Source organism: Hevea brasiliensis, chromosome 5, assembly GCF_030052815.1.
Source record: "Hevea brasiliensis isolate MT/VB/25A 57/8 chromosome 5, ASM3005281v1, whole genome shotgun sequence".
In the NCBI taxonomy this organism is placed as follows: Eukaryota; Viridiplantae; Streptophyta; class Magnoliopsida; order Malpighiales; family Euphorbiaceae; genus Hevea; species Hevea brasiliensis.
Genome location: NC_079497.1, coordinates 4,901,657 through 4,973,084, shown reverse-complemented (window position 1 = coordinate 4,973,084; position 71,428 = coordinate 4,901,657). Strand labels below are relative to the sequence as shown.

The following is a 71,428-nucleotide window of genomic DNA, read 5'->3' as shown; positions in this document are numbered from 1 at the left end:
ATATATATAAAATATAAATTGAAGGTTACTATCTCACAGTAATCATGATAAACCCAATTCAATACCAATGGTAAAAAAAAAAAAAAATTTCTAAAGTATTTGTAACAATTCAAGGAAAGAAAATAAAATCAAATTCACCCATTATTGAATAATGAATGAGAATTTTTACCTTGAAAACAGAATTGAAGGTGATAAATAGAGAAGTAAAAATTTAGGGATTCTCTGCGCACATCAGATTATAAATAGTAAATATATATATATATATATATATATATATATATATATATATATATATATATATATATATATGTACATATATAACAATAATTTAAAAGATAATGAAAATACCTGTTGAGAGTGTTTGATAGAAAAAGGAGGTGACAAACAGGTTTTGAGAGCAAAGTTTAGCAGAAGAGATGATTAGGGTATATATATATTTCAAGAGTTCTATTAGGTGTAGAATGGGATAAGAGTTATTATTGAACTGGGTTATTCAGATTGCAGATATATATTTACTTTCAAAAATAATATATATATCTAAAAATAAATAAGCAGACCATCCAATAAAATATATATATTTTTTATGAATATATTAAATTATTGTTAGCTAATTAAAATAAAATAATAATAAATAATAAATATATATAGGTTTCCACATACACAAATGTAATGGCCCGGCCCACTAGTGATATTGTCCGCTCTTGGCCGAAGCCCTCACGGTTTTAAAACGCGTCACTAGGGGTTACAAACCGCCAACTTATAAACCCAGCATCTCTCCCATGTTTTGCCGATGTGGGATTTGTCTATGGTGTTATAATCCACCCCGCTTATGGGACTCAGCGTCCTCGCTGAGGTTTGCCCCACCATCGCCCAAGGTTGCACGCGGAGCGGCTCTAATACCACAAATGTAATGGCCCGGCCCACTAGTGATATTGTTCGCTCTGGGCCAAAGCCCTCACAGTTTTAAAACACGTCACTAGGGGTTACGAATCGTCAACTTATAAACCCAGCATCTCTCCCGTGTTTTGTCGATGTGGGATTTGCCTACGGTGTTACAGCTAATTAGAATGGTAAAATTTAAAGATATTAAAAATGAAATTTAAAATTTAAAATTGGTATTTGAGGAATTTAAACTAAATTAAACAATTAACTAAATTAATTAGACTAGATTACTAAAATTTAAATTGAAATGACTAATTATGAAATTGGGAGGAATTAAATCTAAATTTAATAAAAATTAAAGTGACTCCAGAGATAGGATTTTCAATATTGTTTGCATGTGATTTATCCCCAATTTAGCAAAACAGATGAGAATTGCAATTTTGAGGGAAATCAATTCTTAATTCTTTGAAACATTTTTCAAGCATTTCAAAGTTGGTATTCATCAAATCAAACCCTGTTTTCACGGTATTTTAAACCTAACAAAAACCCAATTAAAGCTCTAATTGATTTTAGAAAGTCCCCTTAATCCTATTAGCTTATCTCTAACACCAAGAAAACTAAATTTATTGCAAGATTATCTATCTCAAACATTCACTTTTCAGTCCATCTATCAAGGATTAAAACTTAACTTAATGAGGGCCCATTCATCAAGCAAGGCAACAAGCTCACAAGCAATAAATCAAAATATAGCAAATCTCATTTAAATGACTAAATCAGTTCAAAAACCACAATACAAAGCAATATTTACAAACCCATCTTAGAATCTCAAAGATCTACTCGCAAATCATGGTTTCAAGACAAACCCAAGTATAGAAATGAAGAAATAATGAAAATCTAAGCTAAGGAATAGAAAAACCCAGTAAAATGATGAAGATTCTGCTGCTGGAGAGTTGCAGAAAACGGCTTCTGCTGCTGCTGCAAAACCAGATTTCACGAGCTCCTCTTCCTCTCCTTCTTTCTTGCAAAATCTCCCTCTCTTTCTCCTTTTGGAAAGAAAGAGATAAATGAGCTTTTATATGGTTCAGAGATCTGCCCTAGAATGGGTAAAAAGGTAGAAGATTCTAGAGAAAGTGATGTATTAAATCAGAGTAACGAAAATGCCACGTCAGTCATTTTCAGTAAAACGACACAAGCTGAATCGGTTGTGTCACGGGTTGTGTCACAGGTTGTGAAACCTGCTGCCCGAGAAAAACTTCATATCTGACAATCGATACAACCTGTGACACAAGCTGTGTCGCAGGTTGTGCAACTTCCGGCCTCTTTAACTCAACTACAAAATTTTGCAATTCAACTCTAATTTCTTCCAAATGGCTGCTCTGATCAAAATTTACCAAAATTCTCCAAATTTAACCTACAAAATAAATAAATTCTAAAAATTAAACTAAGAAGTGTAAAAAGGCAAAATTGAATAAATATATGCTAATATGTATGGTAATAGCTATGAACAAGGGTAAATTATATGCAAAAATTATACCTAAATGATTATATAAAATGCATGCATCAAATTCTCCTATACTCAAACTCTTGCTTGTCTCCAAGAAAAATTTCATTGAAACTCATTTGGAAGGGAATAAAATCAGTCTTTGAAAACACAAAAATCACTAATCCAAACCACCAACTTACCTCTAGCCACCAACATTCCAAATTCCCACCAGCGAAGCACAAAGAATGAAGCAATCACTCTCAACAATTACAGAATAGCTAAGAATTAACCAATCAACCCAAGCAACAAATACCAACCAGCTACAAAAGTCAATTGTGCCTAAACAAACCTAAATGAAATAGATAGCCAATGTGTCTCAAATAGATGGTGACTAATGTATGGAGGATTATATTGCCAAGCCCATATGCAAGCATAAAAGATCTAACTCCACTAATGTAATAAGCATTTTTCAAAGAATCATTAAGTCTTTTTAAGGGTTGTAATGGGGTCAAATAAGGTAAAATTGTGGTTAACAAAAAAAGGGAATAAGGAAAACAAAATATGAGAATAATATTAATCATGAAACTCAAAGTGCATCCAATATTCTCTTTTTTTTTTTATTTCCATATTTTTTTAAAATTTTTTATAATAATAATTTTATTTATTTATTTATTTATTATTATTATTATTATTTTTTAAATCAAGAGGAAAGAAATTCACAATGAATCTCAAGTGTTATCTCAATGATTATATAAATTGACCACTTTTTATACTCTTTTGATTTTGTATTTGTCCCTATTTCATGTCACATCCGAAATTACCTTTGGGATATTTTGGTGACTTTTTTTTTTTTAACTTTTCACAATTACTCTAGCACTTTTCAAGATGTTTCAATCCTCCAAGCTTTTTTTTTATTATTATTTTTTTTATCATTATTTTTTTTATGTGCACTTAATTGCTAAAATATTATTCTCATAAATAGGTGGTAGTGTTTAGGTTTTGTGGCTAGGTAAATGATTTGGATTCCAAAGAAATTAGAAAATTAAGGTTCAAGGGGGTTTGTAAGGATTGAAATAAAATTAAGGTAGGTTAAGGCTAAATGTGAGGTTTAAAATATGAAGGAATGCCTAAATCATATTCTTATCAAATGCAAGTTAAAAATTTCGCTTTAAAAGATCTAAGATGCTTGTTCTAGGAATGGTGAGACGACAATGACCATTTTCTTCCTTAAAGGCTTATTCAGACACTCAAAAACTCAAAATAACTAATCAGAATCTGTATACCTAGATGAATATATTAATTTTCAGCTATTAAGTAAGAGAAAGAATAATGCTTAAGACTTTGTACCCAATTGGAAATTTTCATTCCACCAACCATCTAAAGGCAAGTTAGATTGCTTGAATAAGTAACTTTTGAAATTCAAAGACTGGTTTAAAAATCCAAAAATTTTAAATGAATAAATGAAATGCATAAATGTATAAATGTATAATCAACCTATATGCAACTAAGTATGCATAACTAAGTATCTGAAGCTATATACAGTGTATATATGTGAATATGTACAAGTATGAATTAATGAATGAGTATGTCACTATATGCAAGTGAAGAGGAAAAATAATTTTTGCAAAAAATTTACCCTCTCCCCCATACTCAGAATGGACATTGTCCTCAATGTTAAAAGATTGCAAGGAATGGGATAATTTGGCTATAAATTCAATGGGTTCTTTCAAATACTGTGCAGAAAATAGGTGGCTAATATGTGCATAAAGAATGGATATGCAAGCCTAAAGTGAATAAGGGGTACCCTGTTTCATAAGTGGTAGCACAACTTGTGCTAAAAATGACACAAGCTGAGATAAGAATTGTTACCTCATTGAAGGTGCAGCCAATTTAATTAAATAAAATTTGGACAGCTGCTGCACTCATTGCAAAAGAAACAGTGGAATGGAATCCATTAAAGCAATTAAACTCAAAAAGTTGAAATAGGGAGGTTAAGCTCAAAAATATAACCATCAAGTGAAATTCCAAAGTAGCATATTAAAAGCAAGTGAGCGAAGCACTAAAGATTCAAAAGAAAAATGTGCTTATGAGTAACTAAAAAAAAAAATACTAAATAAGCAAATGTTTCAAGTAAAAGAAAAGTAACACAAGCAAAATATTAACTAAACAAGTTACTATTAACACTAATTTATTAAGCAACTAAAATAAAGACATGAAATATGTAAACTGAAAATAGAAGCTAGTCAGTCATGAATGATAACTCCTTTGCCCTTGCCATCTGGTGGAGGTGGTGGAGCTTTTGGGAATGGGTTTGATTTAGTTTTTTAGTGGTTTTTTTTTTTTATCATGGGTTAGTGGGCTTTTTAGCATGGGGTTGGTCGCGGGCCCATCCTAGTGAATTGGGTTGTCAACCTGCAAAACAAAATAAATGACACAAGTTAGAACACAAGGATGGAGGTTGTGCCGGAAGTTGTTAAATCTTCTGGTCAAATTGTACCCAGTGAACACAAGCTATGACACAAGCAAAATCGATTGTGCCGCAGGTTGTGAAATATTCTGCTTAAATTGCACCTAGTGAACACAAGCTACAATACAACCAAAATTGATTGTGCCGCAGGTTATGAAATCTGCTGTCCAAATTTGACAAAATTACACAGTACCTGAAAAATTGAAACAAATTAGATTTTAAGTGATTAGACTTTCATAACATGAATTCTAATTGCTCAACCTGTTATGTTCATCAAGCACTCATAAAAAAAAATTTTCAAAGCACCAATTCACACATCCACATTCAAATAATTTTCTTTTTAAATCAAGATGAAAAAGTTTGGAGAAACTTCCTATTAAAATTAATAAAAAGGGCAATGAGTCCTGCAAAATTCACCAGCAAAAAATCAACAATAGAAATATGAAAAGTATAAGGGAACAAATTTAAAACTAAAATTTAAAGCTGAAATTTAAAACTAGAACAAAAATAAAATTTTTAATGCTCATTTGCTTGCAATGAATTGTATCCCATTTGCACAAGAAAATTGAAACAATGTCAAACTCTGAATAAAGAGTATAGAAAAACTTAAAACAAATATATGAAAGAAATAAAGAATCAATGAAAAATTGTGGGTTATGCCCAGAAATGCTAAGTTTAGGTCTTTAACTTGACCTTACTCAATCAAAATTTTATGGAGAATGAGAGAGATAGCAGGTTGCTATCTTCTCAATTAGCTCACCAACTGAATAAAGCCTCAACCTTTGCCCATTTACCTTGAAATTATCAGATTTTTCATCAAAAATTTCCACAGTACCATGAGGGAAAACTTTTACAACTTTAAATGGACCTGACCACCTTGATTTTAATTTTCCTGGAAAAAATTTCAACCTTGAATTGAATAAGAGCACCAAATCTCCTTCTTTGAAGTCCTTTTTCTTGATATGCTTATCATGCCATTTTTTAGTTCTTTCTTTATAGATCCTAGCATTTTTATAAGCATCAAGTCTCAATTCTTCTAACTCATCAAGTTGCAAAAGTCTTTTGTGTCCAGTAGCTTGTAAATCAAAATTGATTGCTCTTATGGCCCAATAAGCTTTATGTTCTAACTCTACGCGCAAATGGCATGATTTCCCAAAAACTAACCTATAAGGTGTAGTTCCTATGGGGGTTTTAAAGGCTGTTCTATATGCCCAAAGAGTGTCATCTAATTTGAAGGACCAATCTTTTCTAGACTTGCTGACAGTTTTCTCCAAGATTTGCTTAAATTCTCTATTTGTGATTTCTACTTGGCCATTTGTTTGAGGGTGATATGGTGTGGCAATCCTATGCTTTACCCCATACTTTCTCATCAATTTTTTAAATTGGTGATTGCAAAAATGGTTACCACTATCACTGATTATGGCATGTGGGGCACCAAATCTGGTCAAAATAAATTTTTTCAGAAATTTCACTACAACTTTTGCATCATTGGTAGGTGTAGCAATAGCTTCTACCCATTTAGATACATAGTCCAGCCCCACCAAGATATATTTATTCCCATAAGAGGATGGAAATGGCCCCATGAAATCAATTTCCCACACATCAAACAATTCAACTTCTATAATAGACTGTTGGGGCATCTCATTTCTCTTGGAAATATTGTCTACCCTTTGACACCTATCACACTTGCTTACAAAGTTTCTCACATGTTTAAACATATTAGGCCAATAGAAACCTGATGTTAAGACTTTTTCAACAGTTTTTGAGACACTACAATAGCCACCATATTTAGAGGAATGACAATGGTAAATAACATCATTTATTTCTTCCTCCGGTATACATCTCCTAATTATTCCATCATTACATCTCCTAAACAAAAGAGGCTCTTCCCCAGAATAAAATTTAACATCATGATGAGTCCCTACCGCAAGTGCACGGGTCGTACAAGTAGTATAGAAAAGATATCGATCCCACGAGGAGTTGTGTTAATGATTGAATTTTTGATATAAAAGGTTGAGTAAATTGAAATATTTTTGAAATTAAAGTAATGAATTGATGGGTAATGGAGTATGAAATCTAAATTTGCAAAATTAATATTCTATTCAACAATGTATTAATTAAACTAAAATTGCATCAAATTGAAATAAGCAAGTTCAAATATGGCAATATTCAAAATGGCAAGTAATTAAATTCGATTAGAAATTAACAATGGTAAAAAGGCGATTCCGGAGTTCGGGATTTCATATTCGAGCTATTTTGGGATTTTAAATTGGTTATCCAATCTTATGAAACTTATGGGTTTTAAGGAGATTAATTCTTAAATCCTTTGAATTCCCTTTCGAGTGAGACAAAGAGTGCCTTAATCAAACTAATCCTACTTTCGTGGAGTTAGAATTAATTAAGACCCATTAAGTTCTTTAATTAATCTGTGAATCCTCTTAATCCTTAGCCTATTTCTAGGTCTAAGTTAATTAAGTCCAATTTCTTGATTATCTATCACAAGGCCTTCTCCTTTCGGTGCTTCAACCATGGATTAAGAACATTACTTAATGGGATCCTACACTAAGCATGTCATTAAGCACACAAGAAATGAATAAAACTCATTAAGACCACAAAATATGGATTACCCAATCAAAATCCACAAAATATCTCAAATATTACAACCCTTACTCCAGAATCAAAGGTAAACTACTCATTATCCATAATGCTTACAAGATATATTGAGTTTAAATGGAAATAAAGCTTTAATCTAAGCTAAGGAATAAGAGATTAAACACTAGAAATGTAGAAAAATGTAAGAAAAGAAAGAAATCTGCAAATCTTGGTTGAAAAATGGTGTGGAAGGTGAAAGTGACTCCTCAAATTCTGCCTCTCTTCTCCCTTTCTTTTCTGCTCCTTCTCCCTTCCCTTAAATGGGAAAATGGGACTATTTATAGCATTTTTCTGACATGGAGCCCTAAAATGGTATGTTCTAGGAGGAATTATTTGAGGGAATCTCCTGCCAGCTCATTAATGAACTCTTTATGGGACTGCATAAGTGGACTGCATAAGTTATGCAGTCCCTTATGCGCTGTTCTCGAGTCACTTATGCGAAACTGCATGACTTGGTGCATAGGTTATGCACAATTCCGTGAAGGTGCATAAGGGAGGCGAGAATGTGCATAAGCTATGCAGTCTCCTTATGCACATTTCGGCTGGTTCTGGAACAGTGATCTTTCTCCTTATGCAGATCTGCATAGCTTATGCGGCAAGTTATGCACAATTTGGTCAATGCATATTTCAGCTTGAAAACTTGTTTTTGACATCTTTGGCTATAGAAGTCACTCCTCAATGGCAAAATTTCTCTTCAGTCCTTCAAAAACACCATTTTTCCTACAAAACAAAGTAAAAATTACAAATTAATCCAAAATTGACAATTATGAAAAACTAACTAAATAACTAATGAAATTAGCTAAAAGTGACTAATAATCAAATAAAATGGCTATGAAATTAAACCTAAATGATTATGCAAAATGTATGCATCAAATACCCCCAAACTCAAGCTTTTGCTTGTCCTCAAGTAAACTTTAAAATGTAATGCAAAATTTTTAGGGGTGCCTTATCCAAAGAGCTATGAAAATTACCTATTAAAGTAACTAAACACACCTTTAGCCATACCAGCAATCCATATACCCATCCTTCAAAATGCAAAGAATTTAATGCTTATCTAAGCTTTCACCGCTTAGCCATCAAGTCAATTATCATTCAAAATCCCCAAACCAACCAATCAAAAGAGAGGGTCATGCTCGAATGGAATTCTAGAACAATCAATAGTCAAAGTGTCTCTATATGGAATGATGGAATTGAATGAATGAATGAATAGTTTTCCAATCCCATAGGCAAATTCCCTACTCCTATCTCCACTAATGTAGCAAGTACTATCAAGAGATCAAAGGTCTTTTTAGGGATGTAATGGGGCCATGGGATTCAAAAAGAGGCTAAGAAGAAAGATGGGTAAAAAGTATTCAAAGCATGAGAATATTTTCAATTTTGAAACATAAGGTACATTTCTTATTTTATTATATTTTTTTTCTTTTTTTTTAATATTTATATGGGAGAGAGAAATATACAATGAGGATTGTCAAGTGCTAGCATAATTTACAAAACACATAAAAATGGAGGGACATTTTGATACTTTAAACTTGTATCTTGCATTTTCTTTTGATGATTGTCCCTAAAAATGCCACCCCCAAACTCATTCCTTTTAATACTTTGGGTGGATTTCTTTCAATTTGAATGACAATAATGAAAAACACATATTCTAGCACTTTTACAAGATGACAAGCATTTCTTCTCCCTTTTATTGTATATATTTTTTTCTCTTTTCTTTTCTTTTTCTCTCTTTTTTTATGTACCTAATATTCAATTATCCTCATGAAAATGGTTGGAGTGTTTGGTTCATTGGCTAGGTAGCAATAAGGGTTTCAAGAAAAATTAGGAATAAAAAGGTTCAAAGGGGTTTGCAAGGGTTAATTTTAATTAGGAAAAAGGCCAAAGGTTTAAAATGAGAAGGTTTTAATCAAAGAATGCCTAATCATCTCTCTTTTCAAGTACAAGCTGGTATTTCGCCTTGAAAGGTTTAGAAAATTTGTTCTAGGATTGGTGAGACATCATTTGACTACCTTATATCCAATAACTCCCTCTAAGCATTCCAATCTCCAAAGGACTAGTTGGGTGGCTTTTTGGCTAAGAAGATATAGGCAAGGGATAGACACTTCAAAACCTTGCACTTTTTAGGAAACTTTCAATCCACAAACCAAACTAAAAGGTGAGTCAAATCACTCTCATAAGCACATTTTCAATACTCAAGGGATTTGGCAAAAGATTTTAATGCATGATGCATGATTCCTAAAAATGAGTAATGCATTAACTAAATGGAGGAAGTCTATTTGTATGCAATGTGTACAATTTCTAAGTGATGTATAATGTGTGTGTAAATGTGTTATGTATATGTATGTGTGGATGTATATGTAAAATATTTACAATATATGTAAATGAAATGGGATGAGATGTTCCTATACTCAAAATGTGAAAAATGAAGCAAAAATCAAAATGTGCACCCCCAAACTCAAAATTAGACATTGTCCTCAATGTCTCAAGTAGTGTATTATAAAAACTCAAAGCAAAGGGAATAACTAGGATTAATGAAATTTAAGAGCAAAAAGAAAGAGTTACCTGGTATAGAGCAGATGAGAATTCAAGATATAATGGGGATGCATAAGAAGCTGCACAGGTTATGCAGAGTAAAGTGCTATCCAAAACAGGTGCATAAGTAGGGTGCATAAGCCGTGTGGTTCTGCATGAGTGGCAATAAGGACTGCACAGGCTATGCAAAATATTTGCATAAAGGGGATACAACCTGTGCAGTTCTGCATAAGTAGCAGAAAGGGTTGCACAGGCTATGCAAAATATTTGCATGAGGAAATTCATAGCCTGTGCAGTGTATACAAAAGCTGCTGCATGGGAATTGGCAAAGGGAAATGTACAACCAGCAGTAGAAGCATTAAAATATATGCAGAGTATGGGCAAATATATACAAAAGGGGAATAAGTGCAATGAAAATCAAAGAAGACTAATGTAATAGCTATCCAATAAAACTTCAAGAAACACAGAATTTAAAACAAACCAATTCAAAAGAAACATAATTCAAAGCAAACTATAAATGTATGAACATATTTACAAAGAAAAGGTCCTACAAGATTGAACAAAAGTAAAACAGAAGCTAATCTAGTTCTATTGTTTTGCCCTTGTCCAATGATGTTGCTAAGGGCTGGTGGCTTCACTACTGTCTAAATGATGGTGGAGGAGGTGATGGAGGTGGGGTGGCATGCCCGTAAAGATCATGAGTTGCTTCACCATTTCCTTCCATTCTGTTTGCTTGTCCCTGGTTTCCATGTCAAGGTCAAATAGGTGATCATGAGGATCCTTGAGGGTATCAAGGCCAGTGTCAATCTTCCTATCCACAAAGTATATATCATCACTAAGCTGTCAAGATAGGTGAATAAGGCTTTAGTGTTGAATGCGAGAGGAGTCGTGGATGAGGAAGGTTCACCAGAGGAGGTATGGGTGAGCAGGCTTTGGGATGTCTGTCCAGCCGAGGGCTGGGGTAGGTGTAGTAGGGTGCTGTGGGACTGATGGGAAAGGTTGGGTTTCTGGTTGTGCAATGGGCTCAGTTTCTACTGCAGGTTGGGCAGTATCAAAATAGGACAAATTGAACCCTGTTTTGGTTAAGTGTGCAGTATCAAAATATAAAGTGTCCACAAGTGCTGGTATTGAGTGCTCTGCAGGATTGAACCCAAAATGCTTGGCTATGACAGTGATGAGCCCACCCAAAACAATGTCACCTATGGATTTGGTGGCAATATGCAGCACATGCTCACAAAAGAAATAACCAGGAGAAACCTTAACTTTGTGAAATGCACACCATAACATAAATAGTTCAGATTTTCCCACAGCACCAGAACTAGTCCCTCTGCCCAATATGGTGCTAGCAATCAGCCTATGAATAAATCTAAGTGCAGGGTCAAGTATTTGGGATGTTTTTGATCTTCCAACAGAGAAAGTTTGAGGTTGGTTTGTGATGATTCTCCAAAATTGGGCAGCATTCCAAATGCCCTTGTTGGCTACCTCTACTCTAGTATGTGGTACTCTAAATAACCCATCAATTGCAAAACCAAAAATGCTATGAAATTGGTCCAATGACAGCTCTTTATTTTGCCCCAAGCATCTAAATTTCATAATTGGTTTATGGTCTACATCATGCAATTTAAGGGTAGCAGAGAATGAAGAAATAAACTCCAAAACTAGAGTTGGATAAACTATCTCCTGCTTATGCACAAATTCCATCCAACCCATACCGTCAAGATATGCAACTACATTGTCAAATAAACCAAGAGATTGTAGAGAATCAGCAGATATATACCTAGTGGGTTGTACCCTTCTATCCTTGAGTCACTTAAAAGCTGCTTTTTGAATTGTATCAGGAAGAGGCCAGGGTAGCTTTGATACATGTGAGGCTGCCGAAATTGTCTTTTTGCTGGAAGAGGGTGTAGAGGCTGGAGCTTTTGGCTTTTTGGGTGGCGGTTCCGACAATGGGGTGGGTGGGTCTTTGCGTTTGGACAGAGGAGGGGCAGAGGACATGGGTCGCACAGATTTTGACCGGATTTTACGTTTGTACGTGGTTGGGGGAGGTGGTGGAGGTGTCGCTTGTGGAGGAGAATTGGGAGTGGGGGGTATTGTTGACAATGGCGAGACTTCGAGAGGAGAAGCTGGACGGGAATGGGGAGGCGACTCCATTGCCGAGAGAGAGAATGGAGAGATAATGGCGGAAATGAAAATGTAGGGGGGGGTTTAGGGTTTACGTGGTGAAAGTGCTAGTGGAGAAGAAGGGAGAGAGACGGTGAAAATGCCGGAAGAAATGGAGGTTGAAGGACGGTCGTGGGTGGAAGAGTTGGAAAGTGGAGGTGGGAGTTTTGTTTGCCGAAAAGGAATTTGATTTGAATCGGGTTTGTAAAAGATTGCATAAGTGAAAAATGAGTTATGCATAACCTGTGCACTCTTTTATACATGTTTCAGAATGATTTGAACTTCAGGGAAATAGCTTATGCACAAGTGCATAGGTCATGCACTGTCCTTATGCACTATTCGGCAGGTATTAAAATCTTAGGTTGGTGGTCATGCAGTTGTGCATAAGTCATGCACCTTCCTTATGCATGTTTCGGTGACCCTTGAAATTTTAAGGAGTGAAGTCATGTGGGAGTGCATAAGTTATGCACTCCCCTTATGCACCTCTCGGCAGAATTTGTTTTTCAGAAAATCGGGTCATGCAGAAGTGCATAGGTCATGCACTCTGCTCATGCACTCTTCGGCAATTTTTGGAATTTGGGTTGGTGGTCTTGCAGATGTGCATAAGTCATGCACTCTGCTTATGCACCCCTCGGTGGGTTTTGAGATTCAGAGTATGAGGTCATGCAGAAGTGCATAAGCTATGCACTCTGCTTATGCATGTCTCGGCAGCTTTTGGAATTCAGAGTCTTTGGTTATGCAGAAGTGCATAAGTCATGCACTCTGCTTATGCACCCCTCGGCAAGTTTGGTTTTTCTGGGTTTCTGGTCATGCAGAAGTGCATAAGCTATGCACTCTGCTTATGCACCCCTCGGCAGGTTTGGAGATTCTGAGTTTTTGGTCATGCGGAAGTACATAAGTTATGCACTCTGCTTATGCAGACTTCGGCAGAGAGAGAAAATGAAGAATTTGAAGTTATGCAAATGTGCATAGGTCATGCACTCTTCTTATGCAGGTTTCGAAAGATGTGATATTTGACAAAATTAGGCTATGCAGAGTTGCATAAGTTCTGCACTCTCCTTATGCACTTGCAATAAAGGTGAAAAATGGCAAGAATTGTGGTTATGCAGGATTGCATAAGCTATGCAGTTGCTTATGCACATTTTAACAAGATTAAGATTGCAATGGAACATGATTTGCAAGTGTGAAAAATACCCTAGAATGAAGAAATATAATTCCATGAAGCATAAACCATGAGAAATTTTCAACAAAAACACATCAATATATACAAAGTTCATCAAAAATGCATCACACAAGCATGTAAAAATGGATCCTACATAAAAGACTTTTGAGAACTATGCCATTTTGACTCAAATTCTGCAAATCAACATTTAGCACATAAAACTCCATAAAATCTGCATAAAGTTGCATCTAACCACAAATGAGAAATGAACTCTCCAAGTTTTGCCAAGAGAATGCAATATTTCTACCTTGAATCCTACAACCCAAATAATCTCAAAACTACAAAGATGACCAACTTACCACCATATTAACATTAAAGGCACATATACTTAAAAGTTACACACCCAACCTCGCCAAGAACATAAGCCATCTGCTGCAAACACCCTTTTTGCTGCAGATTCATTTTTTTCTCCCTGCAAAAACCAGATTGCAGCTCAAGTACAGAATCTATCTGCTGCAGATTGCACTTTGCCTCTGCATAAACCAGATTGCAGCTTCTGCACAGGTTATGCAGCAAAAACCAATCAGTTCTTTTGAAGGACAAAATTTTCAAGTTAAGAATCACTTCCCCAACAGTTCACTAGCCTTTCTTTATTGAAATACATCTACAAGGGACAAGATTTAACAATGTCAAAAATTGAATTTGGGGAGATTTAAGATAAAAACAAAATCAATGAAAATGAAAGTAAATTAGCAAAAGCAAAATAAAAGGACTTGGGATGCCTCCCAAGAGGGCTAATTTATAGTCCTTGGCTGGACTCTTCATGAATTTCACTGAAAAGAGGTGAGGGATTGGAGAGCTTGTAACAGCTTGCTCCTATTATTGGGTCTCCAGTTATGTAATGTTTCAATCTATGCCCATTAACTTTAAAATTCCCAGACTTTTCACTCCAAATTTCAATTGCTCCATAAGGGAAAACCTTAGAAACTCTATATGGACCAGTCCACCTTGACTTGAGTTTTCCAGGGAACAATTTCAATCTTGAGTTGAACAATAAAACTAAATCACCTTCTTTGAATTCCTTTTTCCTCAGATGCTTATCATGCCAAACTTTAGTTCTTTCTTTGTAAATACGGGCACTTTCATAAGCATCCATCCTCAATTCCTCAAGCTCATTAAGTTGTAACAACCTTTTCTCACCAGCTTGCTTAAGATCAAAATTCAAGGTTTGAATGGCCCAATATGCTCTATGTTCTAGTTCCACAGGTAAATGACAAGACTTACCATACACCAACCTAAAGGGAGTAGTTCCTATAGGGGTTTTGTAGGCAGTCCTATATGCCCATAAAGCATCATCTAGTTTGATAGATCAATCTTTCCGAGAATTGTTCACTGTTTTCTCCAAAATATGCTTGAGCTCTCTGTTAGAAATTTCAACTTGTCCTAAAGTTTGAGGGTGATATGGGGTAGCTATCTTGTGCACTACACCATACTTCCTCATTAAGCTCTCAAATTGCTTATTGCAAAAATGGGAACCCCCATCACTAATTATAGCCCTAGGAGCTCCAAATCTGCTCAAGACAAATTTCTTCAAGAATTTCACTACCATTCTAGCATCATTAGTTGGAGTTGCAATAGCTTCCACCCACTTTGACACATAGTCAACCCCAACTAAGATGTATCTATTACCATATGAAGGAGGGAATGGCCCCATAAAATCTATTCCCCAAACATCAAATAATTCCACTTCAAGAATATTATTTAGGGGCATTTGATCTCTTTTTGACAAATTTCCACTCCTTTGACATTTATCACAATCCGACACAAATTTCCTCACATCCTTAAAAAGATTTGGCCAAAAGAAACCAACTTGCAAAATTTTACTAGCTGTTTTAGAGATTCCAAAATGTCCTCCATAATCAGAAGCGTGGCAATGATGCATAATACTCTGTATCTCCTCTTCAGGAATACATCTTCTAATTAGACCATCACAACATCTCCTAAAGAGTAAAGGATCATCCCATCTATAAAATTTCACCTCATGCAAAAACTTTTTCTTTTGTTGCCATGTCATACCTAGAGGTAAAACTCCACAAGATGGATAATTCACAATGTCTGCATACCAAGGTAGTTTAGCAACAAGAGAGAAAAGTTGTTCATCCAAGAAAAACTCATCAATAGGGATTTCATCTAATTCTTCATCATCCAATTTCAGTCTACTAAGGTTATCAGCAACTACATTTTCAGCTCCCTTCTTATCTCTAATCTCTAAGTCAAACTCTTGTAGCATCAGAATCCACCTAATGAGTCTAGGCTTAGCCTCCTTTTTACGGAGCAAATACCTGATGGCTGCATGATCTGAAAATATAACCACCTTTGAGTCAATAATGTAAGGTCTGAACTTTTCCAATGCAAAGACAATTGCTAAAAATTCCTTTTCAGTTGTTGCATAATTTGTTTGAGCCTCATCCAGTGTTCTACTAGCATAATAAATAGCATAAGCCTTTTTGTCCTTTCTTTGACCAAGAACAGCCCCAATTGCATAGTTGCTAGCATCACACATAATTTCAAAAGGTAGGCTCCAATCAGGTGGTTGCATGATTGGTGCAGTGATAAGAGCTTGCTTCAACCTGCAAAAGGCATCCAAACACTCTTGGTCAAATACAAATGGTGTGTCATTACTTAACAAATTAGACAAAGGTTTGGCTATTTTAGAAAAATCCTTGATAAAGCGTCTGTAGAACCCGGCATGTCCTAGGAAACTTCGAATTCCCTTGACATTGGTAGGAGGAGCCATCTTCTCTATCACTTCAACTTTGGCTTTATCAACCTCTATTCCTCTGTTAGACACCAAATGTCCAAGCGCTATCCCTTCCTGGACCATGAAATGACACTTTTCCCAATTTAACACAAGGTCAGTATCTGCACATCGCTGCAAAACTTTAGAAAGGTTAGCCAAGCATATGTCAAATGAAGATCCATAAACAGAAAAATCGTCCATAAAAACCTCCATTATGTCTTCAATGAAATCTGAGAAGATTGCCATCATGCACCTTTGAAAAGTGGCTGGTGCATTACACAACCCAAATGGCATCCTCCTATAAGCAAAGGTTCCATATGGACAAGTAAAAGTGGTTTTCTCTTGATCATTTGGATGGATAGGGATTTGGAAAAAACCTGAATATCCATCTAAATAGCAAAAGTAAGAATGCCTAGCTAGTCTTTCCAACATTTGATCAATGAAGGGAAGTGGAAAATGATCTTTTCTAGAGGCAACATTTAGTTTTCTGTAATCTATGCACATTCGCCAACTAGTCACTGTTCTGGTGGGAATTAATTCATTATTTTCATTTTTGACAACTGTCATTCCACCCTTTTTTGGGACAACATGTACTAGGCTCACCCATCATGCGAGATGGGATATATGATCCCTGCATCAAGCAACTTCAAAATTTCCTTTTTAACAACTTCTTTCATAATTGGGTTCAACCTCCTCTGATGTTCAATAGATGGCTTACAATTTTCTTCCAAAATGATTCTATGCATGCAAAAGTGTGGGCTTATTCCCTTAATGTCATCTATGGTGTATCCTAAGACTTTCCTAAATTGTCTCAACACTCTTAACAACTTATCAGCCTCTAAAGTACTCAAATTTGCATTTACAATTACTGGATAAGTGTTATTAGTGCCAAGAAATTCATACCTGAGCTGAGAAGGAAGTTGCTTAAGTTCTACCTTAGGTGCATCTTCTTCCTTGAATGATGGTTGCTTAGTTTCTGCTTTTTCCTTTTGTGTGAGTTAAAAAACTGGAGCAGAAATGAATGGTGGACTACCCTCTAAGTGTTGAGCATATGCAGCTACATGAGGGTTGTCATAGTCTATGCCTCCTCCATGAACCAAACAATTTTCAAGTGGATCTTCTGGATATTTCTTTCTGAAATGTTCTTCAACCAGCTCATCAATAATATCAATTCTCAAGCAAGTATCAGCTTCAGAATGATGCTTCTTCATAGTGTTATTAATATTGAAAACCAATTGCTCTTCACCAACCCTAAGAGTCAGCTTTTCTCCCTTAACATCAATCAATGCTCCTGCTGTAGCTAGAAAGGGTCTTCCCAAGATAATTGGGATATTAAAATCTTCCTCCATGTCCAAGATGACAAAGTCAACAGGTATGTAAAACTTCCCAACCTTCAGAGGCACATTCTCCAAAATCCCTTCAGGATACTTAATCGACCTGTCAGCTAACTGAAGAGAAATGTGGGTTGGTTTAAGATCTCCCATATTGAGCTTTTCATAAATGGAGAGGGGCATAAGGCTAACACTAGCCCCTAAATCACATAAAGCTTTTGTAGAACATGATTCCCCTATGTGGCATGGAATTGAAAAACTCCCTGGATCCTTGAGCTTTGGGGGAAGTTTCCTTTGAAGGATAGCACTACATTCTTCTGTCAAAGCTACAGTTTCATCATCTTCAAGTTTCCTCTTGTTTGAGAGAATTTCTTTCAAGAATTTTGCATAAGAGGGCATTTGTGAAAGAGCATCAACAAAAGGCACATTTATGTAAAGTTTCTTCAAAACCTCTAAGAACTTCCCAAATTGCTTATCAAGCTTGGCTTTGTGAAATCTTTGTGGGAAGGGAAGTTGTGGCTTGTAGGGTTCAGGAGGTATATATTTCTCTTCCTTTTCTTCAAATTCCTCCTTACATTTTTCTGCACTCTCTTGTTTCTCACTCTCATCAGTATTTTTCTCATTTTCTCCCTTCTCATAATTTTCACTCTTCTCATTATTTATAACTTTTCCACTTCTTAAAGTAATAGCTTGACATTGCTCTCTTGGGTTTTCTGGTTGACTTGGAAGTTTTCCAAAAGATTTAGCACCTGAGGAAGATGCTTGTTGTGCAATCTGGTTTTCCAGCATTCTGTTGTGTGTTTGCATCTGTTCCAGCCTTGCTTTCATCTCTCTCATCTCCTCATCATGCTTATTTTGGTTAGCAAGAATCTGTTGTAATAAAGCTTCAGTGGTGGAATTTCGTTCTTGCTGTTTTGGTGGAGGGTTCATATTTTTCTGCTGAAAATTAGGCAATGGTTGCCTGTTTTGCTGATATGGAACTCCTTGTTGCTGTTGTGGTTGAAAATTCTGATTTGGAACTTGACTTTGCTGATTTCCCCATGAAAAGTTGGGATGATTCCTCCAATTTGGATTGTAAGTTTGAGAATAAGAGTTCCCCATTTGTTTGTTTCCATAATTACCAACATATGCTGCTTGTTCTCCATAATCTACTCCACAGCTGGTAGTTCCCTCTGCATAAGCCACTTGTTGTGAAGTTCCAGCTGATGATGATGAACTAACCAACATACTCAGATCTTCCATCTTCTTAGCAAGGACATTTGTAAGTGCATCAAACTTTGCATTAATCATGTTGAATGGATCAAGATCATACATTCCAGCAGCTTGCCTCTTTTGAGTTGGAGCTGGTCCTCTTGGACTACTCCAAAGATGAGTATTCTTTGCAATTTTCTCCAATAGCTCATAAGCTTCATCTTCATGCTTTATAATAAATTCTCCTCCTGTTTGAGCATCAATAATTCCTCTAATTGCAGGAGTGACATTTGTGTAGAAATTCTGATTTATCATCCATTTCGGAATGGCATGATGTGGGCATAATCTCTCTAATTCGTTCCATCTCATCCATGACTCATAAAGAGTTTCATCTTCTCTCGGTCTGAAAGCTGTCATTTGATTCCTCAACTCTTGAGTTTTTCTAGGTGGAAAATATTGTGCAAGAAATGCATCAGTGAGTTGCTCCCAATTTGTAATGGAGTTGTGAGGTAAAGAATCAAGCCAATCCAATGCTCTATCTTTCAAAGAGAATGGGAATAGCTTCAATCTTGCTGCATCATCAGACACTCCAGGTTGTTTTTTCATGTCACAGATCATAGCAAATTTCTTCAGATGTGTGTGTGGATTTTCAGAAGGATGTCCTCCAAATTGAGAATTTTGAATCATTTGAAGAACTCCAAAATCCATCTTGTAGCTATTTGCATCAATCCTTGGTCTTGCTATGCTCTCTCTCAAATCATCAAAACGAGGAAAAGCATGATCCATCATACTTCCCCTAGGCACGTTTGCATTAACAACTTCTTCCCCTTGGGCTGCATCGTCATTGTTTTGACCATTTCCAGCATTACCAACACCAATTCTAATTCTTTCATCAGCCATGTCTGCTTCAATTTCGGTTTCTCTCAAAGCTTCTTTCCTTTTTCTGGTTTCTTTCTTGTTGGCTTTACAAAATTTCTCAATTTCAGGATTGAACAATAAGGATGTGTCACTTGTGCTTCTAGCTCTTCTCATAAAAGATTAAAAGTACCTGAAAAATAACAAACAAACACAAAATGAAAAGATAACAAAGATAAAACTAAAAACACTAAAATAATCAAGAATTCAATCTCAAACAAACAACTCCCCGGCAACGGCCCCAAAAACTTGATGCGTCCCTACCGCAAGTGCACGGGTCGTACAAGTAGTATAAAAAAGATATCGATCCCACGAGGAGTTGTGTTAATGATTGAATTTTTGATATAAAAGGTTGAGTAAATTGAAATATTTTTGAAATTAAAGTAATGAATTGATGGGTAATGGAGTATGAAATCTAAATTTGCAAAATTAATATTCTATTCAACAATGTATTAATTAAACTAAAATTGCATCAAATTGAAATAAGCAAGTTCAAATATGGCAATATTCAAAATGGCAAGTGATTAAATTCGATTAGAAATTAACAATGGTAAAAAGCGATTAGGAGTTCGGATTTCATATTCGAGCTATTTTGGGATTTTAAATTGGTTATCCAATCTTATGAAACTTATGGGTTTTAAGGAGATTAATTCTTAAATCCTTTGAATTCCCTTTCGAGTGAGACAAAGAGTGCCTTAATCAAACTAATCCTACTTTCGTGGAGTTAGAATTAATTAAGACCCATTAAGTTCTTTAATTAATCTGTGAATCCTCTTAATCCTTAGCCTATTTCTAGGTCTAAGTTAATTAAGTTCAATTTCTTGATTATCTATCACAAGGCCTTCTCCTTTCAGTGCTTCAACCATGGATTAAGAACATTACTTAATGGGATCCTACACTAAGCATGTCATTAAGCACACAAGAAATGAATAAAACTCATTAAGACCACAAAATATGGATTACCCAATCAAAATCCACAAAATATCTCAAATATTACAACCCTTACTCCAGAATCAAAGGTAAACTACTCACTATCCATAATGCTTACAAGATATATTGAGTTTAAATGGAAATAAAGCTTTAATCTAAACTAAGGAATAAGAGATTAAACACTAGAAATGTAGAAAAATGTAAGGAAAGAAAGAAATCTGCAAATCTTGGTTGAAAAATGGTGTGGAAGGTGAAAGTGACTCCTCAAATTCTGCCTCTCTTCTCCCTTTCTTTTCTGCTCCTTCTCCCTTCCCTTAAATGGGAAAATGGGACTATTTATAGCATTTTTCTGACATGGAGCCCTAAAATGGTATGTTCTAGGAGGAATTATTTGAGGGAATCTCCTGCCAGCTCATTAATGAACTCTTTATGGGACTGCATAAGTGGACTGCATAAGTTATGCAGTCCCTTATCTGATTTTCACTGGTTCTGAGTCACTTATGCGAAATCGCATGACTTGGTGCATAGGTTATACACAATTCCGTGAAGGTGCATAAGGGAGGCGAGAATGTGCATAAGCTATGCGATCTCCTTATGCACATTTAATTTGGTTCTGGAACAGTGATCTTTCTCCTTATGCAGATCTGCATAGCTTATGCGGCAAGTTATGCACAATTTGGTCAATGCATATTTCAGCTTGAAAACTTGTTTTTGACATCTTTGGCTATAGAAGTCACTCCTCAATGGCAAAATTTCTCTTCAGTCCTTCAAAAACACCATTTTTCCTACAAAACAAAGTAAAAATTACAAATTAATCCAAAATTGACAATTATGAAAAACTAACTAAATAACTAATGAAATTAGCTAAAAGTGACTAATAATCAAATAAAATGGCTATGAAATTAAACCTAAATGATTATGCAAAATGTATGCATCACATCATGCAAGAATCTTTTCTTTTTCTGCCAAGATAAATCAGGTGGCAAGACACTACAAGACAAATAATTCACAATATCAACAAACCATGGAAGTGCAGATTTCAACACATACAACTGCTCATTCATAAAAAAACTCATCAATTGGTATAATATCATCATCTTTATTTTCAGTTTTTATCCTAGAAAGGTGATCAGCCACCACATTCTCAACACCTTTTTTATCTCTTATTTCTAAATCAAATTCTTGAACTAACAAAATCCATCTAATCAACCTAGATTTAGCTTCTTTCTTGCTCATTAAATACCTTATTGCTGCATGATCAGTGAAAACTATTACCTTTGAGTTGACCAAATAAGAACGAAACTTATTGAGTGCAAATACTACCGCAAGGAACTCCTTCTCAGTTGTAGCATAATTAACTTGAGATTCATCAAGGGTTCGGCTTGCATAGTAAATGGCATAAGGTTTTCTATCTTTTCGTTGGCCAAGGACAGCTCCAACAGCAAACTCGCTTGCATCACACATGATTATGAATGGCAAAGTCCAATCTGGGGGTTGCATGATAGGAGCTGTTTTTAATGCCGTCTTTAACCTGCAAAAAGCAACCATACAATCTTGATTAAAATCAAATTTAACATCATGATTCAAAAGATTTGTTAAGGGTTTAGCAAGTTTAGAAAAATCCTGAATAAATCGCCGGTAAAATCCAGCATGTCCAAGAAAACTCTGCACTCCTTTGACAGTGGTTGGAGGAGGCATTTTTTCAATAATTTCTATTTTGGCTCTATCTACTTCTGTTCCCCTGTTTGAGATCAAATGCCCTAAAATGATCCCCTCTTGGACCATAAATTGGCATTTATCCCAATTCAACACCAGATCAATACCAGCACACCTCTGCAAGATTTTAGACAAATTAGTCAAGCATGAATCAAAATTAGTGCCATATACTGAAAAGTCATCCATGAAGATCTCCGTAATTTCTTCAATAAAATCATAAAAAATGGCCATCATGCACCTTTGAAAGGTGGCAGGCGCATTACACAATCCAAATGGCATCCTTTGATAGGCAAAGGTGCCATAGGGACAGGTAAAGGTAGTTTTTTCTTGGTCATCAGGATGGATTGGAATTTGAAAGAAACCAGAATATACATCTAAGTAACAAAAGTAAGAATAGTTAGCTAATCTCTCTAACATTTGATCCATAAAAGGAAGAGGAAAATGGTCTTTTCTTGTAGCATTGTTCAACTTCCTATAGTCTATGCACATTCTCCAACCTGTAACAGTTCTAGTGGGTATCAATTCATTATTCTCAGTTTTAACAACTGTCACCCACCTTTTTTGGTATAACATGCACAGGACTAACCCACTCACTGTCAGAAATGGGGTAAATAATTCCAGCAGCTAGTAATTTCAAGATTTTCTTTTTCACAACATCCTTCATTGTAGGATTCAATCTTCTTTGGTGTTCAATAGAAGGTCTACTATTTGGCTCTAGAAAAATCCTATGCATACAGACTGTTGGACTAATTCCCTTTATATCATCAATTGTATAACCCAAAACTCTCCTATATTCTCTCAAAACTCTCAACAATTTGTCAATCTCCATATCAGTCAAAGATGCATTAATTATAACAGGATATGTTACATTGGGTCCAAGAAAAGCATACTTGAGGTTGGAAGGAAGAGGTTTAAGATCTACCTTTGGGGCATCCTCTACCTTTAATGATGGTGATTTAATCTCCAAAGTTTGCACTTCTTCAAGCTGAAAAATTATGGCTTCAGGATGTGGTGGAGAGCTCTCCAAGTGTTGTGCAAAAGCAGCTATGTTGTGATTGTCATCATCAATGCTCCCACGATGGACTAAGCAATTTTCAAGAGGGTCTTGTGGATAGCTTTTTCTGAAATGCTCTTGAACAATCTCATCAATAATGTCTACCCGAAAACAAGACTTAACTTCTTCATGTTTCCTTTTCATGGCTGGATTGATGTTGAATATCATTTGATCATCCCCCACTCTAAGTGTCAATTTCTCACCTTTTATATCAATTAATGCACCAGCTATTGCCAAAAAGGGTCTTCCCAATAAGATAGGAATTTTTGTGTCTTCTTCCATATCTAAAATGACAAAGTTTTTGTGTCTTCTTCCATATCTAAAATGACAAAGTCCACCGGAATGTAGAATTTCCCAACCTTGATAGGCACATTTTCTAGAATGCCTTCTGGATACTTAATTGAATGGTCAGCCAATGAAAGATACATGTTTGTGGGCTTCAACTCTCCCATATTCAACTTCTCATATATTGAAAGAGGCATTAGGCTGACGCTAGCTCCAAGGTCACATAAGGCATTTGCCACACAATTATCACCTATATGATAAGGAATGGAAAACACACCCGGATCTTTGAGTTTGGGAGGTAACTGCTTCTGAATTATAGCACTGCATTGCTCTCCCAAGTTGATGGTATCATAATCTTCGAGCCTTCTCTTGTTGGTAAGAATCTCTTTCAAAAACTTAGCATTTGGGATAGTGCCTCAGTGAATGGCACATTGATATACAACTTCTTTAGCACTTCAAGGAATTTACCAAATTGTTTGTCTAGCTTATGCTTGATGAATCTTTGAGGGTAGGGAAGGGTGGGCTTGTAAGGCTCAGGTGGGATGTATGGTTTCTCTCCCTCATCTTGCTTGTCACGACCCAACCTATGCGCCAGACCGGCACTAGGACCTGGGCCAGCCTAAAGCCCCCGAGGCCCGTAGTAAGCCTAACTGTTCATTAACCCAACTCTAAGGCCCATTTGGGCCCAATTTCAAGAAAACAAACGGACAGAGTCTGGCCATAAAAATGGACTTTCCAACGGGGAGTTTTTGACTCACCCGACCTGTAAACACAATATATAGTCATTTGGGGAGCTCAGCTCACCCTCCACATACTCATCAACATAATAATAAATGGGAGCTCAGCTCCCTCATCCAATCCATCAAACATGACTTAAAATATTAAGTTTACAGGTCCAACATGATAATAATATTACAGACCAAATTCAAATAATTACTGCTAACACATGCGGAAATTCTAGGAGTAAATAAAATTACACAAATATCGATAAACAACCTGCGAAGTATAAAAGCAGGTTAACCCAGAATAAAATATCCTCCTGCGGCCTGTAAAAATTTTTGAACAGGAGTGAGCGTTCGACTCAGAGAGTAAAATATCAATTTTAACCATAATCTCTATAACTATCTAGAACTAATGTACCCTGTAGAGTGAAATGTAACATTAACAACATTTTCACATCATAACATCAAAAAGGTAATTTGGAGCACTCACACACCCTGTAGTATCAATCATAACATATGGGAGCTGATCCCCTATACAGCTCTCTTAAATCCAACTTTGGTGCCGAATTACTCAAGCTCGGACTTCCACTTAATAACCAAATCGAGGGTCCCAGTGAATTACTCAAGCCGTGACTACCCCTCGAAGGATCGGGTCCCAATAATTACTCAAGCCGTGGCCCTATCCATAGTCCACACCACATCACACGCACGCCAACGCACGCACACTGCTCCAAATTACCACAACAACATTCATGGCACATTAACAGTTATGAATGCAACATAATTCGTGCCTAGAGTTTAACTACATAAATATATGCATATAAGTGATGCATGGGCATGCTGAACATATAATAATATCGAAATTACAATTAAAATTAATATTTTACTCACAAACTTGACGACAAATTACTATGGCGGCTGGGCGGAGGAAGAAGGCTGTCCCGGCTCACCTGACAATTATATTACAATTATTTAATACAATCTGACTCAATACAAACAAAGAAAAAGACCAATTACGTCCTAAGTCGTGTTGAAAATCCGGCAGAGTCTCCCCTATACCTAGGACCTACCCAACCTGCAAAAGGGCTCAAAACACACTTCTATATCCACAATCCATATATCCACAACTCAATCACATCACACAGCCCCTCCTGGGCCCATCAAATCAATCATTCATCACAATATGTAAAATTTCAATTTAGTCCTTATAATTGATCATTTTTGCAAAAACTGCTCAAATAAGCTCTAAAAATTATAAAACTCTGCCCCGCAGTCCTTAGAAATATTACTAAGCTATTGCAAAAAGAATCGTAATTTTCTAAGCTACCACGAATATTTTATGGATTTTCAATCCTATTTAAGCACTAGAAAATTACGAAAAAGAAAGGTTCGGGTTTACCTTTGCCGATTCCGACTTCGGGAACGCGCTCGGGATGCCTGAGAGCCAAAACCTCGATCCAATTCGGAGACTTTTCCGGTAGCTGGTCTGTCTGGCCGGAAATTCACAGATCCGGACAACTGTCGAATTTCCGCGAATTGAGGATACCTACACGAAGCCCAATAATAATATATAAAAAATCAGGGGTGTTACATTGCTCACTTTTGCTTTCTTCTTCTTTTTCATTTTTCTTGCTCTCAACTGAATTTTCTTCTTTTGTGCTCTCTTTTTCTTCTCTCTTGTTTTCACTCTCTTGACCAACTTTCTTACCACTTCTCAAGGTCACAACCTTACATTGCTCATGAGGGTTTTGTGGTTGGCTAGGTAGTTTGCCATAGGATTTGCTTCCCGATGAGCTTGCTTGCTAAGCCAATTGAGTCTCCAACATGCGGTTGTGGGCTTGCAATTAATCCATGGTTTGTCTCATGTGTTGCATTTCTTCCTCCAATTTGCTATTCATCTTACTTTGTTCAGCAAAAAATTTCTCCATCATGCTTTCCAAGGTTGGCTTCGGTTCATGAGGTGGAAGGGATTGTTGTGCTCTTGCTTGATATTCAGGTTGTGGCTGCCTTGTGGGCTGAAATTAAGGCTGAAACTGAGGCCTATTCTACTGCATATACTGCTGGTTATGAGCATAATTTGAGCTTTGACCTTGTTGAGCAAAAGTTGCTTCTGGTCTCCATATTGAGTTGTTCACATTAGAGTAAGAATTTCCCATAGGTTTCTGTTGATAACCTCCTGTATAAGCAGCTTGTTCTTGCAAATAATCATCACCATAAGAAGAGTAATCAACTCCACAACTTTGGGTTCCATCTGTGTAGGCAACTTGTTGCATAGTTGTAGGAGTTGAGGTTGTTGCCTTTGTGCAAAAATCACTAAGAAGCTGAGTCAACTGATCAAATCTTGCATTCATGTAGCTAACTGAGTCAAGTTCATAAATTCCAGCCTTCTTTGGCTCAAGTGCTCTAGGATTTCCCCATAAATGGGTATTATGAGCAATGTTCTCTAATAGATCATAACATTCTTCACTTGTCATTCTCATGAAATCTCCTCCTGCTTGTGAATCAATTGTATTTCTTATGGCTGGAGTAACTCTGTTGTAGAAATTCTGAACAATCATCCATTTGGGTATTTCATGATGAGGACATTATCTTTAAAGCTTCTTAAATCTCATCCTAGATTCATACAAAGTTTCATCATCCCTTGGCTTAAAAGCTACCATCAAATTCCTCAAATGAGTGGTCTTCCCAGGTGGGAAAAACTGAGATAGAAAAGCTTGAGATAGCTGCTCCCAAGTAGTTATAGTAGCTTGTGGAAGTGAGTCATACCACTCTAATGCTGAATCCCGAAGAGAGAATGGAAATAAGGTGAGCCGAATCACTTCATCTAAAACTCCAGGCTGCCTTTGTGTGCCACATATCATAAAAAATTTCTTCAAATGAGAATGAGGATTTTCAAGTGGACTACATCCAAATTGTGAATTCTAAACCATTTGAATGAGACCAGTCTTTAACTCAAATTGATTAGCTCCAATGCTAGGTCTATTATCTCTCACATCTGCACATCTAGGAAAAGCATAATCTAACATGGATCTTCTCTGAGGATCATTTTGATTAACAACTTCATTCTGCCTATTTTGCTCATTTCCTCCATTATCTCTACCAATAGCTCTATTTTGATTCTCCATATTTTCAATTTTCTCTTCTTAGTCAAATCTTTGTTGTTCTTCCTTTTCTACTTCATTTCTTCTCTTGTATTCCTTTTTGTTGGCTCGATAAAATTTTTCAATTTCAGGGTTGAACAACAATTCAGTATCACTTGTGCTTTTCGATCGTCTCATAAACAAGAAAAGTACCTGAAAAAAATAAGGAACAACAGTGAAAATAAAAGAAAATAAAAATTCTAATCAGCTTAAAACAATTAAAATCCAACTTAAAAACAAACAATTCCCCGGCAACGGCGCCAAAAACTTGATGTGCTAGCTATGAAATAGCTTCCACAAGTGCACGGGTCACAGTAGTATAGTTTTAAAAATAATATCGTTCCCACAGGGAATTATGCTTAAATTGGAAATAAAAGGATAAGCTAATTAGAATGGTAAAATTTAAAGATATTAAAAATAAAATTTAAAATTTAAAATTGGTATTTGAGGAATTTAAACTAAATCAAACAATTAACTAAATTAATTAGACTAGATTACTAAAATTTAAATTGAAATTGCTAATTATGAAATTGGGAGGAATTAAATCTAAATTCAATAAAAATTAAAGTGATTCTAGAGATAGGATTTTCAATATTGTTTGTATGTGGTTTATCCCCAATTTAGCAAAACACATGAGAATTGCAATTTTGAGGAAAATCAATTCTTAATTCTTTGAAACCTTTTTCAAGCATTTCAAAGTTGGTATTCATCAAATGAAACCCTGTTTTCACAGTATTTCAAACCTAACAAAAACCCAATTAAAACTCTAATTGATTTTGGAAAGTCCCCTTAATCCTCTTAGCTTATCTCTAACACCAAGAAAACTAAGTTTATTGCAAGATTATCTATCCCAAACATTCATTTTTCAGTTTATCTGTCAAGGATTAAACTTAACTTAATGAGGATCCATTCATCAAGCAAGGCAACAAGCTCACAAGCAATAAATCAAAATGTAGCAAATCTCATTTAAATGACTAAATCAGTTCAAAAACCACAATACAAGCAATATTTACAAACCCATCTCTAGAATCTCAAAGATCTACTCACAAATCATGGTTTCAAGACAAACCCAAGTATAGAAATGAAGAAATAATGAAAATCTAAGCCAAAAAACAGAAAAACCCAGTAAAATGATGAAGATTCTGTTGCTGGAGAGTTGCAGAAAATGGCTTCTACTGCTGCTGCAAAACCAGATTTCACGAGCTCCTCTTCCTCTCCTTCTTTCTTGCAAAATCTCCCTCTCTTTCTCTTTTTGGAAAGAAAGAGATAAATGAGCTTTTATATGGTTCAGAGGTCTGCCCTAGAATGGGTAAAAAGGCAGAAGATTCTAGAGAAAGTGATGTATTAAATCAGAGTAACGAAAATGCCACGTCAGCCATTTTCAATAAAATGACACAAGCTGAATCAGTTGTGTCACGGGTTGTGTCGCAGGTTGTGAAACCTGCTGCCCAAGAAAAACTTCATATTTGACAATCGACACAACCTGTGACACAAGCTATGTCGCAGGTTGTGCAACTTTCGGCCTCTTTAACTCAACTTCAAAATTTTGCAATTCAACTCTAATTTCTTTCAAATGGCTGCTCTGATCAAAATACACCAAAATTCTCCAAATTTAACCTAAAAAACAAATAAATTTCAAAAATTAAACTAAGAAGTGTAAAAAGGCAAAATTGACTAAATATATACTAATATCTATGGTAATAACTATGAACAAGGGTAAATTATGTGCAAAAATTATACCTAAATGATTATATAAAATGCATGCATCAGTTCTCCCTATAAATGTGAATGTGATGATGGTTGATCTGATAACCCTCTACTTTGCCACGGTTGGTTTTGGTTTGGTCTCCAGTGGAAATTATTGGTTCGGCTAGCCTTACAATTTAGCCAAATTTCAACTAGAAAACAGTTTTGATTTGAAATGGTTTCAATTCGAAATTGTTTCAATTCGAAATGGTTTCGAAATGATTTCGGTTTGACCTAATTATTATCAAACTATAATAAATTTTTAGAGATTGTTAATTTAGTTTTTAATATAAAAAATTCAAAAGACCTAAGTACAAATTCAATATAAATTTTCGAAAAAATTTTTTTTTAATCGAGCTGATTTGGATTCGGAATTGCCAGTTCAAATAAGCCTCATAAAAATCCATGCTCAAGATCGGTTTAAGACCCTAAACCGTTAATTAGAGCTGATTCCAAATTTAACCCAAACCAATCCCAATCCGGTTCATATACTGAACTAACCCTTAGCCGCGTCTATCCACAAGAAACCACAATCCTGCAAGAGTTTCACTTTGCTTATGGATTTTTAGACATCATCTCTCTCACAGCTTGATAACTTTTTTTTTTCTTTTAGTATTGGAAGAGAGATTACATTCATGAGTTCAAATCTATTTAATTGCAAGTAAATAAGGAAAATCTACATTAGTTTACTTTTGATTATGAAAGAAATTAAAATAATAGTAGGATGAAAGTAAATGAATTTTAATAATAATAAAAAAATGAATTAACTACCTATTTTTTTATTTAGAAAAATGACAAGAAGTTTTGATTGAAATTAGGTAACTTTGTATTAATTTTAAGAGTTTTAATAAATGTAAGATTACAGTTATAGAATTAAATGGTATTTGTTTCTGTCAGGGATTTGTGGCTTAAACTGCTGTTAATTCTGCCATACCTGCCCAGCTTTGCTAAGTTAAGAGCCTCCTTTTCTGGCCCATCATGATGGGATTTTCCTCTTTCTTTTTGATATAGCAATATTGGCATTGAGTTAGTAGTTTCATGGTTTACCGATAATATTCAAGTGTTTTTGACTTTATGATAGATAATCTAGTCATATTGGAAGTGATGCAATTGGGATTACTAATTTGTCTAGCTAGAAAAAGACTGCTTTAATCACTAGAATTTTAATGCAGGTCTTCTTCTTAGTGCATTGGAAGGTCAGCAAGCAGTGTTCCGTACACAACTACCTGTACCAATTTGATTTAGTTTTCTGCGGGCTTAATTTTTCCTCCATCCGCATAGCCCCTACCTATATATATAAGTCCTTCCTTACTCTTGAATCCACACAGCAACAGGTTTTTTAAAGGTTTCTGTACACACAGTTCCTGCTCATAAGATTTTCTTGGAATCCAATTCCATGGCAAATTCAATTCTCTTATCCTCAATCTTGTTAGCTCTAGTTACGACAATTGGTACTCTTGCTCCTCAAGCTGAGGCTAGAGCCTTCTTTGTGTTTGGAGATTCACGAGTTGATCATGGCAACAACAATTACCTACTCACCACTGCACGGGCAGACTCTCCACCTTATGGCATTGATTTTCCGACTCATCAACCAACTGGCCGATTCTCTAATGGGCTTAGCATCCCTGATTTTATCAGTTAATTTTTGTGCTGCTATGATCTTTCATTTCAACATTTCAGTGCTTTGTACTTAACCATATGTATTTGTCATTTTTCTTGATGTAAACTTAGTTTTTGTAGGTCAAGCACTTGGCACGGAGTTCCTATTGCCATACTTGAGTCCAAAGCTCACTGGAAAGAAGCTACTTATGGGTGCCAATTTTGCCTCTGCTGGAATTGGAATCCTCAATGATACTGGAGTTCAATTTGTAAGTGCAAACATTCAAATAATTTCCAATTGATTTTAACATTTCAATAGTTTAAATCATTAATTAATGATGTATTTTCAGGTAAACATACTCAGAATGTTTCAACAATTTGAGTACTTTCAAGAATATCAACAGCGAGTAGCTGCTATCATTGAAGCTAAGCAGACCAAGAAACTTGTTAATGAGGCTCTTGTGCTTATCACAGTTGGTGGCAATGATTTTGTTAGCAACTATTACTTGGTGCCTAACTCTTTAAGGTCTCAGCAGTATTCAGTACCAAATTATGTGAAATTTATCATTCCTGAGTACAGAAAACTTCTTCAGAGACAATATGATCTTAGAGCACGGAGGGTTCTTGTAACAGGGACAGGTCCAATGGGTTGTGCCCCTGCAGAATTGGCCTTAAGGAGCAGAAATGGGAAATGCTCACCTGAACTGCAACAAGCTGCTGCTTTGTACAATCCTCAACTCACTGCAATGATTAAAAATCTCAACGAACAATATGGTTCAGACATCTTTATTGCTGCAAATACAGGCCAAATGAAAGCTAACTTTTTCAGTAATCCTCAAGCATTTGGTTAGTCAATTCTGAAGTCTTATCATAATTATTACATTTTTGGTTTAATCTAAGCCTCTGAAAACAACTCCAACACCACTAAAACAGAGCTCTTAGGTTAACTGGATTAAGCTCGACTGATTCAATAATATTAATGTTGTTGGTATGCAGGATTTACCACATCAAAGGTAGCTTGTTGCGGGCAAGGACCTTATAATGGACTAGGACTATGCACATCAGCGTCAAACTTGTGCTCTAACAGGGATGAATATATGTTTTGGGATCCATTCCACCCATCAGAGAGGGCAAACAGACTCATTGTTCAACAAATCCTGAATGGCTCGACCAAATACATGAACCCCATGAACCTTAGCACCATCTTGGCCTTAGACTCCAGGACCTAATGAACCGGATTCTCCTAAAAATTTTCTGTTCCTCTTTCTCTATTAATGATCCTCATGTTTGTTTGTTGTAGTTGATTTGCTGAGGAAATTCATGCGTTGAAATGTCTTAGAACCGAATTGTCGAATAAGATGTAATATTTATTTTCTTTAATTAATTGTTCAACCGTGGTTGTATTAATTTTATCTTCTTGGTATATTGGAAAATTTTAAAGAAAAAAGTTGTCAGGAGTTGAATCTTTAAACTACTATTATTTTACAATATGGTTTGGCCCTTTAAGTTTACCTATAATCTCGAAGTGTACTCGTGCGCATGCACCCTATCTCACAATCCCGTGGGATTTGGCATCTACATAAGGAGGATTCATTAATAAGGGTTGACTATAGATTTTTTGACAAAATATTTTTGGGGAAGCAAAATATTTCATCATCTATCAAGTGTTAGACTCTACTGAGAGAGGAGTCCCATTCTGGAAGAATTTTTGGCTCAATAAATTAGCTAATAAGATTGATTACTAATAGCAATTAAGGACACTAATTGAGTTTAATCCTAATTAATGCTTAGTAATGAATCAACTAAGCATCACATGAACTAGCTCTAGAAAAGCAACTTTTGCTGAAACGTACAAAAAGATTAAGTACTAGCAGTAGCGTGGACTAATTCAAGACTGCTGCAAGTAGTTGTGCGGCACTACACAAGCGCCTATCCTGGCTTGCATTTTATGTTTCAAGCTCCAATAAAGTTGAAGCCCACCAAGCTATTATATAAACCCATCTCAATTGATTATTTTTCAAATAAGAAAGACTTAGCTAGTTGGTTGCATTTAATATATTAAATTCTTGGAATCATGCCAATGGCTGCTATTTGTCTTCCATTCATTACCCACATTGTGATTTTTCTCTTATTAGTAGCTGCAAGTGTTGTTCTGCCAGCTGAGGCTTGAACATTCTTTGTGTTTGGTGGTTCACTTGTCGATAGTGGCAACAACAATTACCTTCCAACGACTGCCGCGCGGATTCTCCTCCTTATGGAATTGATTACCCCACTCATCGTCCCATAGGCCGTTTTTCTAATGGCTTTAACATTCCAGACATTATCAGTTGGGTTCTGCGGTGTTAGCATATTGATGGGATTTACATTTATTTCATATTCAGTACTTTATTATGTGGATTTTATGCATTCGCAGGTGATCGGATTGGGGCAGAACCTGCATTGCCCTACCTGAGTCCAAACTAACTGGACGAAGGTTGTTTAATGGTGCCAATTTTGCTTCTGCTGGGATTGGATTCCTCAACGACACTGGATTTCATTGCAAGTCAAGCAATTGCCTAAATAATTTTCCTTCTGTTGCTGATAATTAATGCCTAAGAGGGTTAAATTTGCAGCTGAACGTTATCAGAATGTATATACAACTGGAATACTTTCAAGAATACCAGCAGCGGGTTCGTGCTCTTATTGGAGGTGATCGGACTAACCGACTTGTAAATGGAGCACTAATCCTGTTCACCGTCGGGGGCAATGATTTTGTAAACAACTATTACTTGGTTCCATATTCTGCTAGGTCAGGCCAATTTGCTTTGCCAGATTATGTCAAGTATCTCATTTCAGAGTACAAAAAATTGTTAATGGCAATTTCTTTTCCCCTTTTTGGCCTAATTTGCTTGGAATGTATTAAAAGGGACAAGAAATTGATTGAGCGTATCGAAGTGAGTCAAGGTTTTCCGCAAATGTGAAGTTAGAATTGAATAAGGTTGTACAAGAGGAAAAAGGCAATTCATCTGTCTTCGTTTCTTTTCTTTATTAGGCTTTCCAGTTAATAGTTCCATCAAGTCTTTTGGGTTTTTAGTTAGAAAAAGCAGCTGTACAACTGGGTGGTGACTATTCTTTGTTACCTCCATTAATTATTATGTTGCAGGAGCTATATAGATCGGAAGTGATGTTGTTCTTTCCCAAGTTTGTATTTCCATAAATCTAGCTAGCCTTTTCTCCAACCGAATGAAAGATGAAAATGGAAATTGTACGCAGAAATTACAACGAATGGGCAAAAAAGTATTTGCATACGTAATTTCGTTTCCTTTATCTTTGAATGTACTAAAATGAGGAACATCTGCAAGTAAATAACACTATAACAAGATCAATATTATTGTCCGATTATCCACCTTAGAGACAGAAAACAAGGATAATCAAATTCTATTGAGTCTGGTGGGTAGATATCATTTATCACAAAAAAACAAAGGATTGGTTATGAAATGATATAAAAGTCTGCAGCAATTTATTTAGGATAGTTGACATTTGTGAGAAAGTTTTTACAATCTTGAAAAGCTATTAACATTTGATTCAACATATGTTGAATATTTGATGAGATAGAGAAGAAAAATTGGCATCGCATGATAACTTGACTGACTGAAGATGAAAATAGCAGAAAGACACGAAAATGGAATAGAATAGGTGCGAGATATTGATCGTACTAGGGCAATGTACCAAACTATTTACGAAAAAAGTGTCTTGTTTGAGTTAATTATCAAAATAGGGAGAATGTTACTGAGGTGGAAAGGAGGGGAGCAAGCTGCACCAAAACGCTAGTATGACTAGCGTCTCGGAGTCAAGACGCGAATCAAAATAACGTATGGGTCAAGCTAATATTGCTAATGTCCCAGGTGCACAGCGTAGCCACCTGTTGTCCTTGCAGTCGCAGCCTTTCAAGATGCTAACATAATTAGCCTTTGTAGGTCTTGGAACGCTAATCATAATAGTGTTCCATTGATTTGAATATTTTTTTAATAGCCATATATTTTTTTTAATACTCATATATTTGAATTTGTAAAAATATGTATTTGAATTTAAATTTATAAAAATATGCATTTCAATTTGAATTTTAATGTCTGTTTATTTTGTTTTAATATCTATTTATTTTTTAAGTAGTAATATAATATTTGTGAAATGTAATTGTGTTTATACATTGTAAAAAAAAAAAGATTTACAGATTTTGAAAACAAAATCATGTTAAAAAGATTAATGGCTTATTAATGTATTGGAAAAAAATACTCACTTCTTTTAATGCCTGTTTATTTTTTTTAATACCCATATATGTGAATTTGTAAAAATATGCATTTGAATTTGAATTTTAATATTTGTTTATTTTTTTAATATCTATTTATTTTTTAAGTAGTAATATAATATTTGTGAAATGTAATTGTGTTTATATATTGTAAAAAAAATAGATTTTCAGATTTAAAAAATATATTCAATTTTTTTTTCATAATGTAATCTTTTTGATATAATTTTTTTAAAATTTGTAAATTTATTCTTTTTACAATGTATAAACACAATTACATTTTTTAACATATATTTTTTTTAAAATTTGTAAATTTATTCTTTTTACAATGTATAAACACAATTACATTTCACAAATATTATATTACTACTTAAAAAAATAAATGGATATTAAAAAAAATAGATATTGCATTTGAATTTGAATCTTAATATTTGTTTATTTTTTTAATATCTATTTATTTTTTTAAATAGTAATATAATATTTGTGAAATGTAATTGTGTTTATACATAGTATAAAAAATAGATTTACAGATTTAAAAAAAATATACAATTTTTTTTGTAATGTAATCTTTTTAACATAATTTTTTTAAAATTTGTAAATCTATTATTTTTACAATGTATAAACACAATTATATTTCACAAATATTATATTACTACTCAAAAAAATAAATGGATATTAAAAAAATAAATAAATATTACAAATTCAAATATATGAGTATTAAAAAAAATGAATATTTTTTTTCCAATATGTTAATAAGCCATTATTCTTTTTAACATAATTTTATTTTTAAAATCTGTAAATCTTTTTTTTTACAATGTATAAACACAATTACATTTCAAAAATATTATATTACAATTTAAAAAATAAATGGATATTAAAAAAATAAACAGACATTAAAATTCAAATTCAAATGTATATTTTTACAAATTCAAATTCAAATACATATTTTTACAAATTCAAATATATGGGTATTAAAAAAAAGGGCATTAAAAAAAAGGGTATTTTTTCAATAATTTAATAAGCCATTAATCCTTTTGACATAATTTTTTAAATCTGTAAATTTATTTTTTTTACAATGTATAAACACAACTACATTTCACAAATATTATATTACTATTTAAAAAATAAATGGATATTAAAAAAAAATAAACAGGTATTAAAATTCAAATACAGATGCATATTTTTACAAATTCAAATGTATGGATATTAAAAAAAAATTAAAGTGCATTAAAAAAAAGGGTATTTTTTCCAATACATTAATAAGCCATTAATCTTTTTAATTTTTTTAAAATCTATAAATCTATTTTTTTTACAATGCATAAACACAATTACATTTTACAAATATTATAGTACTACTTAAAAAAATAAATGGATATTAGAAAAAATAAACAGATATTAAAATTCAAATCTAAATGTATATTTTTACAAATTCAAATTCAAATGCATATTTTTACAAATTTAAATATATGGGTAGTAAAAAAAATAATAAACCAGCATTAAAAAAAATTCAAATAAACGGAAGTTATTATGATTAGCGTTCCAAGACCTACAAACGCGTCTTGAAGGAAGAATTATTAGGTGCACCCGGTGCACATACACCTTCTCTCACAATCATGTGGGACTCACTCCCTATATAATATGACATTTTCTGTGAGAGAATGAGCACCATTTTTTAGTGCTCCTGGTGTACCTAATAATTAGCCTCTTGAAGATCTGCCACTATAAGAATGGCAAAAGCAAGTGTCTGCACTATACACCTGGGATGCTAGCAATGTTTGCGTCTTGACCTGCACGCTATTTAGATTCGCACCTTGACTTCGGGACGCTAATCATACTAGCTTTTTGGTGCAACTTGCTCCTCCTCTTTCCACCTTAGCAGTATTCACCATGTTTTGGCAATTAACTCAAACAAAACACTTTTCCTGTAAATAGTTTGGTACAGTGCCCTGATACGGTCAATATCTCAATAGTTGCGCCATCAGCTTGTCCATTCTTATTCATTCTTCTGGTCCAATTGCGCCATCAGCTTGTCCATTCTCATTCGTTCTTCCAGTTCAATTACCTATGTTGGTTAGCACAGGTGACATGCGGGTAGTAAACTTGCCAACCATGAAGTAAAAACACTTTTCTATCAACTGGGACAAATTGAAGATCTGAAACACTGATTGAAAATTTAAGAGCCAGAAAAAATTATTTCAAATATTGTTGGATAATTTAGCCCATGATTTTGTGGATTTATTGGTTAATTTAACTATTTTTAGGTGCTCACTTAAGCCAAATTTGGCTCTACTTTAATGGATTTCAATATTCTTGGATGGTTTCTTGTACTTGTCCAGCTTGCATAATTAAGAGTTAAATTTTGCAAGTTCCGCCCCCAACCCCTTCCCTTTTTTTCTCTCCTTCCAAAGGTTTATCAAAAGATTTTTGGGCTTATATGTACAGTCCCAATTTAGGACTTCTCTTCCCCTCAGCAATGGGAAGGGCGGTGGAAGTAATTCTTGAATCTGTGCAGTTCCTTCAACTGCAGCCCAATTATGCAGGCCACATGGCATCATAATAAAGAGGTTCATGCAGTTGCTCCCATCATTAATAATATATCTCCTATTGAATGAAGACCTAGAAGTTGTCTTATTGGATTCCAGTTTTCTGTCTGGGAATTTGCAGCTTACCTACATTGGTGACTCAAAATCTGAACCTCCTAGCTCCAAACCTGCAGTTTGTATCTACTATGCTAATTTGTACTTCAGGAAATTAAAAATTGTAATGAGCTTTACTCCAGCTATAAATTTATTTAAGGCAATAAAGAAGTAGAGATACGCACCAAACTGTGTAAAGTTGTATCTGCATTTTATGGCGTGGATTAGTCCAAACCAAGCCACACCTAATCTGGCTAGCTTTGTTTTTATGATTTCCCTTCTCATCAGAAGCTATATAAGGCCATCCTTATTCTTTTTTTATCCATATTGCATAAAAATCCAAGAGTTGTACTGTATAGTTGTTTACTATTGTTCTTTAACCCTGCCAATGTCCATTATTTCACCTGTTGGCAGTTCTTGGGTGAATTTAGGAATTGTATTGGCAATGAGAACCTTTGCACTCCAAGCTGATGCGAGAGCTTTCTTTGTGTTTGGTGATTCACTAGTTGATAGTGGCAACAACTACCTTGCAACGACTGCTCATGCTGATTCACCCCCTTATGGGATTGATTATCCTACACATCGACCTACTGGCCGTTTCTCTAATGGCCTAAACATCCCCGACATTCTCAGTTAAATACCTGTTAACATACATAGCTAGATAGCCTTTATATACTTGTAATCTCATTAACGCCTACCACTTGCATTTCTAGGTGAGCATATTGGCTCAGAACCTGCATTGCCAAATCTGAGTCCCGAGCTGAGAGGACAGAAGCTACTTGTAGGTGCTAGCTTTGCTTCTGCTGGAATTGGAATTCTCAATGACACTGGAATACAATTTGTCAGTGCAATGACCTTATCATTATAGCAACTTCGTACTTTCAGTAACAAATATATCTGAAAAATACTAATCACAGCCGAATGAATTGTCTAACATATAACAATTGCAGCTAAATATCATAAGAATGTATCAGCAATTGGAGTACTTCCAGCAGTATCAGCAAAGAGTACAAGCCCTTATCAGAGCTGCACGAACCCTGAAACTTGTCAACAAAGCACTTGTCCTCATCACTGTCGGAGGCAATGATTTTGTTAACAACTACTACTTGGTTCCCTCTTCTGCAAGGTCTTGCCAATATGATTTGCCAGATTATGTTAAATTTCTGATTTCAGAGTACCGAAAACTGTTAATGGTAATCTAATCCTTCCAACTTTATTCAACTACTCTTTCAATTAGCCAAAAGAAAATTAAGTATATTCGAAGTAATATTAAAATTCTTCACTGCAGAGGCTGTATGAACTAGGAGCACGCCGAGTTCTTGTGACAGGTACTGGAGCACTGGGTTGTGTTCCTGCAGAATTGGCTATGCGGAACACTAATGGTGGATGCTCAGCTGAACTACAAAGAGCTGCATCCTTATATAATCCACAGCTTGTTCAAATGCTAAATGAACTCAACAGAAAAATTGGCAGACAAGTATTTATCCGCATAAACACTCGACAAATGAACTTGGATTTCATCACTCATCCTGAAGCATATGGTATCCTATGTAATTTCCAAGACTGTTCATTCAAAGTTTCTTCCATTTGACCAGAAGCATTAAGATGCATTTTATTTTTGGGCAGGATTCAGCACATCAAAGATAGCATGCTGCGGCCAAGGACCATATAACGTCATTGGACTGTGCACAATATTCTCAAACTTGTGCAGTGATCGAGAGCCCTATGCATTTTGGGATCCATTTCATCCATCAGAAAAGGCAAACAGAATTATTGTAGATCAGATTATGACTGGCTCCACTGATTACATGACACCCATGAATCTTAGCACTATCATGACCTTGGATTCCAGGACCTGACAAGCAACTCCACTATAATAAATACTGTTTCTAATGATCAATTGCACTATGTTGCTATCCTTGTGATTATACTTTAAAAGGCTTTCACATACAGAAGTTTATACACTATATACGATAACCTAAGGTTAAATTATATGCAAATCCTTACTACAATTTGCAATTTGATATTTGTTGTTCACACTAAATTATAAGATCTTCAACTTCATTTGTTATTTTAATTAGTTCGCAATGCAAAGCTATTATATGGTACATATTTAATGACGTTTAACCAAATAATAAGGAATCAGATAATTTACCATAAAAACAAATCCGTGTGCTATAAACTTTCTAGATATGGATTTATATATTTTATGATAAGACTTAATTAGAGAATCCAGCTGATCAAGAACCTATATAGTTACGTGTCAGAATTAAACCGAATCTTCCAACACAAAAGTAAAAACAACTGTATCATCGCCGTCCTACACTTCAACGGTCCAGATTTCTCCTCACCATCCTCCGCCTTATTTATATACTCTTCTCCCCTCCAGCTAAAATAACAAAATTCGGGAGTTCCATTTTTGAATAAAAAGAAAAATGGGAAATTGGAGAAGTAAAAAGCTTGAGAAAACCTCAATTCTTGCGGTTTGCGTGCGCTAGGGTTTTTCTTGATCTAGTTCACTGCTTCTTTTTTGTTCTTTGGAGTTTTCTCTGTGGTTTCTTTTGGCGTTTAGATCTGATCTGGAATTGTGTTTGCTCGTTTGATGGTTGGATTTTGGAGCAGGAGTGGTTTATTTTTCTGGAGTTTTGGTTTTAGGTTATCGGGATGATTTCGTTGCAGAACGGACATCGGGCTTCGCTTGGCGGCTCTGCTCACGATGATACTGGCTTCCAGGTGAAGCTTGAGCCGTCGTCTTCTTCGCTGAGTCTTGTTCCTTTTAAAGGCCGTGATTCTAATAATGAAGGTGAGTTATCAGTCGATCGTTCTGTTATTTATTTATATCTGTTTACATTATTTGTATGATGGATAAATGGTGTGAAATGGGCTATCTTATGTCATTGTTCTTAAGGTTTTATAAATTTTTTTTTTCGTGTAATGTTTTGTTGGATTTAGAAAGTCTAATGGTTTGTGTGCGCGTTTTGTTTTGTCTGTTTCAAAATTCCCATGGTTTCAATTTTCCTGTTGGTGTAATTTCTTTGGTTGTGAGTGTTGGTTAGTTTAAAATAGAATCGATGGGAATCAGCATGGCAGTTGTATTCGGCTTTTGTTTTGCTTTGGCAACATGGAAATAATAAGAATCATCTCTCTCCATTTCCTCCCCTTTTTTCTTTGGGCAGGAGGCCGGGAACTGAAATAAAATACATTTTACTGTTGATATGGTATGAATTTTCATTTGTTTATGATGGCAAGTAAGAAGCAACAACGTCAAATTTTGGTAAACCTTATTACAATAGAAAAGATCTCAACTTTTTTCTGGGGGATGTGTGTGTGTATGGAGCATGCAATGAGTCATGTGCTGTAAATTTGGCTTTATAAAGCGCATTCTTCAAATAAATTAGGATTCCAATTTATTTTGGATGATACTTTTTATTGTTTCTATTTCTCTTTTAACCTTTTTTTTCCCCATATAATTTGCGTTTCTAATTTATTTTGGATTTTTTTTTGGTCCAAAGAATATCTGACTCTGTGTACTTCATGAGATTGTCTCATTTTTGCTGCTGGAAGAATATTAGGCAGTTTTCTCACTGATGTTTGGGGAAAATTATATAAAACGAAAGGGGCCCTAATTTTGTGCTTTTATGAGGGAATTTTCACTGAATGAAAGATCGACTAGTTAGTGTGCTTGTGGTTTCACAATTCTAAGATAGAGATAGATAGATTAGGCTACATGTTGGTGTGGTTATCATATGTTTATTACTAAATGAATTATTATGTTATTTTTTATTATTTTATTAAAAAAAAAAATTATGGATTGGTGCATGTTGCAGTTGATGAAGACACGCGCTTGTCCCTTGCCCATCAAATGTACAAGGCTGGCAACTATAAACAGGCACTAGAGCATAGCAATACTGTTTATGAGAGAAGTCCCATGCGCACTGATAATCTTCTTCTTTTGGGTGCTATATATTATCAGGTTTTCTTTGATATTTAAATGTTGCTGGTGTTGAGTGCTATTATCGTACATTGCTTTTGCTTTAGATAATTGTCCATTTAACTGTTTGGGGAACCATAAATTCTCTGATCTTAAACTTTGATTCATGTTTATTCCTTTGTAGTTGCATGATTATGATATGTGCATTGCAAAAAATGAGGAAGCTCTTCGACTTGAGCCACGTTTTGCTGAGTGTTATGGAAACATGGCAAATGCTTGGAAGGTATCACTATCTATATGAGTTATTTTGAGCCATGATGAATTAATTAAACCTTTTTGGGTATTTAAATTACTGTTGTTACTTATGGTGGCCTTTTTCATTTAATACAGGAAAAGGGTGATATTGATCTTGCAATTCGTTACTATTTGGTTGCCATTGAGGTTTGTATGCATTTAGAGAACTTATTTTGTTAAGTAGTTGATTCCTAGTTTATGCAGGATACGATAGCCACCGCTAAATTCATAGATTTGTAAATAAAGCTTAATGGATCTTCACATGACAAATGTAAACTTGGAGGTGCACCATCAGAATCTCCTTTGATGTAGTTCATGTTGTAAAATGGGTGTGCAGCTTAGCTGTCTGATTGAAGACCCTTTTTCACCCCTCATTTACCCATATTTTGTGTGCTATATTTTTTATTAATACGTTATTGATTCTGTTTTGGTTTATTTTGTTGGCAGCTGCGACCCAACTTTGTTGATGCTTGGTCAAATTTGGCTAGTGCATACATGCGAAAAGGAAGGCTTAATGAGGCTGCACAGTGCTGTCGTCAAGCACTAGCATTGAATCCTTTATTGGTATATTTTTTCCTATTATGATAATGATAATTTATATTATCATAATGTTATTAATGTGATCATCTATGTTGCTCTAGTTAGTTATCACATGGATGGCTCAATTGAAAACGAAATTAATGATTCTTTTTTTCCTTTTAGTTTTTAAGGTTTGAATGAGAATTCCTAGTGACCTCCCTGACAATTGGCATGTAGGTTGATGCTCATAGCAACCTTGGTAATCTAATGAAAGCACAAGGATTGTTGCAAGAAGTAAGTATCAATAAATAAATGCTGCATGTTGTCTAGTTCCTATTAACTTGTTCATAATGTTTAGCGGAATGTAAATTTTCTGGGCTATGGGGTTTTGGTTACTTCCAGTTTTGATCTTCAGCTATAATACCCAATGCTAGGATTAGGATATTGTCAGATCACTTCCCCATGCAATCATGGTGGAGGAAGTGGCTTATTGGCAACTTGGCATCCCAGTTTGAGTTAATCCACAACTGTGTGCACCTGGCTCAAATTCTTATCCTTTCTGATCTGATAGAAGGAAGACACCCTTTCCATATGTAGATTTTAGTAGTGTGCATCTCTCCTTTTCTGATGAAGTTACTGATATACATACTTCATGTGTGGAACTGTCTTAAATCACAGTTCGATACAGATATCAAGTTGTTATCTTCAGGCCAGGGCTCAGATGATGGTTGGTCTTGTTGTAACTTCCATGTGCAAGACTCCAAAATGTCAGAATCTAATGTTTTGTGCAGGCATACGGTTGCTATCTCGAGGTTTTACGCATACAACCAACTTTTGCTATTGCGTGGTCAAATCTTGCTGGTCTCTTTTTGGAGTCTGGTGATCTTAACAGAGCTCTTCAATATTATAAGGTACACTTGATTTTCTTTACGTCATTGCTTTTCTGCTTTTATTTTCCCCTGCTAGGTATGATAGCACAGGTTTGAATCAGATTCTGCTTTCTTGCCCACTTTTTTTTGGTGTTTGAGATTCACAGTCTGCCACAAATGCCTGTCTAGCAAATTGTGGTTATTTCATTGCTGAGTATCTTACCAAGTTTAGATTTTTTTTTTTTCCAAATTGAAAAGTGATGGGTAAATGATTAGTTTCAGTCATTTTTTGTTTGGGTTCCTTTTCGACTGCTGCTTGGAGTGTCAACACTGGCATGCTACTTTGACTTGTTATTGTAGGATGTTTCATTGAAGTTCTTGTGTTGTCAACATTTTTTAAATGTTTGCATATTCAAATTTCAAATTGCTTTGTTGCAAACATATAATGAATTTTGCTTTACAATGTGTTCTCCAGGAAGCTGTAAAACTCAAGCCCACATTTCCTGATGCCTACCTTAACCTTGGAAATGTTTATAGGGTAAGTTGTGGCTTTGTGTTGATAAGGTTGGGTAGCTGCATGTGCCTGGATTATTATTGCTGTATCAAAGGAAAACAAGATGTTTCTTTTGCCTTTTCTAGGCCTTGGGAATGCCCCAAGAGGCTATTGTGTGCTACCAGCGAGCTGTTCAGACACGGCCAAATTGTGCAGTCGCTTATGGTAAGTTATTATTTGAAGTTGACCCTTGAAATCCCTTATGATGGCAGTTTGCAGATGTTCATATGGAGTTTGTCTGGACTTTTGTTGAAGTTGCCATCGAGAAAAGCAGCTCTATAAATATGTTAGTTAAAAGGGGTATTAAAATTGGTGTAAAGATAATATTGATATGTTTTAGTCATAAGAATTCCAAAGCAATTTTTTTCAACATCTGAAACGGAGCTTTTCCAAAAAGCATTTTTTTTGGCCTCCCAATCACAATCCCAAATGGCAACATAATATGTTTCTGGTTAATAGATGGTGCTGCAATTTCTTTTGGTATTCCACATATGGTTTGTCTTGCTGAGGTGGCCTATCATTGAGTGTACCTGTTCTTGTTGCCAATAAAGCAACTAGTAATATCTTACTATTATCATGAAATGAATTGATGATTGCTGTTGAAGGCCTTTAAGGTCGGTAATTTGGTCAATGCCTTCTTTCCCTTCCATTGAACATTTGAACTGTTGGCTTAGCAGTCTGCTATATATTGTCATTTTGATTTATTGAAGAGTGGATCATTAAATTTATTTCTCTTATAATATTCTGGGTTAAAGGCTGCAAAACATGCATTCATCAAAACTTTACTTGACCACATGATCTATTACATGGTGCAGGAAATTTGGCCTGTACATATTATGAGCGAGGGCAACTGGATTTGGCAATTCTTCATTATAAGCAAGCCATCTCCTGTGATGGGAGATTTTTGGAGGCTTACAATAATTTGGTTGGTTCTCTCTCTCTCTCTCTCTCTCTCTCTCTCTTTCTCACACACACACACACACATTTGTGCTGTACTGTGTGCTTGGAATTCTTTCAATTTTGAATTATATTAGTAACTAACTTCTCAATATATTCTAACTGAAAGGGTAATGCACTAAAAGATGTGGGTAGAGTGGATGAAGCAATCCAATGCTATAGTGTAAGTTTATTTTTCTTTCTCCTTTTTCTTTTCTTCTTCTTCTTCTTTTTTTTTATTATTATTTTTTTATTTATAATAAATCCATTCCTTATTCCTGATCAACATGCATTTGTATAACTGTAAACTTTTCTAACCTCTCTTTCTGTCTCGGTGTAGCAATGTCTTGCATTGCAACCGACCCACCCACAAGCACTCACCAATCTTGGGAACATATATATGGAATGGTATATGATGATGAATTTCTTATGTCTTCATGGCATATTATTCCTTTATGTTATGAGTAGATATGATTTTTGACATCAATTGAAATTTATATGGGTGCTCTTTTGAACATCCAGGAATATGGCATCAACTGCTGCTTCATATTACAAGGCTACATTGGCTGTCACAACAGGACTGTCTGCTCCTTTCAACAATCTTGCAGTAATCTATAAACAACAGGTAATTGCAGTTGGAGTTCAGCTAGCTATTTAGGTGTTAATTTCTTTTATGTATCAAACAAATTGAATGCCAGCATTTGTCTTCTAGGTCTTGCTGAATTCTCTTGTGGTGTTGCTGACCACATTTTTATTTCTTTCCTACTCATCGCAGGGGAATTATGCAGATGCTATATCTTGTTACAATGAGGTTCTTCGGATTGATCCCTTGGCAGCTGATGGACTTGTAAACAGGGGCAACACTTACAAGGAGATTGGTAGAGTGAGTGAAGCAATTCAGGATTACATTCGTGCTATTACCGTCCGGCCAAATATGGCTGAAGCTCATGCAAATTTGGCTTCAGCTTATAAAGACAGGTATTGTATTGGGATAGTCTATCCAAAATTTTCTTGGCATCCAATTTTTTACCATCTTTTCTCCCCTTTTTTTCTTCTTGGGATAGCTTAAAACTGTTCATGTTTAATCCCATATTGTGGGGTAGATTTAGGTTAGAATTCAACCAATGAGTTAAATTCTGTGGCTGTTGGGCCATAGGATATCACTTTTCTAGCTATGGAAGTATGGCTTTATGTTCATTGTTTAATTTATATGATATGCAGTGGACATGTGGAGGTTGCTTTGAAGAGCTATAGGCAGGCTTTGCATCTTCGACCAGACTTCCCTGAAGCAACTTGCAACCTTCTACACACATTACAGGTATAACCAAAATGAAATATGAAGCATATTTATAATTTTATTTCCTCTTTTTCCATTTATATGTTGTTTGTTCATAAATTTTGCCACTTCTGCTTGTTGAATCTGTTCTGATAAGGAATTTTGGAGGAATATTTTATTTTTTTCACCTGGAAGATTATTGCAAACTAATTTATTTGAGCTACTTTTCTCCAGTGTGTCTGCAGTTGGGAGGATCGTGATAAGATGTTCACTGATGTTGAAGGGATTATCCGGAGGCAGATTACTGTAGGGCTTGTGATGTTTGCTTATGTTCTTCAATAGTTTCTCTAGTTTGTTTACACCTTAAAAATATTTTCATATGAAGCTAATCTGTTTTCTACAATAATTGTACATTTCAGATGTCTGTTCTTCCTAGTGTGCAGCCCTTTCATGCTATTGCATATCCCATTGACCCAATGCTGGCACTTGATATCAGGTAGAAGATGAGACTAATTTTTGCAATCAACCTGTATGGCCTAAGGCTTTTCATTCTCATTCTTGCTTCTGTTTTTTCTTTTTCTTTGTCTTTTTTTCTTCTTGAAGCCGTAAGTATGCAGCTCATTGCTCCATAATTGCATCGCGTTTTGGACTTCCTCCTTTCAGTCATCCTCCACCAATTCCCATAAAGCGTGATCGTGGTGAGAGACTTAGGATTGGCTATGTTAGCAGCGACTTTGGTAATCACCCATTGTCACACCTTATGGGATCTGTATTTGGCATGCACAACAGAGAGAATGTTGAGGTTTGTAAATTTTGAATTTTTACCGTCTTTTTTACCTGAAGGGAGACTCACTTTGCAGCATGCATTTACCTTTTTGTAATTGTGCAGGTTTTCTGCTATGCATTGAGTCCAAATGATGGTACGGAATGGAGGCAACGTATCCATTCTGAAACTGAGCATTTTGTAGATGTCTCTGCCATGTCGTCAGATATGATTGCCAAACTAATTAATGAGGATAAAATACAGATCCTTGTTAATCTCAATGGTTATACCAAGGTAAGGTCTACTTAATTTTTGGGATAATTACCGACAATTGAATCTCATGCTTTAAACATTACAATGTCAACGCTAATTCAGTTTGGATTACAATACTTTCCCTGAATTTTCTTCTTGAAACTCCTCTTGATCTGCTTGTGGTTGATGAATACTTACTGTAGATTGAAATTTTAATTTGACATCTGTAAGAAATCTTGCGAGGAATTTTTAGACTTAAGGTTGATTTTTTTTAATTACAATTTATATGTTGATTATTATTGTATGCACAAATTTAACAGAAACCTTTTCTACTTTATAAGATTGTCCCTTGGATCACTTATTTTTAATTTACCAATGAGAAATTCAGAAAAGAAAATTTAATGTGGTTTTCAATTGCATTTGTTTTGTATACGTTAGGATTGACATTGTAATGATTTAAAGCATGAGATTGATTTGTAAAATTTCCTAAAGTCAGTGTTGGTTGTAACTATCCTTTAACAAATTATGCAATTTTTGCGATGATTTGCATTAATCAGGATTTGGGTTTCAAATGTGTTTTATTAATGGTTCCAACAGCATAATCTTACTTTTATTATATGCATTTCAGTGGTGTAAACTTTCTGTTGGTATTTCTGTCATTCCTTCTAACATATATTCCATCTATTATCATGCAGGGTGCCAGAAATGAAATATTTGCTATGCAGCCTGCACCTATACAGGTGTCGTATATGGGATTTCCTGGGACCACTGGAGCGACATATATTGATTACTTGGTCACTGATGAGGTGGGAGATTGACTGACCTCTATATAATCTTAAACTTGCATCATTCATGTTCTCTTGTTTTCGTCTTTGTCTGATATGTATGCTCATTGTTCTCAGTTTGTTTCACCTACACGTTACTCGCATATTTATTCCGAAAAGCTTGTTCACATGCCTCATTGCTACTTTGTGAATGATTATAAACAGGTAAGTCCTTATGAAAGTCCTGAGAAGAGAATTTTAGCTTCTTGTGTGCTTTGAACCATCTTTTATTGTTGTTTCTATTTATGAATATGAGTCCCTACAACTGCTATTGTTGTTTCTCAGAAAAATCTGGATGTTTTGGATCCAACATGCCAACACAAGCGATCAGATTATGGTCTCCCTGAAGATAAATTTATATTTGCATGCTTCAACCAGTTGTACAAGATGGATCCTGAAATCTTTAATACTTGGTACCATAAAGCTGTCCCTGAGTTCATTTTATGTATGTGCAATGTGCATTCTCAGGTGTCTTACTGTTTTCTCTATATGTTTGATTGTTTTAGGTGCAACATTCTGAAACGTGTGCCCAATGGTGCCCTTTGGCTCCTTAGGTTCCCAGCTGCAGGCGAAATGAGACTTCGTTCATGTAGGTGAACTTGTTTTATTTACTATTGTAGAATTCACATATTTTTGTCAGGGATTTGTTCAAGTTTGTGTAAATGACCACCTTTGATGAATTGTTAAATTTCCTGTCCTATGTCAATAAAGCAATGTGAGAATAAATTTGCAGTAGAAAATACCTATTCAGCACACGCACTTTTCTCTGTGGTGTTATATAGTGTATGGACTTTTTCAGATGCTGTTGCACAAGGGCTGCAGCCAGAGCAAATTATTTTTACTGATGTTGCCATGAAACATGAACATATCAGACGCAGTGCTTTAGCTGATCTATTCCTAGACACGTAATTACTCTCTCTCTCTCTCTCTCTCTCTTCCATATATGTGTGTGTGTGTGTCTCATTCACTCTCCCTCTGTGTGCATGTGTGTGTTTTTCTCATTTACATTCTGAAGGCAGTCAGTTTTGTTTCTGGGTTTCTGGACAATGATGGTTGGATTTTTCTCTTAGGCCATTATGTAATGCACATACAACTGGGACAGATATTTTATGGGCAGGTTTACCTATGGTAACACTGCCCCTTGAGAAAATGGCTACAAGAGTTGCTGGATCATTGTGTCTTGCCACTGGACTTGGGGAGGAGATGATTGTTAGCAGGTGAGGATTTTTAATTTCCTATATGGTTGTGTGTGGAATGCTCTCAAGTAGGACAGTCTTTCAAACACTCGAATGATTGTTAATGGAGCATGATGAGTTTGTGTGAATTATATTAACTAACCAATGTACCATATGACAGTATGAAGGAATATGAAGAGAGAGCAGTGTCTCTGGCTTTGAATCAGCCAAAACTGCGGGCGCTTACCAATAAACTGAAGGCCGTCCGTATGACTTGCCCTCTGTTTGATACTACACGCTGGGTAAGCCCAGTATTCCTTATTTGCAACCCCACAACAACACCACCCCACCCACACCACCCCCCCTCCTCTCCCTTTTTTTGTGTATACAAGGGATGCCTGGTGAAGTTTGATTTTTCTTGAAATAATTATGCAGGTTCGAAATCTGGAGAGGGCATATTTCAAAATGTGGAATATCCATTGTTCGGGGCAGAAGCCCCAGCACTTTAAAGTGACGGAGAAGGACTCGGAGTTCCCTTGTGATAGATGAGAGAGGAGTGAATAAACAGCATTGTCGATAAGAGCGAGAGAAAAAGATGGTGTATTTAGGCTGATATTGGTTAAGATTGAGATGATACGTATTTAGGATGATATTGGTTAAGATTGAAATGGTCGTAGAGAGGTATGTTTGCGGATTTGACGAATTGAGTTTTTACCTCTCTATTGAGCCAAATCAGTTGAGCGAATTACGTGACAAAATTCCCTCTGTGTATAACATTCCTTTCTGGTGCTTCTGATTCAGTTCAATCTATATGGTCGAGATTCTTTGAAAATATGCACACACACATTTGTAGGTCTTGTATACGAGTGGCTGAAGCATGAGATGATCATGTACATCTCAATAAATTTCACTGTCGCAAGTCCAACGTAATAACCCTAACTTACACAGCGGCCAAGAAGAGACTTTTTTTTTTTTTTTTTTGAACTTCGTTAAGATTGCATTCCAAGGCCAAAGAGGCATCAGAGGAAAACCTATTTGAGATCGCAGCTGGTTTATTATTCACCCAGTCTATAGGAAGAGAGTTTCGAAACATCAATCTAGCCACAAAATGAGCAAAAGTATTCGCATTTCTATTGACTAGCAAAAAATCAAAAGAAACGAAAAAAAGACCAGAGGAACTAAATTGCCTTCGTGTAAGCACCAATCTGCCAGAATAAAACCTTGTGGGGTTGGCTAATTGCGTTGAATAAGTTGACCGAAAGAAAACCTCTTGACTGTGCAAACTGGTTTGCATTTGGCAATGCTCTAGCCTCACCTGCTAAAAGTAGATGCACAAAAGAACTTGCCTGCTATTCCATCAATTAGCTTACCATTGTGGTCATGGGCTACAGCAGCTGTTGCCGATAAAAAAGTTCCATCTTTCTATGCTGCATCACAATTAATTTTGATATTACCAACTGGCGGAGGAAGGCATCTTGAGGGCAACGTTGGATTAGAGTTAGGAGGATGTGGAGGAGCTAATACAAAAGGCTGCTGCACAGTTTCATTATAATTTTTACGAAAGCGCTGGGAAGTAGCCAAAGTATTTGGAGTGAACCTTTCAAAGACCGCCTTATTTCTCTCTTTCCAAATCTCCCATAACATAATTACGACTTTGATTATAAGCTCCTTGAAACCCGGTTCTTCCCCAAATTCAGCCCATAAAGATTCCCACCACTTTGCAAAGGATCAAAAACCAGTGGGGTTGGGTTTGTATGAACAAATGCTAGCAAACCAGACCGCCCTAGCATGGTAGCACCAAAACAAAGCATGCTCTTAAGACTCTTCATCGCAGATGGAACAGGCTGGATTTATCATGAGTCCCTTCCTAACCAAATTCTTTTTTACTGGAAGGATGTTGTGAATTGCCTTCCATAACACCTTTAGCTTTGGTTGTATTTGAAGGTGCCATGTCTTAGTCCACAAAGCTGAGGGAACTTGGTGGGAATGAGCTGAGGATGTGCTACAGGATGGCTGCCTCTCTTTATTGATCAGAGTTCTATATCCCGACCGAACTGTATATGTACTTGAATTCTCAAAATGCCAAACAAGAGAATCATCATAGCCGCGAGGGGCTATAGGAATGGATAGAATAGCCTTTGCAATTGAAGGATTAAATAAGCTACTAGCCAAGCCCACGTTCCATTCCATTCTATCTTGATACGTAAGATCAGAAACAATATTAATAGCAGTTAGGCTTTGTTTGGATAGTTGAAAGAAAGTTTAATAAAGTAAGGTATGATAAGATAAAATATGGTAAGGTAAAGTAATAATTAGTTTTATATTTGACAGGAAGATAAAAGTAAAGTAAGGTAAATAAATGTTTAATAACATTGTTTTGTTCGGAAAAAATGCATTGAAAATTAAAGTTAAATGTGAATATTACAAAGATACCATTTTTATAAAACAATTAAAACATAAAAAAATGAAAGATGTAATTTTAGGTTTTTAGAAATTAAAGAAGAATAATATAAGAATATAAAAATTTTAACCCACTCAGCTCACCAATGAAAAATGGAAGGATTTGAAGGGTTTTTGAACCCCCAAATAGCCACCCATTCTATATACTTTCATTCCAAACAACATAAAAATTTCATAAAACCTTATTTTGCTTTATGCTCAAAATCCCTCCACCCAAACAATCTGTTAGCAGGCCTCGTAACTAAAATTATGCAAACTCGCACCCACGGATTTGACCAAATCAGATTTCCCCTATGTTCATTTGGGTTCCAGGTTCCAGGACATCCCTACCAGCTAGTAAACCTTGCGATATCCAAGAGCTACGACAACCTTTTGTAGCACTCCAAAAAGAGTAATTTGGAAAGTACAAACCTTTGATGACTCTGCTCCACAAGTTGTCATTATCAGTAACAAGCCTCCAGCTCTGCTTTGCCAAGTAAGACAAATTAAATTTCTTGAAATCCTTAAACCCTATGCCTCCTGGAAACTTTGACCGGCATGCCTTAGACCAACTCATCCAAATCAACTTTCTCATTATCCTTTTTTCGCCACCAAAAGTTACATACAAGACTATTAAGCTGATTACAAAAGGATTTTGGGTAGAGAAAATTTGCCATAGAATAAGAAGGAATTGCACTAAGGATAGCTTTTATCAAAATTTCCCAAAGCTTTTGACAGATAATTCATATTTGCAGTCAATTTTTATCAAGAAGAATAGAGTGGTTTTTTGTTGAATAATAATACCTTTTGTTGAATTGTACATCAAAATTCTTCTAGTAAACAAAAAACAAGAAGTCAGGCGAAGAAGTCGCCCCCTACTCAAAAGGGGCCAAAAAAGCCTTAGATTGAGGCAAAAGAAAACTTGAAGGAGGAAGGCTCGCAAAACCAAGCAGAGAGGAATTTCTCTCTCTAGAAATAACCTGCTTATGTGCATTCTCTTTAATTTAAAAAATAATTAAAAATTTATGTTTATGAAGAGCACTATGTTTTCATGCTTTAGACGTATTTTGTAAATTTCTCTTCGGTCGCTTTAGGCAATAATCAATACTTGATTTCTTGGCGGTAACTGTTTCTTGCAGCCCACTCGACTCCCTGGAAAATGCGCATTTGTGCCAAGTCTCCCCTTCACGTGCCTTCGAACATGCTACCTCACCTTCCCCAGAACCATCGCCGCCACTATCCTCCAACACCGCCGCCACCGAAATTCCTCGACTCCCTCCGCCAACAAAGACGCCTACTTTGCCTTGCTACACTACGTAACCAACATAGTCCGTCACGACATCTATCCTGAACGCACTCTCAACCGGCTCAACCTTTCCGTGAACTCTGAGCTCGTCTTCAGCATCCTACGCACCTGCTCTGACTCTCCTTCCTAATCTTTACGCTTCTTCACATGGGCCCGCGCCTATTACACCCCCACCTCTGTCGAATACGGAGAACTCGTCAAAACCCTTGCTCGCTCAAAACGATATGCTTCGATGTGGAAAATCATTACCTAAATGAAAGAGCAATACCCCCAATTCAGTATTTCCACTGATACGGTGTGTTCTATCATCAAAAAGTATAGGAAACATGGACACATCGATCAGGCCGTGTAGGTTTTTAGTAGGTGTAGTAGTTTCAATGGTGAACAATGTGTTGATGTTTACAATGCCTTGCTTTTTGCTCTTTGTGAAGTGAGAATGTTCCATGGATCTTATGCTTTGATTAGGAGGATCATTAGGAAGGGTTTGGTTCCTGACAAGAGGACTTACATGGTTCTTGTTAATGGGTGGTGCTCCAGTGGGAAGTTGAGGGAGGCACAGCAGTTTTTAGAGGAAATGATTAACAAGGGATTTAATCCTTCTGTGAGAAGGAGAGACTTGGTGATTGAAGGGTTGTTGAATGCAGGGTATTTGGAATCTGCCAAGAAAATGGTTATCAAGATTACTAAAGAGGGCTTTGTACCGGATGTTAATACGTTTAATTCTTTGATGGAAGCTGTTTGTAAAGTAGGGGAGGTTGATTTTTGTGTTGATATGTATCGTAGTGTGGGCAAGTTGGGGCTTTGTCCTGACATAAACACTTAACATATTTTGATTCCTGCTGTTTCAAAGGTGGGCAGGATTGATGAGGCTTTTCGGTTATTGCACAATGCGATTGAGGATGGGCATACGCCATTTCCTAGTTTGTATGCGCCAAGAATAAAGGGAATGTGCATGAGAGGTCAATTTGACGATGCCTTTTGTTTCTTTGGTGAAATGAAGGTGAAAGGGCACCCTCCAAATAGGCCTGTGTATACAATGTTGATAAATATGTGTGGACGAGGAGGCAGATATGCGGAAGCAGCCAATTATTTGGTTTAGATATGACGCCAATTTCAAGGTGCTACGATATGGTTATTGATGGGTTGAAGAATTGTGGGAAGCATGATCTGGGTAAGAGGATAGAACAGCTGGAAGTGTCTCTTTGCAGTGTTTGATTGTAGCAGTTGATGACTACAATTTCTGCATTACGGATGGATTTTGGTAGAAATGTACAACATTGAGCTCAAGGATGATAGAAGTGCTGCTGAATATGAAAGCTGGCTGATTTTGGACAGGTAGATGCCTGTCTATTATTCCCTACTTTTGCAGTTGGATGCCATTTAGTTCTTATTCACCATTTGGAAATGCTCAAATATTAGTCTCATTTAAGTTGTTCAGTTTTCCTAAACCTGTCTTTTGTTGCATGTAAATGTAATTGAGCCTTGGAATTCGGACTTAGTCTTTTTCTTCTTCTTCTTCTTCTTCCTCTTTTTTTATTTTTTTTTATTTTTTTTATTTTTTATTTTTTTTTCCTGAGCTCTTTAGTTCTGTTCAACCTCAAGTCCAATTTCACTATTCATGATTGTTGAAAGCTTGTCCTTGTTAATCTGATTGTGGAGTTGGAATTATATCTCTAATTTGTTTGGCATTGGCACATAGAATTTACAGTTGATCAAAACAAATCTACTCTAGTGGTCATTACCTGCAATTCAAATTCTTGGTTCAAATGACTCTGTCGTATGGGATAGTGTTTAGTTGTCCTAATCCTGGTTAGATCAGCTTAAATTCTGGTTTTTTAATCTCTAACCTTGATGTACATAGTTGTTCAAACTGGGAAGGGCCTGTATCTGATCATTTGTTGGATAAGCTATCCTTTTTATGATTACTGGTCAATGGTCATTCTCTTTTCTCCAACATCTGAAGTCTTTAATTGGACTCTCATGTCTTTCCACTTGTTCTACAATGTGGGTTTATTATGAATCATTCGTTTCCAATTTGCTTACTTTAGAAAATTACACGATTGTGTTGTTTGCCTTGGGAAAAAATGAGAGGAAAAATTCTCGCCCTTTTTCGTTTCATGCTTCCAATGATCACCACCATTTGCACTGTCAAATTGAGGGAGCAAAATAGCAGAGTTTTTATTTTAGCGATTCTGTTCTGCCGGTTTCTACAGGTATTGATTATCAATCGCTGCTCAGTCTTCAGATACATCCAACGCTTGCTTTCAGATCAGGTTTAATACCTCCGCCACCTATGATGTTAAGCAATAGATGTGAGACGGGAGAAAGTGAAGTGCTGGCAGATTATTGTGTGAGATCTTCATCTGAACATTGTGTCTCCAGATTGTTCTTGGTGAATTGTTCCCATTGTGCTTTTTTCTGCAGCAGTGGAAAGAACTGGGGTTTTGTTCCCAACTACAGAAAGGAGAGCAATAGGAGGAAGTTATGCAGTTTGGACGAAGCTGGCGTTGACAGATTCAAGAGTGAATCCAGGGATTGGAGTGTTGCATGAAGAATGAATAGCCTTTGAGGGGATTATAATAGCATTGTTTTTCGGTATATTAAAGCCAATTTCTTGAGGACATCATTTGGTTGTCAATGTGTCTCCAAGTTTCATACATTCTTGAACTTAAATGGGTTCGTTGACTATCTGTATGCACTTCTTTTATCCAAGTGTTCTAGTAAGGCACAAAGAGAAAACATCTGTTTATTTAATTAGTAAAGATACACCAAGAAAACATCTATTCATTTAATCAGGACATGCGAGCTCAATTATTGGCGACACTGCAGGAAACATAATAACTAAAGACGATTCTTAAACAGTGAGCTGCACTGATTTTTGGATGGCTGTTTTATGCATTCTCAAGCAATTTCTGAAGTTTTTCCACGACATCCTTGTCCAATTGGAAGGCCTTAGCAAGAACATCAGGATTAATGGGTAGATCAGGCCCAAAGATTGCATCTGCTATAGTGATAACACCTGCGTTTTGGCTGCTCAGTCCAGCAAAGGCAACTGCTTTCGTCTTTGCAATATTAAACTGGAAGTGAATGAGACCAATTGGAAATACAAAAACATCTCCTGGGTATAAGACTTTGGAGATAAACCGATTAGGGTTGGATGTCACAAAGCCAACATGAAGGGTGCCTTCCACAACCACAAGGATCTCTGTGCCACGAGGGTGAATGTGGGGAGGGTTTAAGCCACCATTGGGTGCATAGTCTAACCGAGCGAGAGAAATACCAAGAGTGTTAAGTCCTGGTAGCACATCAACATTCACGAGGGTGACATTCGATCCAACTCGATTTGCTGTATTTCCAGGAATATTGAGTCCCGAAAAGGAGAAATCTCCAGCTACGGCAAGGTTTGGGTTCTTGCAGAACTTCCCATTAACAAACGCTGCATTACATAGAAGTTATTGTCAGTATCCACTGAACGTGCATATAACAAAAGAAGAAAAAGATTTCTATAGAGGAAATACTATTCTTTATAGGATAATACTATGACAGAGGTGAAAGAAAGCAGAAAATCTTAAAGCAACAGTACTGCACCAGCATTCCTGGGATCAGATATTGCAACACAAAAGTCCTGGAGATGGCTAGGATCTAAGGCAGAGGCAAAAGAGAAAGCCAAAGCCAACAAGAGAAGGAAATGAAAGGCCTTCATTTTGTGACTACTTTCTTTAATTAGCCGTTAGTTGTTAAGGAGAAGATGTGAAAAATCCTGCATGAATAGATCAAGTAGTTATAGGTGAAAGTCCCTCAACTATTCCCTGTGATCTACGTGCTGATGAAAGATTGCCAAAGGGAAAAGCTTACCTAGTCTTGGACTACGACAGACTTAGCACGCAAATATGGGGTCCACTTATTTTTCATGCGGCTCCCACCGCCATTTATGATGTATTTTGAGTCCATTAGCATTGCCGAATAGATGTTAATGATTAATTATTATATATTTAAGGGCAAACTATGATTTAATCCATGAAATTTAACAAAGCCTATAACTGAATTTCTATATTCAAAACTAAGTAATTTAGCTCTTGACATTTTAATAATCTTACAAGTTAGTCCTTACTATTAGAATTATGGTTAATTCTCTATTAAATTTAACAAAAATACTAAAATATTTTTAACTCTATTTTCAATTTAAAATTAAATTAGCCTGAAGTTTTATTTTAATAACAATTTGCATCCATATTTATTTATTTATTTTTTATATATGCAGCAATATAATATAATATACGAAAATTTATATATATATAACTGTATAATCATTTACATATTCTTTGACATAATTAATAGAATTTTACAAAATTAGAAGGGTTGTTTTAAAAATAGTTACTCTATTTAAGGATCATTTGTAAAATATATGTATAATTTTGTAATTAACTAAAATTTTTAAGGATTTTAAAGTAATTAATTTATATTTTAATAATTTAAATTAAAAAATTTTTAATTTAATGGACTCACATTTTAAAAATATAGGGACTAAATTGTTAGTAAAACAAAACCCTAGGGACTAAATTATTAAGAAAAAAAACCTTAGGGACTAAATTATTTTCTGATTAAAAATAAAGATAAGGGCATTTTAGTAATTTTTTAAAAAATTAATGATAACTTAATGGAATTTTAACGACAATAACTAAGTTTTAGGTTTTATCAAATTTTAGAGACTTAAATAGCTTGATTTTGAAAATATAAAAATTATATTGTAAGTCTTGTTAAACCTCAGTATTTTACCCTATATTTCATCATCCCTCCTTTTGAATTAATTTTCAATATCAACTTGGACTGGTTCAACTCTTTCAAGCTTGTGTGAGCTTTGATGAAGTTTTTCATTTTCACCTCCTAAAGTTTTAATTTTCCTTTTTCATTCCCTGTTTTTAGTTTAAGGGAGAGAAAGGATGGAGGAGACATATATGGTGAAAGAGAGAGAGAGAAAGAGAAATGAGGAGATAAAGAGGGAGAGATGTAAAAATGGGGAGAGTGAGGGGGGGAGAGAGATAAAAATGATGAGATAGAGAAAAGAAAGACATAAATAGAAAGAGAGAGGGGGTGGGGGGGTGGGGGTGGTGGGGTGTTGTAGGGTTATTATAGGCATAAAAATTTTATCTTTTGACTGGTGAAACATGTTATAATATATTGAGAAAAATGGATGGAAGAACCATTTTATTTGACCAAATTAAATGTTGGGATATACTAATGTGATTATCAAAATAGAAGAATAAAACTGTAAACAATGATAATATTTAGGGATTAAAGAATAATTTATCTAATTAATTAATAAAATAGGTAATTAAATTCCAATTATAAAAAGCTTCGTTAAAAAATTTTAATAATTTATTATAAAAGCACTAAAATTATTAACAATTTAACAATGGATGGCTGTAAGGAGTTATGTATTTAAATATTGATAGGGGCATTTAAAAAAAAAAAAAAGTTTAATAACACTGTGTGATCCCTCTCTTCCTCTCTTGTAATGCAAAGCCCAAATTCGAATCTCCAATCTTCTTCCTTATTTAGTAAATGGAAGGAAGTGGATTAAGGGTCGTTAGATTGAAAAGAAAATGATAAATTACGACCAAGTTTTTGAGACATAGTAAAATTTATAAATTAGCGTGTGATTTATTTTTAAATAATGATTTAATATTTAAATTTAAATTTTATTAATAAATTAATTTTTATTATCTAAAATAATCGTTAACTATTTTTTAATTTGAAACAATTTAGCTCCTCAAATTTTATTTTATTAACTAAATAACCTGCGTATTAAAATTTTAAGTTTAAATAATTATTTAAAAAATAATTCATAATAAATAATATATTTTACTAAATTCTTAAATTTATTAACCGAATTTAAATTTAAAGATTAAATTAAGGATTGATATGTGTGTATTATAATATTTAAGAAATCTAATTGTAATTTACGCAAAAGAAAAGTTCATGGTATTTGATTAATTCACAATTGGATTGGAATAAGACTGATTAACTATTAATTAGTTACACCTAAAATGTGATATATATAGTTGGATTTTTGAGATCCTTAGATTATAACGAAGCAAATAAATCTACCGCAGAGTGCTTGTACGGACAGTGAAAGTTGATGAAAATTAAATACTTGAAGAAGTGACGTCCCACCGAGAATTAATAGCAAATTTCCACGATTTGTTGATTTTTGTAGCCTTTCCATATAACTGTTTTCATTTCGAATTATAGTGATGGCCTCCTCCTAACTATACTTTATATCTTCAGCTTTATCTATTCAAGCTTTCTCTTATTTTATTTTATTACTATTTTTTTAAAGTCCATTAACACAAAACATATATGTACTAGGGAGTAGGGATTACTTAGAGTTTTTTTTAGTATTATTGTTAGAGCTGCAGGTAAGAAAAAAAAAAAACACACCTATTTAAAAATGTTAATTGAAAAATGATAGTGTGTCCGCAAGTGCACGGGTCACAGTAGTATAGTTTAAAAAAAAATAATATCGTTCCCACAGGGAATTGTGCTTAAATTGGAAATAAAAGGATAAACTAATTAGAATGGTAAAATTTAAAGATATAAAATGAAATTTAAAATTTAAGATTGGTATTTGAGGAATTTAACCTAAATTCAAACAATTAACTAAATTAATTAAACTAAATTATCAAAATTTAAATTGAAATTGCTATTTATGAAATTTGAAGGAATTAAATCTAAATTCAATAAAAATTAAAGTGATTCTAGAGATAGGGTTTTCAATATTGTTTGCATATGGTTTATTCCTAATTTAGCCAAACACATGAGAATTGCAATTTTGAGGGAAATCAATGCTTAGTTCCTTGAAACCTTTTTTAAGCATTTCAAAGTTGTTATTCATTAAATCAAACCCTGTTTTCACGGTATTTCAAACCTAATAAAAACCAAATTAATGCTCTAATTGATTTTGGAAAGTCCCCTTAATCCTCTTAGCTTATCTCTAACACCAAGAAAACTAAGTTTATTGCAAGATTATCATCCCAAACATTCACTTTTCAGTCCATCTATTAAGGATTAAAACTTAACTTAAAGAGGGCCCATTCATCAAGTAAGGCAACAAGCTCACAAGCAATAAATCAAAATGTAACAAACCTCATTTAAATGACTAAATCAGTTCAAAACCACAATACAAAGCAATATTTACAAACCCATCTCTAGAATCTCAAATATCTACTCACAAATCATAGTTTCAAGTCAAACCCAAGTGTAGAAATGAAGAAATATTGAAAAACTAAGCTAAGGAATAGAAAAACTCAGTAGAATGATGAAGTACTAGCTGCTGAAGAGTTGCAGAAACGTCCCCTGCTACTGCTGCAAAATGGTTCCCGTGCTCCTCTTCCTTTCCTTCTTTTCTTGCCAAAAATCTCTCTCCCTTTCTCCTTATGGAAAGAAATAGATAAAGGAGCTTTTATATGGTTCAGAGATCTACCCTAGAATGGGTAAAAAGGTGGAAGATTCCAGAGAAAGTGAGGTATTAAATAAGAGGAATGAAAATGCCACGTCAACCATTTTCAGTAAAAACGACATAAGCTGAATCGATTGTGTCGCGGTTTGTGTCGCAGGTTGTGTCACTCTCGGCCTTTTTTTAACTCAACTTCAAAATTTTTTTGCAATTCAACTCTAATTACTTCCAAATGGCTGCTCTGATCAAAATACACCAAATTTCTCCAAATTTAACCTACAAAACAAATAAATTCCAAAAGTTAAACTAAGAAGTGTAAAATTATAAAATTGACTAAATATATGTTAATATCTATAGTAATAGCTATGAACAAGGGTAAATTATGTGCAAAAATTATACCTAAATGATGATATAAAATGCATGCATCAAATTCCCCCACACTCAAACTCTTGCTTGTCCCCAAGCAAAATTTCATTAAAACTCATTTGGAAGGGAATAGAATCAGTCTTTAAAAACACAAAAATCACTAATCCAAATCACCAACTTACCTCTAGCCACCAACATTCCAAATTCCCACCAACGAAACACAAAGAATGAAGCAATCACTCTCAATAATTACAGAATAGCTAAGAATTAACCAATCAACTCAAGCAACAAATACCAACCAACTACAAGAGTCAATTGTGCCTAAACAAACCTAAATGAAATAGATAGCCAATGTGTCTCAAATAGATGGTGAGTAATATATGGAAGATTATATTGCCAAACCCATATGCAAGCATAAAAGATCTAACTCCACTAATGTAACAAACATTTTTCAAAGAATCATTAGGTCTTTTTAAGGGTTGTAATGGGGTCAAATAAGGTAAAATTGTGGTTAACAAAGAAAGGGGATAAGGAAAACAAAATATGAGAATAATATTAATCATGAAACTCAAAGTGCATCCATTTTATTATATATATATATATATATATATATATATATATATATATATATATATATATATATATATATATTTTAAATCAAGAGGAAAGAAATTCACGATGAATCTCAAGTGCTATCACAATAATTATATAAAGGGACTACTTTTTATACTTTTTTTTTTTATATCAACTTTTCACAATTACTCTAGCACTTTTCAAGATGTTTCAATCCTCCATTTTTTTTTATATGCACTTAATTGCTAAAATGTTATTCTCATAAATAGGTGGTAGTGTTTAGGTTTTATGGCTAGGTAAATGATTTGGGTTCCAAAGAAATTAGGGAATTAAGGTTCAAGGGGGTTTGCAAGGGTTGAAATGAGATTAAGGTAGGTTAGGGCTAAATGTGGGGTTTAAAATATGAAGGAATGCCTAAATCATATTCTTATCAAATGCAAGTTAAAAATTTCGCTTTGAAAGATCTAAGATGCTTGTTCTAGGAATGGTGAGACGACAAGGACCATTTTCTTCCTTAAATGCTTATCCAGACACTCAAAAACTCAAAATAACTAATTAGAATCGGCATACCTAGATGAATATATTAATTTTCAGCTATTAAGTAAGAGAAATAATAATGCTTAAGACTTTGTACCCAGCTGGAACTTTCATTCCACTAACCATCTAAAGGCAAGTTGGATTGCTTAAATAAGAAGCTTCTAGAATTCAAAGACTGGTTTAAAAATCCAAAAATTTTAAATGCATAAATGTATAAATGTATAATCAACCTATATGTAACTAAGTATGCATAACTAAGTATATGAAGCTACATGCAGTGTATATATGTGAATATGTACAAGTATGAATTAATGAGTATGTCACTATATGCAAGTGAAAAAGAAAAATAATTTTTGCAAAAAATTTATCCTCTCCCCCATACTCAGAATGAATATTGTCCTCAATGTTAAAAGATTGCAAGGAATGGGATAATTTGGCTATATGTTCATAAAGAATTATTACCCTGTTTCATAAGTGATAGCACAACTTGTGCTGAAAATGACACAAGCTGAGATAAGAATTGTTACCTCATTGAAGGTGCAGCCAATTTAATTAAATAAAATTTGGACAGCTGCTGTGTCACGACCCAGGGATGGGGTTGGGACGTGCTTGTTCAACCAGCTATGCACTGGGGTGGAAACTTTGTGTCCCACATCGGAAATGGGAAGAAAAGATTTGGGCCATATATGTGAGAGCCTTCCTCACCTGGTCAGCGCGCTTTTGGGAATGAAACCTCCCAAGGGACAAATCCGTGAGGCCTATGGGCCAAAGCGGACAATACTAACTGGAGATGGATTGGGCTGTTACAATTTGGTATCAGAGCTGGACTCCCTCTAGTACGGTGTGTGGTGCGAGGACGCACCAGGCGGAAGCTGGTGGGCTTGTCACGACCCAGGGATGGGGTTGGGACATGCTTGTTCAACCAGCTACGCACTGGGGTGGAAACTTCGTGTCCCACATCGGAAATGGGAAGAAAAGATTTGGGCCATATATGTGAGAGCCTTCCTCACCTGGTCAGCGCGCTTTTGGGAATGAAACCTCCCAAGGGACAAATCCGTGAGGCCCATGGGCCAAAGCGGACAATACTAACTGGAGATGGATTGGGCTATTTCATGCTGCACTCATTACAAAAGAAACTGTGGAATGGAATCCATTAAAGCAATTAAACTCAAAAAGTTGAAACAGGAAAGTTAAGCTCAAAAATATAACTATCAAGTGTAAATCCGAAGTAGCATATCAAAGCAAGTGAGCAAAGTACTAAAGATTCAAAAGAAAAATGTACTGTATGAGGAACTAAAAAAAAATACTGAATAAGCAATGTTTCAAGTAAAAGAAAAGCAACACAAGCAAAATATTAGCTAAACAAGCTATTAAAAAAAAACACTAATTAATTAAGTAACTAAAATAAAGATATGAAATTTAAACTGAAAATAAAAGCTGGTCAGTCATGAATGAGAACTCCTTTGCCCTTGCCATCTGGTGGAGGTGGTGGTGCTTTTGGTGGTTGCTGTGGAGAAATGATGCTCAAAATGAGTGCCTGGTTAGTTTTGATCTGCTCTAGCTTAGTTCGCATGACTTTCAACTCGTCTTGCATTTCAGCACTTCTATCCAAATATATATCAGCTAAATCCCTTAATGTTTGAAAAGAGACATCTGTCATTTGCCGAAAGGAGTAGATCTCATCACTGAGATTCTCCATAAATGTCAGAAGGGTTGCCATGGAGGGTCCAGAAGCTGTTGATGAAGCAGGTTGTGCAGCTGGTGGAGCCTGGCGTGGAGGTTGTGCATAAGGCTGCTCAGATGCTGAGGAGGAGCTAATTGTAGTAGGGGAGCCTGGTGGTGTTGCTGTTAGTGCAGGAATCTCATTGTCGCACCTTACCCCTCCGTAAGGCATAACATGATCCCGTAGAATACTTAATGAACTATCGAACTTCACCTACCGATAACCCATTAAGTACCCTACAAGGGATTTTAAAACAATTTTCTTACATTTTGGAAGTGGTGAGCATTTTGGTAGGAATTAAAAACCATTTATTCAAAGTTTAAATACTAGTAAAAATTTTTGTCCATTTAAATTTTGCCGCAAATTTTATAAAAATTTTGACAGAGTTCTGTTTGTATTTGGAGAAAACCGTTCTTCAAATACCTAAAAAAAAACACTTCCAAAAGTTTTCCACAACTCCCATCCCCCAATAAATCACAAATCAACTCAATTCAATTCACTTCAAAACAATTTCACAATTCAAATCAAAATTCATCATCTCAAAATATTTAATACTTCATTCATGAGGCATAAAACATGAAATTCACATGTACTGTAATGGCCGGGCCCACTAGTGATATTGTCCGCTCTGGGCCGAAGCCCTCACGGTTTTAAAACGTGTCAATAGGGGTTACGAACCACCAACTTATGAACCCAGCATCTCTCCCGTGTTTTGTCGATGTGGGATTTGCCTAGGGTGTTACAATCCACCCCTTATGGGACTCAAAGATCCTCGCCGAGGTTTGCCCCACCATCGCTCAAGGTTGCACGCGAGTGGCTCGATACTACAAATGTAACGCCCACCCACTAGTGATATTGTCCGCTCTGGGCCGAAGCCCTCACGGTTTTAAAACGCGTCAATAGGGGTTACGAACCACCAACTTATGAACCCAGCATCTCTCCCGTGTTTTGTCGATGTGGGATTTGCCTAGGGTGTTACAATCCACCCCCCTTATGGGACTCAGCGTCCTCGCTGAGGTTTGCCCCACCATCGTTCAAGGTTGCACGCGGAGTGGCTCTGATACCACAAATGTAACGGCCCAGCCCACTAGTGATATTGTCCGCTCTGGGCCGAAGCCCTCACGGTTTTAAAACGCGTCAATAGGGGTTACGAACCACCAACTTATGAACCCAGCATCTCTCCCGTGTTTTGTCGATGTGGGATTTGCCTAGGGTGTTACATGTACAAATATTAAATTTACAGAAGGAAATCCAAAATAATATGATTACAATTTGTTTACAACTGCTCAACTATATTGATACATACAACATTTCTATATTTACATCAAAATTAATTACAAGGGTATAAAATAATACCCGTACAAAAAGACCAGAGTAGTCATCGATTTAATAGCAGCTCATTCTACTGCTTTCTCCTTGCTCTTATCTGCGACAGCAAAATAAGCTATCGCTGAGTATAAAATACTCAGTGGTGCACAATAAAAATTTAAAATGCAATACATAAATCATTCATTGATGAAACACAATTTGAATACGTCTTAATCACATTTCACAATATCAAAGCTCATAATAACACCATTTAGTCAAATAATTCATTAAACACAGTGTTGCCAAAATCATACACAACTTAAGCCATGACACAAAATTTCCGATCAATGCCGTGTTGTACACCACAACAAAGCAATCTCAACCCCATTAATCGAAAATCAATGAGGGAGGTGGCTAGCTAGCTAATGAGTACTCATCCGATCTCAACCTCAACTGGCAAGCCAGAGAGGGAGGAAAATAAACGATCTCAACCCCATAAATGGAGGAGGAATAATGTGATACTGTCATGCTAAGTGTGAACATAAAATCAATTCAAAACAATTTATTCAAATAATTTGTGAGAAATCTGATCCATTTCCAAAGTCATATTTGTGATCATAAAATGGCAACACAATACACAATTAATCACAAAAGTCAAATTTTCAAGAATAAAATATTTAAACAAGAATTATTGTGCACAGACCTGGCGTGAGTCGCCTCTAGGCCTTGACTCAGTCTCTCAGAGCTTCCAAATCTTTTTCAGCTGAAACACACAGTTTCACAGTGTTTCAGTACCATAACTTAGCATAAATCCAAAAATAAATTTCACTTCACTTTTAATTAGCTTTATTGTGCTAAATTCGACGTTCTCGAAGTTTTTGTGTTTTGGGTTACTATTCACTACACTATTTAAGTCAAATTGTTGACTTTTTAAGACTTAATAGGTATGGGAACTCCAACTTCACCCACATACCACATTTTGGTCATTAAATTTGTTGGTTTTGGTCATTTTCTCAAAGCTTAAATCCTTTTGGCCAAATTGTCAAATTTTTAGTTTTGGTGCTCCAAGTTGCACTGTTCCATTGGCAATTTTACTGTTAGAATTTGGCAAAACTTCCTTCACAGAAAATGTTCCTTAATGTCTTAAGTTTATTCTCATTTTTGGATCACCTCAATTGGAGTTTTGTAGCTCAAGTTATGGCCATTTGAACTAGGGTTGCCGGATTGGAAACAACCCAGATTTTCTGGGTAAATTTGGTGCTGGCAGATTTAAGTCACCAACTTGGGGTGGCCAAATGACTTAGTTGCTGGCAGAATTTGGACTTGTGTTCTTCATGAAAGTTTTAGGTCTATATCTCATCTAAATACTGGTAAAATTTCAGGTCATTTTGACCTACCTAGCTCGAGTTATGAACAAATGAACAAACACTGTTCATTTGGTCAGTTTGTACAGTGGCAGCCTGCTCTTATGCAATTTTGGTCAATTGGTTCACTAAGTTTTGGTCACTTTTTGGGCATGGTTCCTAAATGAAAATTGTGTCATTTTATGTCTATTTTCATCCCCAATTGGTACCATATCAATTGGACTTGTAAAATTTCAGTTTTAGTCCTTCAAAGTTGACTACCTCCGAATTTGGCTTCACTTCCAACAATTCAAACACAACTAATTTGGTCACAATTGACCATTTTTCACTTCACAATATGTTAAACATGCCATTTACTCATTTCTTGCATTTTTGGTTCACAAACCCTAAGTCCCAAAATCCTAACTCACTTAATTGTTGCAATTAACTAAATTCAAAGCTATCAACCATAATCAATCAACTAATAGAGGTCCATAAACTCATTTAAATCCATCAAACCATACAAAATCATACTCCCCTTCAACCAGCTGAAATTTCAGTTTGGTCCTTCCCCCATATTTTTATTTCATTTCCTTAATCCTAAGTTCATTTCAACCATTGCATATGCATTTAAAGAAGTAAAATAATAAGTTAGCACACTAACCTTTCTTAAATCTTCAAAACCCTAACTTTTGGTCTTCTTTCTTCTTGTAATCTCCTTCTTAAGTAGTAATAACAAACTTTAGTAGAGTTTTTAGGGAAGTTATGTAAATTGGGTGAAGGAATTCAAGCTTAGATGTAAGCTTAGATGAAGAGAATTCATGGAGGTTTTTGGGAAGAAAATGGGGCGGCACAATGGAAGAAGGAAATGAGGTTTTTAATTTTTTTTTTCTTTTCTTATCTTTATCTTATGGAAGACCACAAATCCCAAATTAATAATTCAACTAATTAATTTCTTTATGACATCATTCATGATGTCATCACCTTTGACTTTTCCATCTTCTTTCTTTTTTTTTTCTATTTATTTTTTCTATTAGTTCTTTAATTTAATTCTCGATTCTGAAATTTTCTTTTTTTTCCGATTTTATTTGACAGTTAGGTCAGGAGTCAGCTCTCGGGGTCAATTGACTAAATTGCCCCTCGCCAGTTCATCCCGGTTTGCAAATAATTTCATATTTCTTCCGGCTCCCTGACCTAATTATTTGACTAGCTTAATAGTTTTTTTTCGTGATTTTCTCTTTTTCACTATGTTCATAAGGGTCCTAAGGACCGCAGCGTCACATTTTACGGTTCGAAATTTGAGTTTAAAATGACTTCGCAGTCGTTCCCGAGGAGGTCACCCATCGCTGTGACTCTCGGCTCGTTTAACTTCTTATGTTCTGTTTTTCTTATTTATACTTAACTAATTGAACATTACTAATTATTTGTGTTTATGGTTTCTCTAGTTGTCTTAAGTGTGACTCTAATCCCCTTAATTGTCCAGACCGACACTGGTCACCGGAACAGTGAAATATACCAGGCTATACAAATAGGGGTGTTACACTCATAAAGCTGTGTAGCCTCATTTTTAATACCAAATTTTTGGTTGGCCAAATGAGGTCCATCCAAATAAAGCAAGCCAGTTGTGACAGCAGCACACTTATGAACTTGAGGGTTAAAACCAAAATAATGTGCAATAGGTGTGACCAAACCTCCAAACACAATCTTACCAGTACCCCTAGTAGTTTGGCGGAGCACATGACGGAAAAAGTAATAACCAGGTGAAGCCTTTTTACCAATTTTTGCGCACCACAAAAAAAATAAGTCATACTGAGACATTGTGCCAACACTAGTTCCTCTTCCTAAAATTGTATTTGCAATTAATCTTTGAAGCAATCTCAAGGAGTGGCTCTCAATTTTAGAGGCCTTACTATGCCCCTGTTTGAAAACACCTGCTGAGGGTGCTATTTGCTGCCAAAATTCATACCCATTATAATCCCTTCGACTGGTAGGCATTTTAATCAAACCATCAGTGGGAAACCCGAATATATGATGAAAATCATCCATGGACAGTACCCTATCTTGACCGAGGCATCTAAAGTTGATTGTCAAGTTATTATCCAGTTCATATTTATGCTTACTAGTGGACAGGGAGGCCATGAATTCCTGCACTAGAGTGGGGTAAACTAGTTCCTGCTTATGGAAAAATCTCACCCAACCCAAAGCATCCAACAAATTCTGCATTTCATCATATATATTCAAAGATTTAAGTGTAAACACATCCAAATACCTAGTCTGAACCATTTCTCTAGTTTCAATTCTAGTCTTATTTCTCTTCATTTCGGCAGTAGGCAATACCATTGTCTAGCAGTAGGCATAGATGAAGGAATAGTGAAGTTACCTTTAGATTTCCCTGGGCGCTTTACCGCTGATCTCGAGATTCCACGGCAAGCACCAGGTACGACAGAAGTGGGCGGCTGGACTGTTTAAGGCTGTGTGGGTTGTTCGGATTTTTTTCTCTTGGTGCCGCTTGTGGTTTTGTGTGGCTTGATACTCTTTGCTTTCTTCTTCTTATATGTCGCAATGGGGGCATCACTAGAATGGGTTGCCGGCGAGTTAGCATCCATGGGTTGGGTGGGTTGCGACGAAGGGTGTGAGGAATGGGGAGGGGAGTTTTCGAAGAAAAGAGGGGAATCGAGCATGGCAAAAATGGAAGAGAGGGACCGAAAAAGAAGAAGAATGTGAAGAAGTAGAAGAAGAAAGGAGAAAATTGGCGGTTTGGATTGTGGGTGGCAGAGGTTGCGGCGAAGAGGAGGAATGGGGTTGTGTCGAAGGTTATGCCAAGAGAAAGAAGGAGGGAGTGGGGTTATCGGGTATGGGTTTGGGTTAGGGAGTAAAGGTGATGGGCTATGGGCTTTGGGCTTTGGTAAGTAGATAAAGGTTGTTGGGTATGGGTTTAGTCTACAGGCCATGGGTTTGGTTTAGTTAGTTTTTTTTTTTTGTTTTTTTTAATATCAAAATGGGTTAGTGGGCTTTTTGGGCTTTGGTTGGTTACGGGCACATTCTGGTGAAGTGGGTTGTCAACCTGCAAAACCAATTAAATGACACAAGTTAGAACACAAGGATGGAGGTTGTGCCGCAGGTTGTGAAATAATCTGCCCAAATTGCGCCCAGTGAACACAAGCGACGACACAACCAAAATCGGTTGTGCCGCAGGTTGTGAAATCTGCTGCCCAAATTTGACAAAATTACATAGTACTTGAAAAATTAAAACAAATTAGATTTCAAATGACTAGACCTTCATAACATGAATTCTAATTGCTCAACCTGTTATGTTCATCAAATACTCATAAAAAAAAAATTTTCAAAGCACCAATTCACACATCCACATTCAAATAATTTTCTTTTTAGACTAAGATGTCAAGGTTTGGAAAAATTTTCTCTTAAAATTAACAAAAAGAGCAATGAGCCCAGCAAAATCCACCAGCAAATAGTCAACAGTAGAAAGATGAAAATTATAAGTGAACAAATTTAAAATTAAAATTTAAAGCTAAAATTGAGAACTAAAACAATTTTTTTTTTTTTTGCTCATTTGCTTACAATGAATTGTATCCCATCTGCACAAGAAAATTAGAACAATGTCAAACTCTGAATAAGGAGTATAGAAAAACTTAAAACGAATATATATGAAAGAAATAAAGAATCAATGAAAAATTGTGGGTTATGCCCAAAAATGCTAAGTTTAGGTCTTTAGCTTGACCTTACTCAATCAAAATTTTATGGAGAATGAAAGAGATAGCAGGTTGCTATCTTCTCAATTGGCTCAACAACTGAATAATGCCTCAACCTTTGCCCATTTACCTTGAAATTACCATATTTTTCACCAAAAATTTCCACAGCACCATGAGGGAAAACTTTCACAACTTTAAATGGACCTGACCACCTTGATTTTAATTTTCCTGGAAAAAATTTCAACCTTGAATTGAATAAGAGAACCAAATCTCCTTCTTTAAAGTCCTTTTTCTTGATATGCTTATAATGCCATTTTTTAGTTCTTTCTTTATAAATCCTAGCATTTTCATAAGCATCAAGTCTCAATTCTTTTAACTCATCAAGTTGCAAAAGTCTTTTGTGTCCAGCAGCTTATAAATCAAAATTGATTGCTCTTATGGCCTAATAAGCTTTATGTTCTAACTCTACGGGCAAATGGCATGATTTCCCACAAACTAACCTATAAGGTGTAGTTCCTATTGGGGTTTTAAAGGCTATTCTATATGCCCAAAGAGTGTCATCTAATTTAAGGGACCAATCTTTTCTAGACTTGTTGACAGTTTTCTCCAAGATTTGCTTAAGTTCTCTATATGTGATTTCTACTTGGCCATTTGTTTGAGGTTGATATGGTGTGGCAATCCTATGCTTTACCCCATACTTTCTCATCAATTTTTCAAATTGGTGATTGCAAAAATGGCTACCACCATTACTGATTATGACACGTGGGGCACCAAATCTGGTCAAAACAAATTTTTTCTGAAATTTCACCACAACTTTTGCATCATTGGTAGGTGTAGCAATAGCTTCTACCCATTTAGATACATAGTCCACCCCTACCAAGATATATTTATTCCCATAAGAGGATGGAAATGGCCCCATGAAATCAATTCCCCACACATCAAACAATTCAACTTCTAATATGGACTGTTGGGGCATCTCATCTCTCTTAGAAATATTGCCTACCCTTTGACACCTATCACACTTGCTTATAAAGTCTCTGACATGTTTAAACATATTAGGCCAATAGAAACCTGATGTCAAGACTTTTTCAACAGTTTTTAAGACACTAAAATGACTACCATATTCAGAGGAATGACAATGGTAAATAACATCATTTATTTCTTCCTCTGGTATACATTTCCTAATTATTCCATCATTACATCTCCGAAACAAAAGAGGCTCTTTCCAAGAATAAAATTTAACATCATGCAAGAATCTTTTCTTTTGCTGCCAAGATAAATCAGGTGGCAAGACACCACAAGACAAGAAATTCACAATATCAACAAACTATGGAAGTGCATATTTCAACACATACAACTACTCATTCATAAAAAACTCATCAATTGGCACAATTTCATCATCTTTATTTTCAGTTTTTATCCTAGAAAGGTGATCAGCCACTACATTCTCAACACCTTTTTTATCTCTTATTTCTAAATCAAATTCTTGAAGTAACAAAATCCATCTAATTAACCTTGATTTAGCTTCTTTCTTGCTCATTAAATACCTTATTACTGCATGATTAGTGAAAACTATTACCTTTGAGTTGA

At 35.4% G+C, this 71,428-nt stretch overlaps 4 protein-coding genes, 1 long non-coding RNA gene, 1 other non-coding gene and 2 pseudogenes across 7 annotated transcripts; 6 read left to right on the top strand and 2 right to left on the bottom strand.

The window, feature by feature from the left end:
- The first annotated feature begins 18,985 nt into the window (after window positions 1–18,985).
- Window positions 18,986–19,093, top strand: LOC131180467 (small nucleolar RNA R71). The gene has a single exon (XR_009149237.1). It is a non-coding gene; the product is annotated as a small nucleolar RNA R71 (small nucleolar RNA).
- Window positions 19,094–24,435: 5,342 nt separating this feature from the next.
- Window positions 24,436–25,703, bottom strand: LOC131180196 (uncharacterized). Its single transcript, XR_009149014.1, has 3 exons — window positions 25,682–25,703; window positions 25,174–25,232; window positions 24,436–24,606 (listed from the first exon to the last, which is right to left on the bottom strand). It is a non-coding gene; the product is annotated as an uncharacterized LOC131180196 (long non-coding RNA).
- Window positions 25,704–30,498: 4,795 nt separating this feature from the next.
- Window positions 30,499–32,219, top strand: LOC110661445 (GDSL esterase/lipase At5g33370). 2 transcript variants are annotated; one of them, XM_058147830.1, is made up of 4 exons: window positions 30,499–30,805; window positions 30,909–31,036; window positions 31,118–31,613; window positions 31,764–32,219. In XM_058147830.1, the coding sequence occupies exons 1-4, from the start codon at window positions 30,565–30,567 to the stop codon at window positions 31,994–31,996; spliced, it is 1,098 nt and encodes a 365-aa protein (XP_058003813.1). In that variant the 5' UTR covers window positions 30,499–30,564; the 3' UTR covers window positions 31,997–32,219. The 2 variants fall into 2 exon arrangements, with proteins under 2 accessions (XP_058003813.1, XP_058003812.1); XM_058147829.1 differs by having other exon boundaries at window positions 30,900–31,036.
- A 622-nt stretch (window positions 32,220–32,841) lies between these two features.
- On the top strand, window positions 32,842–33,727 carry LOC110661497 (GDSL esterase/lipase At5g18430-like; annotated as a pseudogene).
- Window positions 33,728–37,522: 3,795 nt separating this feature from the next.
- Window positions 37,523–39,544, top strand: LOC110661446 (GDSL esterase/lipase At5g33370-like). The gene is made up of 7 exons (XM_058147635.1): window positions 37,523–37,597; window positions 37,714–37,787; window positions 37,974–38,317; window positions 38,399–38,526; window positions 38,636–38,878; window positions 38,974–39,226; window positions 39,312–39,544. Exons 1-7 carry the CDS (start codon window positions 37,523–37,525, stop codon window positions 39,542–39,544), a joined length of 1,350 nt encoding a protein of 449 aa, XP_058003618.1.
- A 527-nt stretch (window positions 39,545–40,071) lies between these two features.
- LOC110661479 (probable UDP-N-acetylglucosamine--peptide N-acetylglucosaminyltransferase SEC) lies at window positions 40,072–49,877 on the top strand. Its single transcript, XM_058146645.1, has 28 exons — window positions 40,072–40,488; window positions 41,513–41,658; window positions 41,801–41,899; window positions 42,007–42,057; window positions 42,358–42,474; window positions 42,667–42,723; window positions 43,221–43,340; window positions 43,774–43,836; window positions 43,938–44,016; window positions 44,667–44,776; window positions 44,918–44,971; window positions 45,128–45,195; window positions 45,310–45,412; window positions 45,563–45,765; window positions 46,009–46,105; window positions 46,298–46,369; window positions 46,483–46,559; window positions 46,667–46,865; window positions 46,953–47,120; window positions 47,774–47,884; window positions 47,981–48,067; window positions 48,188–48,315; window positions 48,409–48,491; window positions 48,702–48,807; window positions 48,973–49,119; window positions 49,259–49,379; window positions 49,513–49,685; window positions 49,723–49,877. Exons 1-27 carry the CDS (start codon window positions 40,350–40,352, stop codon window positions 49,624–49,626), a joined length of 2,919 nt encoding a protein of 972 aa, XP_058002628.1. The 5' UTR covers window positions 40,072–40,349; the 3' UTR covers window positions 49,627–49,685; window positions 49,723–49,877.
- A 2,120-nt stretch (window positions 49,878–51,997) lies between these two features.
- Window positions 51,998–55,576, top strand: LOC110670490 (pentatricopeptide repeat-containing protein At5g18390, mitochondrial-like; annotated as a pseudogene).
- LOC110661480 (germin-like protein subfamily 1 member 13) lies at window positions 55,544–56,581 on the bottom strand. Its single transcript, XM_021820126.2, has 2 exons — window positions 56,411–56,581; window positions 55,544–56,258 (listed from the first exon to the last, which is right to left on the bottom strand). The coding sequence occupies exons 1-2, from the start codon at window positions 56,523–56,525 to the stop codon at window positions 55,714–55,716; spliced, it is 660 nt and encodes a 219-aa protein (XP_021675818.1). The 5' UTR covers window positions 56,526–56,581; the 3' UTR covers window positions 55,544–55,713.
- Between the last annotated feature and the right edge of the window lie 14,847 nt (window positions 56,582–71,428).

What these genes read in the sequence shown, in the direction of transcription:
- LOC110661480 (XM_021820126.2), bottom strand. Translation starts at nt 56,525, where the DNA reads ATGAAGGCCTTTCATTTCCTTCTCTTGTTGGCTTTGGCTTTCTCTTTT. An exon ending in ATCTGATCCCAGGAATGCTG is followed by an intron (nt 56,259 to 56,410) that starts GTGCAGTACTGT and finishes TATGTAATGCAG; the next exon opens with CGTTTGTTAATGGGAAGTTC.
- LOC110661446 (XM_058147635.1), top strand. Translation starts at nt 37,523, where the DNA reads ATGGGAAGGGCGGTGGAAGTAATTCTTGAATCTGTGCAGTTCCTTCAA. An exon ending in ATGACACTGGAATACAATTT is followed by an intron (nt 38,527 to 38,635) that starts GTCAGTGCAATG and finishes TAACAATTGCAG; the next exon opens with CTAAATATCATAAGAATGTA. An exon ending in AGTACCGAAAACTGTTAATG is followed by an intron (nt 38,879 to 38,973) that starts GTAATCTAATCC and finishes TCTTCACTGCAG; the next exon opens with AGGCTGTATGAACTAGGAGC.
- LOC110661445 (XM_058147829.1), top strand. Translation starts at nt 30,565, where the DNA reads ATGGCAAATTCAATTCTCTTATCCTCAATCTTGTTAGCTCTAGTTACG. An exon ending in ATGATACTGGAGTTCAATTT is followed by an intron (nt 31,037 to 31,117) that starts GTAAGTGCAAAC and finishes ATGTATTTTCAG; the next exon opens with GTAAACATACTCAGAATGTT. An exon ending in CAGTAATCCTCAAGCATTTG is followed by an intron (nt 31,614 to 31,763) that starts GTTAGTCAATTC and finishes GTTGGTATGCAG; the next exon opens with GATTTACCACATCAAAGGTA.
- LOC110661479 (XM_058146645.1), top strand. Translation starts at nt 40,350, where the DNA reads ATGATTTCGTTGCAGAACGGACATCGGGCTTCGCTTGGCGGCTCTGCT. An exon ending in AAATTGTGCAGTCGCTTATG is followed by an intron (nt 44,017 to 44,666) that starts GTAAGTTATTAT and finishes TACATGGTGCAG; the next exon opens with GAAATTTGGCCTGTACATAT. An exon ending in TGGAGGCTTACAATAATTTG is followed by an intron (nt 44,777 to 44,917) that starts GTTGGTTCTCTC and finishes TCTAACTGAAAG; the next exon opens with GGTAATGCACTAAAAGATGT.